Raw genomic sequence first — 55,847 nt, forward strand, 5'->3', positions numbered from 1 at the left:
CAATAAAAATAGATCAAAAGATGGCACGCCGCTGTTATAACGAAAGCCTAAACCTCAGAGGCAGAGGAGAAGAATTCCATACAATTGAGCTTGGTGGAGTTCAGAGACGAGAAGAACTTCGTCCACAGCCCGAAGGTGAAGTAGAGAAAGTCCAGATCGGAGACACCTCGGACAAAACAACTAATATTGGCACGATCCTACGAGGAGGCGCAAAAGAATCACTGATTCTGTTCTTACGAGATAATGTCGATCTCTTTGTATGGAAACCTGCAGACATGCGAGGCATAGACCCCAAACTAATGTGCCACAAGTTGGCGGTCTATCCAGGATCTTGGCCAATACAGCAGAGACGAAGAAAACTTGGGCCAAAACGATCTCAAGCTGTGGAAGAACAGGTACAAGGGCTACTGGAGGCAGGATTCATAAGAGAAGTCAAGTACCTACTATGGCTAGCCAACGTCGTCTTGGTGAAAAAATCTAATGGGAAGTGACGAATGTGCACCGATTACACCGATCTCAACAATGCCTGCCCAAAAGATCCTTATCCACTCCCAAGTATCGACGCACTGGTGGATGCTGATGCGCATAAACTTGTTATGCTACGATTTAGGAAATTACACGATCGGCAAAATTCCTTCCGGCAAGTGCACCGGTTATCGTCAAGTAAAAACTCACAATAGAGTGAGGTCGAATCCCACAAGGATTGGTTGAATGAGCAATTCGGATTAGAAGTATGTTCTAGTTGAGCGGAATCAAGATTTAGATGAGAATTGCGGAATGTAAAATTGGCGGGAAAAGTAAATGACAAGAAATTGAAATGGCGGAATCTTAAGTTGCATGAATTAAAGAGCAAAAGCTAAATTGCTGAAATTAAAAGGGAATGGGGGTGATTGCATGAATTGAGTTGCAGAATGTAAAGAGAAAGTGGAAATCAGAAATGGGGAATTCATTGGGTTATAGGAGATATTGAGATCTCCGAATCAAAACATGTTTATCTCTTCCTCAAGCAATGCATTCATTGAATTTTGCTTGGCAATCTTATATGATTGGATCCCAATCCCTTGGCTCACCAATTCTCTCTAAAAACGAACAAATTCCCAATCCCTTGGTTTAAGTGTTCATAAGAAGAGATGATGCTCGATCACTGATTATACCACACAGTTTCATGAACCACAATTTGGTAGGATTACATGTCACAATATCCATCCAAACCCCAATCCAATTCACTGTGAGAAAGCTTCTCTAGCATGAATCCTCCATTCCTTTCCCAAGGTTCCGAAGGATTCCAATTATGGGTAGTTTCTTTCCCAAGACAACTACCCAATGGAATTAGATCGAGAAGCTTTCTAACAAAATTCAAGAGAAAAGATTGAAGAAGAAGATAAACTATTATTGATTCATTGAATTACAATAGAGCTCCCTAACCCAATGAAAGGGGGTTTAGTGAGTCATAGCTCTGAATTCAATTACAAAGATATGAAAACTAGCTAAAAGTGAAAGTCCAGGTCCTTCCTAACTTCAATTCTATCCTATTTATACACTTTCTATATTGAGCTTCTGTTGTGTTTCTTGGGCTTTGAGGCCTCTCCATGCTTTCCTTTTGCCTTGGGTTTATGATCCATAATCTTGATGAGGCTGTTGATCCAAATTCTGTAACATTCATTGAGCCAACTTAGTGATAATCAAATAATGACACATGACTCAATAAATTGAAATTTCAGACTCATCAATCCTTCAGGCCCAATCCCATAAACCATGATATTCAATTGGGTTTCATACCAGAGTAAGTTTAAGTTAATGTTTGTGCTCAAATACTAACTTAAACCGCAATATTTTTGGCCCAGAAACCTTTTCCAAGAGTGGCGTTTAAGTTGCAGTTTAAGCTTAAACTGCAGCTTAAACGCCAGACACTTCCAGTGATGCTTTTGTGGAAGCACGTTTAAGCTTCAGTTTAAGGTTAAACTGAAGCTTAAACGTGTTCGACTAAGTTACCCTCCAGGGCTGCCTTCTTCCATTTCCACGTTTAAGCTTCAGTTTAAGGTTAAACTGGAGCTTAAACGTGGAGATAGAAAGGGCAGCCCTGGAGGTCGAACACGTTTAAGCTCCAGTTTAAGGTTAAACTGGAGCTTAAACGTGGAAATGGAAGAAGGCATCCTGGAGGTCGAACACGTTTAAGCTCCAGTTTAAGGTTAAACTGGAGCTTAAACGTGGAAGCTGAGAAATGTAGCCCTGGAGGTGTCGAACACGTTTAAGCTCCAGTTTAAGGTTAAACTGGAGCTTAAACGTGGAAATGGAGAAAGCAACCCTGGAGGAGAAAACTTGGTCGAACACGTTTAAGCTCCAGTTTAAGGTCAAACTGGAGCTTAAACGTGGAAATGGCTCCCTGGTGCACTTCCCATTTCTGGCGTTTAACCTCCAGTTTAAGGTTAAACTGGAGGTTAAACGTGGAATGCTTCTTTGGTGAGACTTTCATTCTGGCGTTTAACCTCCAGTTTAAGGTTAAACTGGAGGTTAAACTTCAGTTTCAGCATTTCTTAGCCTTCATGATTCTGGCGTTTAAGCTCCAGTTTAGGCTTAAACTGGAACTTAAACTCCACATGTGATATTCAAGCTTCCTTTATTGACTTTGTTGCTTCCTTGCCTAGCCTCTTCTTCCCTGAAATCATCCAAACAATTGCATCAAAGTCTTACAAAATTTCATGAGAAATCTTCCATTCATAGCATTCAAGTAATATAACTAAAACTCATGGAATTTGCATCAAAATCATATTGTTTGGATGGTTCATTGCTTTGTTATTCTTTTAACCATTCTTGGTTACTTTAAGCTCAAGAAAATGCATAAAACCACTAAAACTAACAGAAAAATACTAGTGAAACTAGCCTAAGATGCCTTGGCATCACAACACCAAACTTAATACTTGCTTGTCCCTAAGCAAGTCCTGAGTTATTTGAGAAGAAAGTATGAAACAGAAAGCAATTACATTGGCTATATTAGCAAGCATTTGAAGTTCATCAGAAGGGTTTTATGCAGAAAGTTGCAGCATCACTTTTTCATTCTTATCAGGTAAGATTATCACTTTTTCCTTGCATCCATCAAACACTGCTATGGCCTCTTGTTATTCTTATGTCCTTGGCACTTCTCTTCTTTGTTTTTCTTTTCTTTTTCTTAGAGCTTCTTTGCTCCTTGTTTGCTTAGTGTCATGTGTTGCACAAGCCTTTGGCATTTTCTTTTTCTTATCAGTGCACTACACATATCCACTCCAGGCATTTTAGTTCACATTTCTTCTTGAGACATTGGTGCCCAGCACCTCTTTGTGTGACTAAATGTTTTGTATTTAGGTTGCTCTTGATAATGGACTTTTGGTTGATAATCCCGGGTTAGTTAACCCAAGTTACCAAGTGTTGAAACACTCCTCAGAACCTATTCATCCAAGCATATCCTTAATACATAAACACCACAGGCATTTGTCTCAGAAGTTCAAACCATTGGTGCCTAGCTTATTTTCTCAATTTTCTTGCTTTTTGGTTACCCTTTTTCAGTGGCTTTTTCTTCTTCTTTTTCTTTCTTTTTCATGGCCAAAGACATTTATTCATCAAGATCCATAGACAGTTTTCAATTTCTACACAAAAAATGATAATTCTACACTCTAATTCCAGTGATCTGACTAAACAATCAAGCATGCATACCACCACTTAATTCTACTTGATTTGTCACTAATTGAGCCAAGTTACTTTTGTTCAAACTTTTCTTTTATTTTTTTGGAAACAGAACAAGCATGGCAAGCACTTGTTTAAGAAGGTGAAGTTAAATCCAAACATCTAGGCATTCATTTTATTCAAAACAATAAACAGACACTCATACTAAAAAAAAAAAAAAAAAAAAAAAAAAAAAAAAAAAAACTCCACATAACACTTAAATGACTTATGATGAAAGAAAGCTCATAAAGACAATCCACCAATTATCATTTGATTATTAAGGAACGAGACCACCTCTTATTTATTGCTTGGTTCTTCTTAATTCTTGGGATCCTGCTTCTTCTTGCTTCCTGCCTCTTTTTGACCACTTGTGCTTCCTTTGTCTTTTCTCATGAGCTTTTTCCAGAATCCAGCTTTTTTCATCGTTTCTTCCACTCCTTTTTCAAGGATCATTGCCTTGTTTATTTCTCCTTCTTTCCTCCCTTTGAAATACTCATCAAAAGCTGGGAATGCTGGGTCCATCTTGTGTAGATGTTCCCCTATGTAGTTAAGCTTGATTTGCGAACTGATGTTGTAATCAGCTTGGACTGAGTATCTTGCATTTTGTAAAGTGGTGGCTTCCTTGATTGCCAAGACATTGGCATCTTGGTGTTGGCATATGTGGCTGAAGGATTCCTGTAAGTGTAAATTCTGTTCCCTTTGCAGATCTAAGAATCTTGATTCAAAGTTCCTTTGCATATCCATCATTTTTAGGTGAAAGTCCTCTTGTCTCTCCTGAGACCTCATGTATTGTTGAGACATTCCTTCCATGATTTCCTGCATTCTGCTCATATCCATGGGGTCTCTGGGAATTCTTTGTCTTCTTTCTGGAATTGCTTGCTCTTCTTGCTCTTCTTCTCTGTCTTCTCCTTCCTGTCCTTCTTGTTTTGCTTCTTGTTCTGCTTCCGCTTGTTGCCCTTCTTCATTTCTTCTTCTTGTATGTCTTGGAGGAGTTGGGCCAAGAGTCATTCTGTACGCAGTTATGGCCAATCCAGGATATAGCCAATTAGGTCTTTCATCTTCAAGTGGTACTTGGGCATCGATGCATAATCTAATGATGGTGCTAGGGAAGTGGAGCCAGGATTCAGGGTCACTTTTCTCACTAAACTCTTGTATCTGTTCAGCAATGAGTTTATGAACTTTGATCTCCCCTCCCACCATAATGCAATGAAGCAAGATGGCTCTTTTAGGGACTATTTCTGAAGAGTTTGCAGTGGGTAGGATGGATCTCCTAACTATTGCATACCACCCTTTAGCTTCAGGTGTTAGGTCTCCCCTTCTCAAGACTCTTGGAGCCCCTCTTGTTTTTCTCACCCATTCAGCTCTGATGGCACAAAGATCTTCAGCAATAGTCGTGTAGTCAGGTTCTCCTATCATCCTTTCCTCATAACTTGCTTGGCTGAAATGTATGTTTTTCAGGCCAAGAGTTTTCATGATTGCCTTGGGGCTGAAGTCAACTTCCACCCCTCTCACATAGCTTTTGTATGTGGGTTTCTTGGTTGAGTCTTCCCTCACTGCATTTGCATAGAACTCCTTCACCAAGTTGATGTTGATTTTAGTGATTGGCTTAGTCAGGAGCTCCCACTTCCTCTTTTTGATCTTCTCCCAAACACCTGGGAACTCATCCTTTTCAAGATCAAAGGGAACCTCAGCTAGTACCCTTTTAGGTCTCATCCATTCGGCTTGAATCTCATGGAAAACTGATTTGTATCTCCTTGCATCGAATTCCCTGTTCTCCTCCATTGGTTGCTTGTCTTTTCTTCTTTTGTGGCTAGATGAAGCTGCCATTGGTTCTTTAGTTTTGGGGTAAGTGACAAGCTAAAGTTGACAAGGTGAAGCAAGAAGTGTTGTTGGAAATGTGGGGAGGTTGTTTTCGGCAAGAGATAGTTTGTGCTATGATGAAGAAAATGTGCATGAAGGAGATTTGGTGGTGTTGAACTCGTTCCCCAAGTGGTTCTTTATAGGGCCCTTAAGTGAAAAATGGACGGCTAGGGTGGTTTGTGAAGGGTGTCTTGATGGTAAATATATGAATTAGGGAGAAGGACGAATTGCTTTTCATTTTCTTGGAAGTATTCTGGGTGCATTAGGTTGTACATGTAGCAATCTTTTCTTGCAGAACTTCCTTTTCCCATGTGTTAGCTTCAAAGACTTGTAAACTTTCTTTTTGACCAAGCACCGTACCTCCCTTTGTCTTTTTCCTCCATTTTTGTCTTTTCTTTTGTACCTGCACAAACAAACAAGTTTGCTATCATTTTTCGGTCCATGTGAATTATGAATAGTACTTGCACATGTAAATCAATGATTGACTTCATGAGCTTATAGCCGTGACTTCTATATGTATGCACACTTATTATTTGGACTCCAAACTTAGTATTTGGTAAAGTCTCCTGATGACATGAAATCCATATTGGTTGTCCTTAATGAATGTGCTTAATTCTAATAAATCATAGTCACCTTGGCTCTTTGATTCTAAACAAATTTACTACCCTAAGTAATTGAAACCAAAGCGTTAAAACATGCGAATGGTATACTTGTCATGAATTTTGAAATCCAGAGGAACTTCTTACTTTTCATAAACCGCATTCAAAGAGGAACACCAAACTTAATCTTTGGTTGTGCACTTTGAATGAAAAATTGAATGCACTTTGAATAAAATTTGGGGTGCCTTCAGGCACACCAAACTTAGAGACAAATTGCATTTTACATGCAATGTTTAGTGCACTCTTTCAGCAGTTGTCCTGAGGATTCAAGTTCATGCATAAGAAACCATGCTTTATTAGATGCACAACAAAACAAAACAAAAAAAAAAAATAAGGATATTAAACATGGGTTGCCTCCCATGAAGCGCTTCTTTAACGTCACTAGCTTGACGGTTGTCCCTTGTTAGGGTGGATTGTAGTGCTTGACGTCTTCTCCTCTCACTATGAAAACGTCCCCACTTGATTCATTCATGACCTCTAAATGTTCCATAGAAAGAACTTTCCTGATTGTGAACACTTGAGGGAGCTGGGAAGGAATGGTTTTGAGGCCAGGTGGGATTAGCAGATAATGACTTGATATCACGTTATCTCCCGGAGAAAAACCTTCAGTGGGAATTTTCTTGTTTCTCCACCCTCTTGGCAATCTCCCTATTATTCTTCCCTTTCTCTTGAGGATTTCTTCATTGACCCTTATGTCAGGAGGGTCCTTCTGATCTGTTTCCGTTGATTCTTGTGGCTTTAACTCTTGCAACTCTTGTTTGCCTTCCAAGGACTGTTTTAGAGTTTCAGCTGCTGGATTACTTTCCTCCAAACACAGATGGCTACTATTATCCTTAGGCTTTTCAGGTTCTGGTTCAGGCTCAGATGCAGGTTTGAAAACTTTGAAAATGAGCTGTTCATCATGTATTCTCAGAATTAGCTCTCCTTGTTCTACATCTATGAGCGCTCTAGTAGTGGCTAGAAATGGTCTGCCCAGAATGATAGGGTGTAAGTAGCTTTCCTCCATGTCCACAATGACAAAGTCTGTGGGGAAGTAATAATCCCCCACTTTCACCAGCACATTTTCAACTACCCCTTCAGCTTGCTTCTGAGTTTTGTCAGCCAGTTGTATGATTACATCAGTGGATCTCACCTCATTCAGTTGTAGCTTCTTCATAAGAGTTAGAGGCATCACATTTATGCTAGCTCCTAGATCACAGAATCCTCTGTCAATTTTTGTTTCCCCTATGATGCAAGGGATATGAAAACTTCCTGGGTCTGTTTTCTTAGAGACTGTGTCCTTCTTGATGAGAGCACTGCATTCTTTGTTCATTGTTACCGTTTGTCCTCCCTTCAAAACTCTTTTCTTGCTCATCAATTCCTTTAAATACTTGATGTGTGTAGGCATTTGATGGAGAATCTCAAGAAAGGGAATATTGATATGGAGAGAGTTAAATGTCTCTAAAAACCTTGAATAGGTTTTCCCTTTTTCACCTCCTCCTAACCTCTGAGGAAATGGTGCTTTTGGTTGGTATGTTTCCATCGTGCCTTTTTGCAGTTCCTTGGCTTGCTCAGTTTCACTTTCCTGCTTAGCTTCTTCCACACCTTCCTTCAAGATTTCTGGCTCCTGCTCTGAGGGCCTGATTCCTTCTTCTTCTGAGACTTCCTTCAATATGGTGATGGCCTTGCATTCTTCCCATCTTACTCTCTTTTGTTCCCCTTTAGGATTCTTTTCTGTGTCACTAGGGAACACTGCAGTTGATTTGGGGGCCTGTTGAGATAGCTCTCCTACTTGAGATTCCATCCTCTTGAGTTTTTCACCATGGTTTCTTAAGGTAGTTCTCACATCATCCCTGAAGCTTTTCAATTCAATTATGTCTTGACTCATGGTTGCCATCATTCCTTCTATCCGGTTTAATTGATCTTGAAATTGTTGGTTCGGATTAGGTTGGGTAAGTTGATTATTTTGGCCATGATATGGTGGTTGAGAGTAAGTGTTTTGTGTGGCTTGGTATGATCTTTGGTTGGAGTTTTGGTATGTGGAATTTTTATGTTGGTTGTGGTTGTAAGGTTTGTGGTTTTGTGGTTGGGTTTGTTGGTTTCCCCACCCAAAGTTTGGGTAATTTTTCCATCCTGGGTTGTAAGTGTTGGAATGTGGATCATATGATTGCCTTTGTTGGTTTCCCACATAGTTGGCCTCTTCCCAATCACCTCCTTCAATGCTTACTTCCTCTTGATCTTGTGTGTGTATTGCAGCCACTTGCTTTGTTTCTAATTGCCTGGTAAGCTCTGCTAGTTGCTTGGCAAACACCTTGTTTTGGGCTAGAATTGTATCAACATGGTTCAGCTCCATGACTCCCTTAGTGTTGTGCCTTTCTGATGCATAGTAGTACTCATTCTCAGCCACTGTCTCAATCACTTCAATGGCCTCTTCCACAGTCTTTTTCCTGTTCAATGAACCTCCTGATGAATGGTCTACAGCCTTCCTTGATTCATAAGAGAGTCCATCATAGAAAATATGCAATTGCACCCAATCATGGAACATGTCTGGTGGGCATTTCCTTGTCAAATCCTTGAATCTCTCCCATGCCTCGTAGAGAGTTTCACCATCTTGTTGTCTAAAAGTCTGAACCTCAGATCGAAGCCTATTGACCTTTTGTGGGGGGTAGAAACGTGCCAGAAACTTGCTTTCCACCTCATCCCATGTTGTTAGACTCCCCCTTGGGAATGATTCCAGCCACTTAGCTGCCTTGTCCCTAAGTGAAAATGGGAACAAAAGCAGTTTATAGGCATCTTCCTGGACTCCATTGGACTTCACAGTGTCACAAATTCTCAGGAATTTTGTGAGATGTTGGTTGGGATCTTCATTAGCACTCCCACCAAATGAACAATGATTCTCCACAAGTGATATTAGCTGTGGTTTGAGCTCAAAATTGTTGGCCTGAATGGGTGGTTTCTGGATGCTGCTACCACAATTCCCAGAGGTTGGGTTTATGTATGAACTAAGAACCCTCCTCTCAGGAATGGCATTGTTTCCATCAGCTCTCTCATGGTTGTGAACTTCTCTATCCATGTTGAGATCTAAAGCTTCCTCAAAATTGTCCTCAGATTCTCCTTCAGATTCCTCTTCTCCCAGTACTCTCTTCCCTCTTGCTTCCCTTCTCAGTCTATGAAGGGTCCTCTCTGGTTCGGTATATGGAGGAGTTGATGTCTCTCCTCTCCTACCTGTCATACAAGAACACAGCACAGGCAACAAACAAGTGAAATACTCTTGGTTAATGGAAGAGTATGGTTAGAGCAATTGAGGAATTAATTCAAACAGTTAGTGAGTCAGTGAGTTAGTTGCTTGAATTTAAAGGCATAAAGAAAGAAAGCATGTAACAGAGTGCAGAAATTAAAATTCAACAAGTAACTTGAACTGAATTAACAAAGCAAGAAAAATGCTCAATCTAGTTAACTTCCAATTTGAGAATTGTCAATCGAAAACCAATCCCCGGCAACGGCGCCATAAACTTGATGCGCATAAACTTGTTATGCTACGATTTAGGAAATTGCCGATCGGCAAAATTCCTTCCGGCAAGTGCACCGGTTATCGTCAAGTAAAAACTCACAATAGAGTGAGGTCGAATCCCACAAGGATTGGTTGAATGAGCAATTCGGATTAGAAGTATGTTCTAGTTGAGCGGAATCAAGATTTAGATGAGAATTGCGGAATGTAAAATTGGCGGGAAAAGTAAATGACAAGAAATTGAAATGGCGGAATCTTAAGTTGCATGAATTAAAGAGCAAAAGCTAAATTGCTGAAATTAAAAGGGAATGGGGGTGATTGCATGAATTGAGTTGCAGAATGTAAAGAGAAAGTGGAAATCAGAAATGGGGAATTCATTGGGTTATAGGAGATATTGAGATCTCCGAATCAAAACATGTTTATCTCTTCCTCAAGCAATGCATTCATTGAATTTTGCTTGGCAATCTTATATGATTGGATCCCAATCCCTTGGCTCACCAATTCTCTCTAAAAACGAACAAATTCCCAATCCCTTGGTTTAAGTGTTCATAAGAAGAGATGATGCTCGATCACTGATTATACCACACAGTTTCATGAACCACAATTTGGTAGGATTACATGTCACAATATCCATCCAAACCCCAATCCAATTCACTGTGAGAAAGCTTCTCTAGCATGAATCCTCCATTCCTTTCCCAAGGTTCCGAAGGATTCCAATTATGGGTAGTTTCTTTCCCAAGACAACTACCCAATGGAATTAGATCGAGAAGCTTTCTAACAAAATTCAAGAGAAAAGATTGAAGAAGAAGATAAACTATTATTGATTCATTGAATTACAATAGAGCTCCCTAACCCAATGAAAGGGGGTTTAGTGAGTCATAGCTCTGAATTCAATTACAAAGATATGAAAACTAGCTAAAAGTGAAAGTCCAGGTCCTTCCTAACTTCAATTCTATCCTATTTATACACTTTCTATATTGAGCTTCTGTTGTGTTTCTTGGGCTTTGAGGCCTCTCCATGCTTTCCTTTTGCCTTGGGTTTATGATCCATAATCTTGATGAGGCTGTTGATCCAAATTCTGTAACATTCATTGAGCCAACTTAGTGATAATCAAATAATGACACATGACTCAATAAATTGAAATTTCAGACTCATCAATCCTTCAGGCCCAATCCCATAAACCATGATATTCAATTGGGTTTCATACCAGAGTAAGTTTAAGTTAATGTTTGTGCTCAAATACTAACTTAAACCGCAATATTTTTGGCCCAGAAACCTTTTCCAAGAGTGGCGTTTAAGTTGCAGTTTAAGCTTAAACTGCAGCTTAAACGCCAGACACTTCCAGTGATGCTTTTGTGGAAGCACGTTTAAGCTTCAGTTTAAGGTTAAACTGAAGCTTAAACGTGGAAATGGAAGAAGGCAGCCCTGGAGGGTAACTTAGTCGAACACGTTTAAGTTTCAGTTTAAGGTTAAACTGAAGCTTAAACGTGGAGATAGAAAGGGCAGCCCTGGAGGTCGAACACTAGTCAGAGTTTCCAATGTAGGTGAAAGAAGGTCTTGTAGAGAAATCGAGTAAGAAGGTAGTACAGGGAGGGGGCTTATCCGAGTTACGAAGGAAACTTCGAGCTCATATTGGTCATGGGTTGAGAACGGGAATTGAACTCTATGAGATCAAATTTCCCGTTGTTCCTCAGTAGCTCAGTCAGCCATAAGCTTTGCGTTTGTGGATGGAATCCCCCAAGAAGTGTTAGAATGGCAGTTCCTGCTCCCTGAGGGGTACCAAATAAATGACTACTGGAATCTGGGTTTTGAGCATAAAGATTCCACTGGCCTGTAAAAAGTGGACCTAATCCTTGAGGATGTGGCAATTAAACTGGAGCTTAAACGTGGAAATGGAAGAAGGCATCCTGGAGGTCGAACACGTTTAAGCTCCAGTTTAAGGTTAAACTGGAGCTTAAACGTGGAAGCTGAGAAATGTAGCCCTGGAGGTGTCGAACATGTTTAAGCTCCAGTTTAAGGTTAAACTGGAGCTTAAACGTGGAAATGGAGAAAGCAACCCTGGAGGAGAAAACTTGGTCGAACACGTTTAAGGTCAAACTGGAGCTTAAACGTGGAAATGGCTCCCTGGTGCACTTCCCATTTCTGGCGTTTAACCTCCAGTTTAAGGTTAAACTGGAGGTTAAACGTGGAATGCTTCTTTGGTGAGACTTTCATTCTGGCGTTTAACCTCCAGTTTAAGGTTAAACTGGAGGTTAAACTTCAGTTTCAGCATTTCTTAGCCTTCATGATTCTGGCGTTTAAGCTCCAGTTTAGGCTTAAACTGGAACTTAAACTCCACATGTGATATTCAAGCTTCCTTTATTGACTTTGTTGCTTCCTTGCCTAGCCTCTTCTTCCCTGAAATCATCCAAACAATTGCATCAAAGTCTTGCAAAATTTCATGAGAAATCTTCCATTCATAGCATTCAAGTAATATAACTAAAACTCATGGAATTTGCATCAAAATCATATTGTTTGGATGGTTCATTGCTTTGTTATTCTTTTAACCATTCTTGGTTACTTTAAGCTCAAGAAAATGCATAAAACCACTAAAACTAACAGAAAAATACTAGTGAAACTAGCCTAAGATGCCTTGGCATCAGATGCCTCATCCGGATATAAATACCTCTCGTTTATGGATGCATATTCTGGATACAATCAAATTCCAATGTATCCACCTGATCAAGAAAAAACCTCGTTCCTAACACCCAAAGCAAACTATTGCTACATCGTAATGCCTTTTGGTCTTAAAAACGCAGGAGCAACTTATCAAAGGCTAATAAACAAAGTCTTTTCAAACCATATCGGAAAAATCATGGAGGTCTATGTGGACGACATATTGATAAAGACACAAAGTGAAGAGACATTATTGTCCGACTTAGTCCAAGTGTTCGACACTATAAGGAAGCATGGCATGCGACTCAATCCTGCAAAATGCACCTTTGCAGTAGAAGCTGGCAAGTTCTTGGGTTTTATGCTAACACAAAGAGGAATCGAGGCAAATCCGGATAAATGCCAGGCTATACTCAACATAAAGAGCCCAACTTGTGTCAAAGAGGTACAACAACTCAACGGGAGGTTGGCGGCCTTATCCAGATTTCTAGCGGGATCAGCAATAAGGTCTCTCCCCTTTTACGCCACTCTAAGGAAAGGAAAAAAGTTCGAATGGACAACAGAGTGCGAGCAAGCCTTCCAGAATTTCAAAAATTTTCTGGGACAACCACCTATCCTAACTCAGCCACGAGAGGAAGAACCACCCGTATTATAACTCGCAGTAGGAAGTCGGGCAGTAGCCTCAGCACTGGTTCGAGAGGATGACAAAGGGCAACAACCTGTATACTTCATTAGTAAAGCGCTACAAGGATCCGAGTTGAACTACCAAAAAATAGAAAAATTTACCTATGCGCTCATACTAACATCTCGACGTCTCCGCCCATACTTCCAAGCTCACACCATTAAGGTTCGGACCAACCAGCCCATAAAAGAGATATTGCAGAAAACAGATCTAGCAGGCAGAATCCTACAATGGGCAGTTGAGTTGTTCGAATTCGACCTCCAATACGAAGCTCGGACAGCCATTAAATCACAATACTTAGCCGACTGCATTGCAGAATTTACAGACACCCCAGAGACCCCCATAGAATGGAATATTTACGTGGACGACTCCTCGAATAAGACTGGAAGCGGCGCAGGTGTGATAATTGAAAGCAACCAAGGAACCCAAATTGAGCTTTCCCTCAAATTCGGGTTCCCGGCCTCAAACAACCAGGCGGAATATGAAGCACTACTAGCTGGTTTGAAGCTGGCTAAGGAGGTTGGAGCTAAAAAACTCAACATCTTCAGTGACTCACAAGTAGTCACCTCACAAATAACAGGGAGCTACCAGGCCAAAGATCCCACCATGAAAAAGTATTTGGATAAAACCAGGAAACAGCTCGGACAACTCAGAGAATATAAGATCCGCCACATACCCCACGAACAAAACGTCCGAGCTGACGCACTCTCAAAACTAGCCAGCACCAAACCATAGGGCAACAATAGAAGCCTCATCCAAGAAATGCTACAGAACCCGTCAATCTCGGAAGAGAAAAAAGTCCTAGCCATAACAAGTCAGGATCAAGGATGGATGACCCCCATAATTAACTACCTCAAAACAGAAACACTCCCCACAGATGAAAAGGAGGCAAAGAGGTTAAAACGGGAGGCACAATACTACATTATCATAAACAACACCCTATACAAAAGAGGAATTTCAATACCATTATTAAAATGTGTGCCGACCTCCAACACAAGGGAAGTCTTAGAGGAAGTACACAGTGGCATTTGTGGCAATCATCTCGGAGTAAAAGCTTTTACCAAAAAAGTACTCCGGGCGGGATTTTATTGGCCAACTCTACAAAAGAAAGCTACAGAGTTTGTAAAGACATGTCCACCATGCCAAAAACATGCCAACTTTCACATCGTCCCGTCAGAAGAGCTCATCAGCGTAACCTCACCTTGGCCATTTGCAAAATGGGGACTCGATCTTCTCGGACCCTTTTTCCAGGGATCGGGACAAGTTAAATTCCTCATAATAGGGGTAGACTATTTCACAAAGTGGATCGAGGCAGAGCCCCAAGCCAACGCCACTGCTCAAAGAAGCCGGAAATTCCTATATAGGAACATTGTCACAAGGTTCGGGGTTCCATACTCCATCACCACAGACAATGGCACTCAATTCACAGATGCAAGCTTCAGAAAATTAGTAGCCGACTTGAACATAAAGCACCAGTTCACCTCCGTCGAACATCCTCAAGCCAATGGACAAGCCGAAGCTGCTAATAAAGTCATATTGGCCGGGCTAAAACGGAGATTACAAGATGCAAAGGGAGCTTGGGCTGAAGAACTTCCACAAGTCCTATGGGCATATCGAACAACGCCACATTCCACCACAAAGGAATCACCCTTCCGATTAGCATACGGAACGGAGGCAATGATCCCAGTAGAGATCGAGGAAGGGTCGCCTAGAGTGGTTCATTACAATGAAGAAGCCAACTCCCTACTTCAAAGGGAAGAGCTCGACCTACTTCCTGAAATTCAAGAAAGAGCTCAGATCAGGGAAGAAGCACTAAAACATCGAATGGCTTCCAGATATAATCAAAAGGTAGTGCCAAGAGGTTTCACTGAGAACGATATCATCCTCATCCGAAATGACATTGGAACAACTCGACCCGGGGAAGAAAAGCTGGCAGCAAACTGGAAAGGACCCTACCGAGTCATAGAAGTACTTGGGAAGGACTACTACAGACTATCCGAACTCGACGGGCGAGAACTTCCTAGGTCGTGGCACGCCTGCAACCTAAGAAGGTACTATAGTTAGAGAAGGTAAAAAATCTCATCATAGGATGCACTCTTTTTCCTGAAAAGATTTTTTAATGAGGCACCAAGTTGAGATTCAGAGGATAAAAACTCTATATGTACATATTTTCATTTTCTTCTAAATAAAATATATTAGACGTTCTACAAATTTTTCAAGACGCATTAATCTGAAACATTCATCGTCCAATTATAAAGCGACAGTTTGGCAGAAAGTGAAAAACAAATTCACTGCACGATCACGATCACGATAAATACCAACAAAGATGAAAACCAAATTCATCTAAAGGTCGACTAATCAAGGATTTAATCCACTTTCTACAAATCGGCAAAGATGAAAAAAGAATAAGGCAAGAAGTTATCGAAAATGATCCGAAAAAAGGACCTGACGAGGACCTGATGGATTGCTAAATAATAACTTAAAAGACTAGCCGACGTTAAGAAGTCGGACCAAGTCAAACCAAGTTATAAGTAAACCCTGGAAAGAGGTCTGGCCAACCCTATAAAAGAGGATTACTTTAACTTAGAAGGACCTGACATGACGAAGTCGGCCCAAAACACAAAGTTATAAAAGTAATCCCTGAAAGAGACCTGAACAAGGTCCAAAAAAGAGGATTACAAAAATAATTTAGAATGGCACGACACGAAGAAGTCGGCCCAACACATAAAGTTATAAAAGTAATCCCTGAAAGAGACTTGAACTAAAGTCCAAGAAAGAGGATTACAAAATAACTCAAAAGGGCCCGACATGACGAAGTCGGCCCAAAAACACGAAAGTTATAAAAGTAATCCCTAAAAGAGACCTGAACAAGGTCCAAAAAAGAGGATTACAAAAATAACTCAAAAGGGGCACGACACGAAGAAGTCGGCCCAACACATAAAGTTATAGAAGTAATCCCTGAAAGAGACTTGAACAAAAGTCCAAGAAAGAGGATTACAAAATAACTCAAAAGGGTCCGACACGAAGAAATCGGCCCAAAACATAAAGTTATAGAAGTAATCCCTGAAAGAGACTTGAACAAAAGTCCAAGAAAGAGGATTACAAAATAACTGGATACGACATAACGATGTCGGGAAGGACCCGACATGACGAAGTCGACTCACATAAAAGTGCGAAAGCTACACTTGGCAGAGACCTCACAAAAGGTCCATACAAAACAGGATTTTTAGCCTCAAATGAATCAAAGCTACAAGCGCAAAGGAGGTCGAATAGCAAGGCTCCAACATTCTCAAAACCCAGAAAGATGCCAAGTCCAGCGCAAAAAAAGCATGATATAAAAATGCGAAATTATAACAAGCTTTAAAGGCCACCAAAATCCACCCCAAAAGCTTGGAAGTTACTTTTGTTTTTCAAAATAAAGTTGCTAAACAAGCAACTAAGAAGTGTCAACAGCTAGCAAAACATTAATAAAGAGTTTAAAAGCCCACAAGCCGGGCAATATACACAAACAGATACGAAATTTAGTCAAACATCAGAAGGCTTCTCGGTAGCTTCAGTACGGGGAGAAGGAGGGCGAGCCTGGAGAGGCACCGCATCCACTGTACCATCGTCCCTATTCAAAATTTGGCAATCAGGATCTAATTCTGGATGAACGACCCCAGACGGAGGAACTGTAGAAGTCAACACTTTGGCATCAGACGCAGAGGGAGGTCCGACATCATCATCATCCGAGTCGTCGGGGACAATCTTACCATCCCTCACAATATTGTCTAAGCTGAAGAGAGTAAGGTCAACCTCAGGAGCAAGAACTTGAACCTGCTCCTTCAAGTTCTCATAAGCACCATTTACGCTGCCGACAAGGTGACCTTGGAGCTCCGAGTAATCAACCTGGGCAGACTCCAACTCCTCCCTCAGACGCATCACCTCCCGATAGGACGTGACATAACTGTCTTTATGCCTCAATGCAGTGTCCTCGGCCAACCCCACAAAAGCCGCCAGGGCAAGAGAGCTAGCCTTCTCATTTTTCAGCTCCTTCTCCAGTTTGGCTACTTTTACTTCAAGCTCCTCCTTCAGGCCCTTCATCCGATCGAACTCCTGTTTAGCCTCCTCCATGAAGGCTTTGGTAGCGTGAAGGGGAAGATGTTGGGCAGTCTGATACAGGGCAGCTCCCATATATGCCATCTTAATACTACTCCGAGTTATAAAATCTAAATGGCGAAGGAGTGATACATCATCCATGGGGAGGGCACCATAAGGACCGATTTGTTGATCAACAAACTCCACCGCATCGAAGTCAGGAGCATCAAGGTTGAAAGGCTCAATTGTTTTTTATTTCTTGTTGGGAGGAGCACCAGAAGTAGCGGCAGAAGTCTGTGGAGGATCGGCCAGATGAACCCGAGGAGTGGGGATCACCTTCCTCGGCCCAGAAGAACTCGGCACGGGCGGCTTCACCGGAACTTGAGAAGATCCCTCTCATGTCACCTTGGCCGAGATATTTTGAGCAGCAGCAGCCTTCCTTGCCTTCTTGAAGGCCTTCATGGAATCATTGTTCTTAGACATCTCTGAAAATACAGAATCAACCATAGTAAGGGGTTACAATCACAAAAAGAGGAAGCAAAACTAAGAAACAAGTATAGAAACAAGTCAGATAGTACCCAAAACAGTTCGAACCAGAGACGGGTCACTCAAAAACTTTTTTGTATCAAGATGGGGTGGTTTCCCCCATAAATCTTCAAGAACAATTACAAAAGCCCGCTCAACCTCATCAAGCATCTCCTATGTATAACGAGACACTCTCACATCCTTTTGCCATTCTAGAGGGAAAGCAGGCTCGTCATTCTCATTAAGAAAAAAGGGACGGACCCCCTCAACAGCGCGGACTCTAAAGAAATAATTCTTAAAATCCTTAAAAGACTCATCGTACATGGCGAAAACTTTATGCCCTGAGCAGACCTAAAAGAAACCCAGGAAGCCTTCTTTTTGGAAGAAGCTCCAGGCTTAGTAGAAACAAAAAGATAAAGGAAAAGAGTCTGAGAAGGTGTTATGCCTAACTCTTGGCAAAGCAGCTGAAAGATCTTGATAAAACCCTAGGAATTCGGATGAAGCTGGGATGGGGCAATGTTACACGACCACAACAAGTCGGTCTCGAAAGCAGTAAAAGGAAAAGTAATGTCCAACTGGCTGAAGAAATATTCATAGGCATAGAAGAAGGGACGCTCCCCCTCGACCGAAGTAGGAAAACAAACCCTCTCGTCAGAATCGGACGCTACAAGCTCATAATCCCTCTCCCGGGCACCGCCACCACAAACTCTATGACGTTTCCTCAACTCTACACAAAACCCATCATCCACCACAGAGACACACATTAAGACAAGGGAGTCCAGCCAATCGGACATTCCCTCGGAAACTTTAGAAGACATCTCTACAATATTATTGCGAGAAGACATGGCCAAACTAGTCTTACAAACAAGAAAAGAAGATTGGATTACTAAAAAACATCCTGGACGAAATCAGAATAACTCGGCCAACATAATCCAGTACAGAACAACCAACAAAAAGAAACCCACATGTACCAAAAAGATCCAGGGACATCTTTTGGAGGCAGTTAAACAGGACAAGGATTCAGGAAAACGGGCATACGTCTCGACACAAGAAAACAACAAAACCCTCTCTGTTCTACAACCAAAACGACACCTCGAAGGCCACGAGCCACAAATCAAACACGGCCATCCAAACGAGCTACCTCCCAGACTCACCGTCCCAGTTCAAAATAAAAAAACAAAGGCAGATAGCAACAAAATGTTCAGAAGAAGTAGTCATCAAAGACGCACCCCAAACAAACAAAGAAAATCTTAGCAAGCGATGAGGAGGGCTAATCAATAGGGCAAAAGTCAAGCTATCATTTTGAAAACTACTGTTATTTAAGCAAGATACAGTCTTTTCAAAAAACAGCCAGAAGCGACAGTAGAACATGCAAAACCCTAGGAAGCATTAACAGAAACACTAGGGGTATGCGCAAAAATGAAAAAGAAAAAACCAGAAAAAATACGCCACAGTAACAAGCAAGCACAAGGCTACAAAAAGGATCAAGCTTTTCCAAACATACATTCAGTCAGAATCAAGGCATTATCAGAAAAAAGGATGACAACGATGAAAAGAAGAACCAACCTGAATAAAAGAAGAAGTTTTCATAGAAGATCGAAGACGTAGAACAGAATCGCCTCTCGAGCAAAGAGAAACACCAAGAAATCACCAAAGGACGTCGCAGGGAAGAAATGTGAAAACCGCAAACTTCAGGAAACAAAAAGGGAGAAGGAAAGGGGAAGTTACAAGTAAAAATGGAGAAGAGAAACCGTTTTTGTGTATAAAGTTCAAAATAAAAAGCCAAGGGAAACGGGACATTAAAAACTAATTAATGAGGGTATTAAACCCTTGCGCCTTCCCAAGAACAGAGCGCTAATACAAAGCACGCGCTTTAAATAAAGAAAACGTTCCACATTCAAAAAGAAGACTCTACAAAGAAGAAGTCGACAGATGCCCGAGCTCGGCCTCGCCAGAAAAGGATCGAAGTCATAAATTTAAGACTCGACCTCCCAAAGAAAGACCGAGCTCGAGCAGGGGCACTGTTCATACCCTGGGTCGAGCTGTCCGATCCGGGATGATAGCGACAAAGCGACCGACCTCCTCAGGTCAGATTATCTGACCTCTTTTTAAAGAGCTTGGTCAATTCGACAGGAAAGCCCAGTAAAGGGCCCAAACAGAGGAACACGACCCAAATCCAAAGGCAGCCCAAGCCTACAGAGATAAAGGCGGTTCCCTTGAAGATAAGATGATCTCACTCAAAAATAAGATAAGATAAGATAACTAACTTATCTTATCTAAAAAGGTCACTCTACACCATTATAAATACACTAGAGCACCCAGGTATAACTCATACTCTGATTCTACTAAAAACCTGTTTAATACCCATGCTAACTTAAGCATCGGAGTCTCTTGCAGGTACCCTCCACCCTCCGGTGACTAAGGATCAGCAGTGCAGCCAGTCCAACAAGTCGGACACGACAGCTCCGGCCGCCACCCATCAGCCGGACACGTCATCTCCGATCAGTATAGAAGATCTCGTCCGAGATCGACCTATAGTTTCAGGTAACCCTCAGAACAGATAGTGAGAAGGTCCATACTCCCAACTAAAAATACATCTAAAGTCACAATAAAGAGAGCAATTCTGACATATTGCATACTTAAGGGAGGAGAAGTCAATGTCCCACAGCTCATAGCAGATAGCATTCAAGAGATGGCTGAAGATACTGGCAAATCAAGCAGACTTGGTCACCCAAGTACCATTCTGAGACTGTGCAATAGAGTAGGGGCACTCTTTGAGGATGCAGATACAAATCGGATAAAGAGAGGCAGAGGAATCACCAAGCAAAAAATGGACGGTATCACTGAAACCGAGGAGGAGAAGAAGAGCTCAAAGAAGAAGGAGGAGACCACAAATGGAGGGAGAACAAGCTTCTAGTGCAACGGACTTAAGCCAAATGCAAAGAGCCATTGAAGAAATGTCTCAGCAATATATGAGAGCACAGGAGCAACAACAGGAACAATATTTGAAGCAACAAGAGCAGTACTTAAAAGCCCAAGAGCAACAAGAGCATTGGCAGCAGCAAATAATGGAGAAGCAAGAAAACTTCCAGCTCAAGATGTTGGATCAACAGAGAAAGTTTCAAGCAAGAACTCTTGATTGGCAAAGGGAACAATCGGCACACTCTCAAGAATCATTTAATAGATTGTCCTTACAACAAGTCAAGTAAGGAGAGTACATCTAAAATCTATACCAATGGAAGAATATATAGCATACAATTAGAGAGCATAGGAACTTGGACAGGATGGAGTATGATATAGAAACTCAAGCAAAGTTAGACTATGTAGTCAGTGGCATGCCAATATTGAACTAAGAGATCAAGCCATATGTTCAATGCCAAGAATTAGTAGACCATCAGAGAGCAGAAGTCAAGAACAATGCAGCACACATGCAACAAGGATTAAAGGATGCTGGGCTCTGAGATCAGGTAGACCACATTTGGGATCGTAGATGCCCTGTTGAGGAACCCCAAGAAACAAACAAGAAGCAGAAGAAAAAAGGAAAATCCAGCTGAGGAAAAGAGCACAACAACTAGAGGTGGTGGAGTCCCTTTTATAGTTTTAATTAAATAAGAATGATGCATATCTGAAACATGATATGCCTCCAAATATTTTATATTCTGCACTTTCATATCTTGAGTAGATTTCTTATTAGGATCTGCATTATGCTTGTTATCACTCATCTGCATTAAATTCTGTCTTGTTTCCTTTGCATCAATAAGAGAAAATGTTTGAAATAGAAAGTAATTGTCCAATGTTGTAGGAATTAGAATAAAGACTTGTGGTGGTAATTGCTTGATTAGATGATAAGCTCAATAATAAAAGCTGGAGAATAGAATGTTCTTTGTAGTGTAAACTCATTTGCTGTTATAAAACCTCCAATTAATGAACATCCTTGGAAAATGAAAAGTAAGAAAGAAAAAGAAAAGAAAAATCAAGGATTGGCAACAAGAATGAAAGAAACAAATAATAAGGCTAGACACCAATAGCTTGGACCTTAGGACATATGCATGTGGTGCTTCTTGTACTAGGATATGCTTGGACAATTAGGTTCTGAGGAGTCTTTTAGAACTTGGTAACTTGGATTAACTAATCCGTGATTACCAACCGAAAGTCCATTATCAAGAGCAACCTAGTTACAAAGCATTTAGTAACCCAAAGAGGTGCTAGGCATCAATGTTCCTAAGAAGAATTGTGAGCCAAATGTCTGTAGTGAAGAGATGTTGAGAAAAATTGAGCCAAAAGACTGCTGCAACACTTGACACTGAGCTATCATTGAGAAATAAGTTTTAGGCAAAAGAAAGAAGAAAAAAGCTAACAGGGATCAATCAAAGAACAAGGGATTATAGCAGCAACTCTAGTGAATCCTCAAAGAGACATTTCATAGCTGTCAGCTAAGAATAAATTGAGCTGCATCTTGTCTGCATAAAACCCCATAGATCAAATTCTATTACCTGCTAAATAAGGACATAAATGCTTCTCTGTTTTGTTTCATTTCTTCTCATGATTAGTGCTTGCTTGGGGAGAAGCAAGATTTAAGTTTGGTGTTGTGATGACAAGTCATCTTATGCTAGTTTTACAAGCATTTTTCACTTATTTCATTAGGTTTTATGCACTTTCTTGCACAATAAGTAAGTGATTGGAGTGAATTTTTTCATGATTATTTCGAATCAATCAAACATCATTTATTTTACACAAAATCATAAGGTTTATGCTAGAATTAATTGATTTTATGAATGATGCAAAGACTTTATAATTTTGGTGAGACTTTGATAGTTTGTTTGGTTGCTTGTAGGTGAAGAAATGAAGAAAGGAGGAGGCAAAACAGTAAAGCGTTACGTTGAGAAGAAGAACGCCACGCTCAATAACAAACAAGGCTAGCGTTCACTTCTCTAGTGAGTGTGGCGCTCACTTTCCCACCTTTTTTTCATACAAACTCACCAGCAAGTGTACGCCACAAAAAAAGGTGGGAAAGTGGACGCCACGCTCACTAGAGAAGTGAACGCTAGCCTTGTTTGTTATTGAGCGTGGCGTTCTTCTTCTCAATGTAACGCTTTACTGTTTTGCCTCCTCCTTTCTTCATTTCTTCACCTACAAGCAACCAAACAAACTATTAAAGTCTCACCAAAATTATAAGGTCTTTGCATCATTCATAAAATCAATTAATTCTAGCATAAACCTTATGATTTTGTGTAAAATAAATGATGTTTGATTGATTCAAAATAATCATGAAAATCCACTCCAATCACTTAAGCAAGAAAGTGCATAAAACCTAATGAAACAAGTGAAAAATGCTTGTAAAACTAGTATAAGATGACTTGTCATCATAACACCAAACTTAAACCTTGCTTGTCTCCAAGCAAGCACTAACCATGAGAAGAAATGAAACAAAACAGAGAAGCATTTATGTCCTTATTTTGCAGGTAATAGAATTTGAACTATGAAATTTTATGCAGACAAGATGCAGCTCAATTTATTCTTAGCTGACAGCTATGAAATGTCTCTTTGAGGATTCACTAGAGTTGCTGTTATAATCCCTTGTTCTTTGATTGATCCCTGTTAGCTTTTTCCTTCTTTCTTTTGCCTAGAAACTTATTTCTCAATGATAGCTCAGTGTCAAGTGTTGCAGCAGCCTTTTGGCTCAACTTTTCTCAACACCTCTTCACTACAGACATTTGGCTGACAATTCTTCTTAGGAACATTGATGCCCAACACCTCTTTGGGTTACTAAATGCTTTGTAACTAGGTTACTCTTGATAATGGACTTTCGGTTGGTAATCTCGAATTAGTTAATCCAAGTTACCAAGTTTTAAAAGACTCCTCAGAACCTAATTGTCCAAGCATATCCTAGTATAAGAAGCACCACAACCATATGTCCTAAGGTCCAAGCTATTGGTGTCTAGCCTTATTATTTGTTTCTTTCATTCTTGTTAACAATCCTTGGTTTTTCTTTTCTTTTTCTTTATTACTTTTCATTTTCCAGGGATGTTCATTAATTGGAGGTTTTATAACAGCAAATGAGTTTACACTACAAAGAACATTTTATTCTGCAGCTTTTATTATTGAGCTTATCATCTAATCAAGCAATTACCACCACAAGTCTTTATTCTAATTCCTACAACATTCGACAATTACTTTCTATTTCAAACATTTTCTCTTATTGATGCAAAAGGGAAACAAGACAGAATTTAATGCAGATGAGTGATAACAAGCATAATGCAGATCCTAATAAGAAATCTACTCAAGATATGAAAGTGCAGAATATAAAATATTTGGAGGCATATCATGTTTCAGATATGCATAATCCTTATTTAATTAAAACTATAAAAGGGACTCCACCACCTCTCGTTGTTGTGCTCTTTTCCTCAGCTAGATTCTCCTTTCTTCTTCCGCTTCTTGCTTGTTTCTTGGGGTTCCTCAATAGGGCATCTACAATCCCAAATGTGGTCTATCCGATCCCAGAGCCCAGCATCCTTCAATCCTTGTTGCATGTGTGCTGCATTGTTCTTGGCTTTTGCTCTCTGATGGTCTACCAATTCTTGGCATTGAACATATGGCTTGATCTCTTAGTTCAATATTAGCATGCCACTGACTACATAGTCTAACTTTGCTTGAGTTTCTATATCATAATCCATCATGTCCAACTTCCTATGCTCTCTAATTGTATGATATATATTCTTTCATTGGTACAGATTTTGGATGTACTTTCCTTGCTTGGCTTGTTGTAGGGACAATCTATTAAATGATTCTTGAGAGTGTGCTGATTGTTCCCTTTGCCAATCAAGAGTTCTTGCTTGAAACTCTCTCTGTTGATCCAACATCTTGAGCTGGAAGTTTTCTTGCTTTTCCATCATTTGCTGCTGCCAATGCTCTTATTGCTCTTGGGCTTTTAAGTACTGCTCTTGTTGCTTCAAATATTGCTCCTGTTGTTGCTCCTGTGCTCTCATATATTGCTGAGACATTTCTTCAACGGCTCTTTGCATTTGGCTTAAGTCCATTGCACCAGAAGATTGTTCCCCCTCCATTTGTGGTCTCCTCCTTTTTCCTTGAGCTCTTCTCTCCTCCTCGGTTTCAGTGATACCATCCATTTTTTGCTTGGTAATTCCTCTGCCTCCCTGCACAGCCTCAGAATGGTACTTGGGTGACCAAGTCTGCTTCATTTGTCAGTATCCTCAGCCATTTCTTGAATGCTATCTGCTATGAGCTGTGGGACATTGACTTCTCCTCCCCTAAGTATGCAATATGTCAGAATTGCTCTTTTTATTGTGACTTCAGATGTATTTTCAGTTGGGAGTATGGACCTTCTCACTATCTCATACCACCCTTTGATCTCAGGTATGAGATCCATTCTCTTCAAGCGGCTTAGAGCTCCCTCTAAGTCACTTTCCCGGTCTTTGCCTTCAAAACATAAACCATGTAATATCTCATCAAGATCTCTCTCACCGCCATTCTTTCATCAAAGCTGGGTTTTCCATAGGGTATCACTCTTATCTATAAGATTCTCATGATGGATGGTGGGCTGAAATCTACCTCAACCCCCCTAACATAGCTCTTGTAGGGAGGGCTGATCTTGTTTGACCTCACAGCATTTGCATAGAACTCCCTTATCATGGTTGCACTTATGTCTGTGAGAGGTTCACATAGAAGTTCTCATCTCCTCTCTACGGTTATTCTTCTCATGATGGGATATTCTCCATCTTTCAATCTGAAACCCATCTCTGAAATGACCTTTTTGATTCCATTAACTTGTGATATCTTGATTCATGAAATTGAGACTTAAATCTCTTGGTATCATAGATTGGTAGTTCGGCTTGAGCTGATTCTTTTTCTTTCTTTTTTCTGAAACTTGATGAAGCCATGAATTACGAAGAAAGGAAAGGATGAACTTTAGTTAAAGCACGGTTTATGATGGAAGGGAGAAGAAGTAGGGTATTGTGTGAAAGGAGAATTGTTGAGTCAAGAATTAATTTGGCACCTTGCGATGACAAACATAATTAATTATTTCCTAGTATAACTAATTTATGATAGGAATCAATCAACGATGACGAATCAAGCAAAAAGAAATTGAACATACAAGCAATATTAATATAATTATCATTAAAAATGATATCTTTAAAATGAGATTGCACAATAAACATAATAAGAAACGCTCCAAGAATCAAGCTCATAGGAAATTGGATTGTTGCGGCATATCATCAAGTTAAAAAGGAAAATATTCTTACTTCAATGTAAATGAAAACCACAAATAAATAGTGCAACGGTTAGTTGATGAAAAAGAAAATCTTTCTAATATTAGAAAAAATATATCAAACTCTATAAAAGAAGATTTGATCCAAGGAGGAATCGTAACTCAAAAATTCTTATCTAAAACACTAATCTTCATTCCTTTGTTTTACGGAGTGTGTTATTACTTTTTCATTGTTTAGAATAAAGTTTTTCTTCAAAGATACAAAAGACAAAGAAAGTAGTACATACAAGAGTTAATTTTCATTTTGTTTGACTAGTCATTTTTTATTAATTTCTATAATGCTCATAATCATAAATTAGTTACTAGGAATAATCAATTATATTTGTTATCATAAGGTATGAAATTAAATTTTAACTCAATAATAATAATAATAATAATAATAATAATAATAAAAAAAAAAGAAGAAGACTACTTATTTGCATTGACATACTCAAGAAACTCTGCTGCATTTATAGTGTTCAAATCCAAAGCATACATGAAAAATGACTCTCCAGATGAATGTTGACTTATTAGTGCTTTTGCCATATCTACCATATCAAGCTCGACCATTATGTCATCTTCATCCTCATCTTCAGTTAGACCAATAATTCACTTTTAATATTATAACCCATTCAATTGATGTTAGACTTCAGTAAATTAACTCAACCAATTCTTCAAACTCTACATATAATTCAATAATTGATATTTGTGTCTGTGTTTGCAGATGGAACAAAAACATCTATTACATGCTTGCTTCTTCAATCTCATACATTTTTTTAAAGTTGAACAAAATCCCCGAATGCTAACACAGACTGTCTATAAAAAATATTTGTTATTTTCTTTAATATTTGATTATCTACACATTGACAAAATACACTCTAAAATTTCTCATATATTATTTCAAAAAGAACATCACATAAATTTTTACATACAAAACTCACTTGAAAAAAAAATTGACTATTATAAATGGGGCTAGTTTGGGAGATGAGTTGGCAGAGGGCAGGGACAGTGGCTGTCAGGGAGAGTTAGATACTGGTGTTCAGGGGAGAGCTTCAGCGGGTGTGCAAGGGGCCCCTTCTGATGCAGTGAGCGAAGCTGAGACGGAAACATCAGAGAACAAATGGACAGCTGATATGCAAGAAAACCGGAAAGCCTGGAAGCTTGCAATAGAATCTGGAGCGGTGCAGTATGATGAGGAAGATGACATCATGGCCATTCTACAGGCACAGAATGAGTTAATTGCGCAGAAGAAAAAACAGGCTAAGCGAAAGAAGAAAGCACGGAGGAGTCGGCCGAAGAATCGGAAAAAGGTGTGTATAAGTGCTATACGATGATTTTTAGTTCTTGGAATATTAGGGAGTTGAAGGGGGTTGGTAAACTAAGTATGATTAAGAATTTTCAGAGAAAGTTTAATGTGCATATGCTAGGCTTAATAGAGACCAAGACAGAGATGGTGACAAATTTTGATATAGCGCAACTGTGAAAAAATGGCGCAGTTAAATGGGAGTTAGTTGGTTCGGTTGGTGCTGCGGGAGGACTGTTATTAATGTGGGATGACATGGTGTTTCGGATGAACAACTGTTATAAAGGGGCTCGTTGGATATGCTTGGAAGGTGTGCTGCTAAAAACTAACTTTCCCTGTGCTTTCTGTCTAGTTTATGGGCCACATGAAAGGGCGGAAAAACTCATCATGTGGGAAGAATTGAGCTTCCTATCTGGGTTATGCCAAGTACCGTTCTGTTATATGGGGGATTTTAACGAGGTAACTCATGTAGAAGAGAGAAAGGGTGCTACCTCTTTAACAGTGTCCGCAGAAGAGTTTAAATCGTGGATACAGGATATGGAGTTAGTGGACTTGGCAATAACTAATCGCTTATTCACCTGGTTCAGAGGGCAATCATGTAGCCGCATTGATAGGGGACTGGTTAGTTTAGAGTGGCTAGAAGAGTTTCCTGATACAAGACTGAGAGGGGGACCTAGAGGGTTATCAGACCATTGCCCAATGATCTTGGAGGGTACCCGGATTAGCGGGGGACCAAGACCGTTTCGGAGCTTGGATTCGTAGTTTACCCATGATGGGTTCTTGAGAATGGTGAAGGAGGAGTGGAGGAACTTGGGGGAGGGACAGCTCATTGATAAACTAAAGGCTCTGACGACTCCACTGAGCAGATGGCATAGAGCCAATTTTGGGAATATGGACCAAAGGATTACACAGCTGGAGGATGAAATTAAGAAAGTAGATGACATGGTAAGTACTGGCACGGCTGATGGGACTATTGAAGCAAGAAGGAGAGCGTTGGTAAGCTTTTGTAGAAAATGGTATATCAGGAAGGAGCTTCATTGGAAGCAAATGTCCAGATCGCGGCACGTGAAGGAAATGGATAAGAATACCCGCTACTTCCACAATCTAGCCTCAGCACGAAGAAGGTCGAATAGGATTGATTCCTTAATGGTTAATGGGAGGTTGATAAGGAACCAGGCGAGGATCAAGACGGGTATTCGAGACTTCTATAAGGGGTTGTACCACCAGGAGACATCGCCAGTGATTGGGTTCAGGGACGGGCTTGTAAAGCAGATCAACGAGGAAGAGGCACTGGAGCTAGAGATATTGCCAACTGTTGAAGAAATAAAGGAGGCAGTGTGGGATTGTGAGTCAACAAAGGCGCCAGGTAGTGATGGGTACAACATGAACTTCATAAAAAATGCTGGGATGACTTAGGAAGGGAGTTCACTGATGCGGTGCTAGGCTTCTTCCTTTCGGCTACACTTCCTAGAAACTCGAATGTTACGTGGGTGACGCTAGTGCCAAAGTTTACTGGAGCCAGAGAAATAAAGGACCTCAGACCGATCAGTATGGTGGGGTGTGTCTATAAGGTCATATCCAAGGTGTTGGTTAGGAGGATGCGAAAGGTAATGCCGGAGTTGGTAGGAGAGACTCAGAGCGCCTTCGTTAAGGGCAGAAAAATCCATGATGGGGCCCTGATCGCCTGTGAAACAGTGCACTGGCTAAAAACACGAAAAAAGAGCGCCGCAATAATAAAGCTGGACTTCCAAAAGGCTTATGATAGAGTCAAGTGGGGCTTTGTGGATATTGTCTTGCAGAAGATGGGGTTTGACCAGAGGTGGAGAGGTTGGATAAAGGAGTGTGTCACCACTGCATCTATGTCATTGCTTGTCAATGGATCACTTTCGAAGCCTTTCAAAATAGAACGGGGTCTACGGCAAGGTGACCCGTTGTCCCCATTCCTGTTCGTGTTAGTTGTGGATGTTTTGCATCGAATGATTGGAGAGGCGGTGAGGAATGGCCATATAACTCTGTTACTGCTTGGTAGAGATAATATTGAGTTGTCTCACTTGCAGTTTGCAGATGATACTATTCTTTTCTGTCTGCCTGATGAGGGGACCATCAGGAATTATCATCGGCTACTCAGATGCTTCGAGCTCATGTCGGGATTAGCCATTAATTTTGAAAAGTCCAGCCTTATACCGGTCAGCTATGAGAGGATGTGGGTCCGGAGAATGTGTCAGTTACTGGGTTGTAAAGAGGCTTCATTACCAGTCAGATATCTGGGCATTTCCCTAGGAGCAAATCCGAGACTGGTTAAGACATGAAAACCGGTGATTGATAAGGTGGAAGACAAACTGAGTTTGTGAAAAGCAAAAACTCTTAACAAAGCAGGTAAGCTGGTCCTAATTAAGGCAGTTCTTAGTAGCTTGCCGATTTACTACCTCAGTTTATATAAGATGCCAAAGACAGTGGCAGAGAAGCTGATTTCCCTGCAACGACGGTTCCTGTGGAGTACTGAGGATGGGAGATACGGGGTACCGCTCGTGAAGTGGGAAGTGGTTATGGCTCCAAAGAAGGCAGGTGGGTTGGGAGTTGGGGATGCGGTGATTCGAAATACTGCATTGCTGTTTAAGTGGTGGTGGAGGTTCTCGAAAGAAGACTGTCCCTTATGGAAGAAAGTGGTGTGCTCTTGTAATAATATGCATCCTACAAGAATGGTGGGAGGACAGCCTACTCCCACGCGAGGGGGTCCTTGGAAGGATATATGCCAGCTACAAGTTAGTAAGCCGGGGCTGAGAGATCAGATGATCAGTGGGTTGTCGATGGAGTTAGGGAATGGCATAACAACCCGATTCTGGGAGGATAGATGGCTACCGGCTGGAGTATTGAAAGATATGTTTCCTAGGCTTTTCTCGGTCTCAACTCTTCAAGAATCTGTGATAGCAGACTGTGAATTTTGGGATGGGCTAGCGTGGATTTGGAGTTTCCAGTGGAGGAGAGAGTTGTTCTAGTGGGAGTTGGACTTAGTATACCAGCTTCATGAGATCTTACAGTCATTCAAGCTTACAAATGAGAGGGAAGATAGTGTGGTATGGAAATTTGATAAAACAGGTGACTACTCAACAAAATCCTTTGTGCGAGTGATGCAAGAGGAAGTCCTACCGGAGGAGGTTACCAACTATAGCTTCACTAGTGCTGTTTGGAAAGGATTTGTCCCCCGAGATTTGAACTCCTTTCTTGGTTTGTGTTAGTCGGAAGGGTCAACACAAAGGATCGACTGTGCAGATTACGGGTTATTGACCAGTAGGACAATAGGTGTCTTCTCTGTAGTAAGCCTGTGGAAACCGCGTATCATCTGTTTCTTAGTTGTGAGATTACATGGCAGGTGTGGTGTGCTTGGCTAATAGCCTTTCAACAAAGGTGGAACTTTCCAGGTACTTTGAATGAACATTTTAAGAGTTGGATGAGCTTTACAGGAAAGAAGGTAGACAGGAAGAGATGGTTCACTGAATTTTTTGCTGTTATCTGAACAATTTGGCTAGAAAGGAATAACAGGCTCTTCCGAAATAAGAGTTCAAGATTAGGGACATTATTAACAGATCGTTTACATTCTACGAAGAATGGAGTGGTGCTGAGCCCTTTGGGTGTTGATGGCCGGATCACAGTATCTAGGAATTATATGTTATCTTATTTTATTCTTACTATAGCTTTGCTATCTGCTCCACTCTACTATGTTGAGCTCCTTTGATTCAAAAAAAAATAATATCTTTTTAAACTAACATCTCCATTTTTATACTCTTATTGAACCCATTTAAACAATTTTTTTACTCACTCACAATAAAAAAAAAATTATCAAAGAATACTCCACACACCCCAACATATTATTCTTCTTATAATACTTTATTTATATTTTTTTAATCATACAAAATACAATACTCCCTAACGGGCTAACAATACGCCCCCTGCCTATTGTCTTTTTAATAAAAAAAAAATATTCTTTTAATCCAATACGCCTCCTGAATTGTCTTAGAAAAATAAAAGAAACAATTCTATTCCAACAACTCGTCCCTACGAATTGTCTGTCTTAAGAACACACTCAAAATTCCATTAACTACTAAATACCCAATAGCTAAATGTTATACCAAAATCTAGGAGTGTACATTAAAACATCAAAAGTTATTAACCGGTTAAAAAATTATATTCATATTTTGGTTAATCAATTTAATAAAATAATTTTAAAAATTATATTTATATTTTTAAAAATTAATTAACTAAAATCAAATTTTAAAAAATGATTAACCAAGATCAAAATTAAATTTAAAAAATTTTAATTTGAATTTTTTAGAAAACTGATTTTTTGGTCTAAAAATCATTTTTTTCCAAAAATTGATTTTATTTTTTCAAAAACTAATTTTTCTATTCAAAGATTAATTTTTTTAAATTAATTTTTATTTTTATAATCGATTAAAAATTAATTTTAAAATTTTATAACTGATTAATAATCAATTTTATCATATAAAATTAATTTAATTAATTAACTAAAATTAAATTTTTGATTAACCAAAAAATACGATTGATTTTTGGATTAATTAAATTATGTTCAGCCTACCAAAATCGAGACAATATTCTTCTTCTATTGTTTTTGAAAAAAAAAATTATTCTATTATATTATATTATATAATATATATTTAACATATTTGATATATCTCTAATATTAAATATATTTAACTTATATATTTACAACATATGGTTTATATATATTTATATATTTAATATATTAAATATTTTATATATATTTAAATATATTTAATTATTTTAAATATATTTAAATGTATGTTAAAATATATTTAAATATTATATTATTTAATATATTAAATTCATACGTATAGTGTTACAAAGCATCACTAATTGTATATATTACATAATAATATTTTTTCTTAACTAATAATTAAATATTATTTAATATACATTTAAATATGTTTATAATTTCATAATTACTCAGATCTAAACATATAACACAAGTTATTTCACTTACTAATTGTAAAGTATTAGTTTTTTATACCTGCTAATTTATACCAACTAATTTTACTTACAATCTTATATTTTTTGTTCAGTTTTTAAAAATATATATGTACTAATATTATAAATTTTTTATAATTATTAATTAATACTAACTAATTTAACTAATAATCACAAATATGTTCTTTTTAGTTCAGATTAAAAATATTAAAATAAATATATAATTAATTATTACTAACATTAACTAAATAACTTACTTGTTTAATTTTTTTAATTTTGGCATCGCAGTTGATTATTGCCCGCTGCTGCTGCTTGGTGGCTCTTGGAGGTGAAGAACTGTGGCTGGTGATTGTTTTCGAAAGAGAAAGGGAAAGTTTGAGAGTGAATGAATGAGAGGGAAGTGAGAGAGAGAGAGACGAAAGTGAATGAAATGCTGAGAGTGAGAGCGCGCGACCTATTTGGAGAAAGAGGGGGGAGTCGCAACGAGTCACGTGTCTGCACGGCAGCGACGCGTGTCGCGCATGCAGTGAATAGGTACTTCCTGCGTACTGTGCTCTCTCAGAATATTAAAATATAAAGTGTATTTTCTTTGGTTGCGAAAAAAAATAAAAAAAATGAGTTTTTTTTTTTTTTTGTTGGTTGATGTACAATGCTAGGGGGAGACGGGTAGCTGTGAAACAATTTAAAATTTTGAGCTCACACTTCTTTGTTCCTTCACTTCTTGCTCCTTGGTAATCAAGAATCGTTTTTGTTGAGATGGGGACGATAAACGAAGTAATCGAAGTGGATGGGTTAGAGGCGAGGTTATTGGACTTGGAGGGCGGTGAGAGTGATGCGGTGCTGTATGCGGCGTCGTTTGTAGAAAGCGAAGAGAAATTTGTGAAATACAACACAGTGCAATGGGTGCTTTACTCGCTTCTTCTCATATTGGCATGGGGAATTGGCTTCCTCATGTTGCTCTATCTTCCTGTTAGGAGGTTTGTGCTCAGAACCGACATACGCTCCAGAAAGCTCTACCTCACTCCTAATTCCATTGTTTACAAGGTCTAATTCAAATCCTTTTCTTCTTCTTCTTCCAATTTTTCTGCACTTTGAATCAACTAATTTTATACCTAGATTAGTTCACAAAATTATCCAAAATATTCGACAAAACTATCCAATGAATTATCCATCGGATCGTTTTGTTCAACTAATCTTGTCTTTCACGAATATTGAGTTAGTTTACAATTACATCTTTCTAAAACTTTTAGTTCAAATTTTCATTTTATTTATTTATTTTTGGTAATCATGTAGTCTTTATCTTTAGGAAATTTAATTCGGAGTGCATTATATATCGTATTCTCGTGAGGCAAATTAGGTTGTTAGGGATTTAAAAGTTAAAATTTGGAGGTTTATAGGGAAGACCAGTGTCACTTCTTATAAAAGGAGGACAATGTATATTGCTACAAATGATGGGGTGTCATATTCCTAATCTCAATTTTCAAGGGAAGTGAGTGTAAATTACTTGTTCTCTTTTCATTATTATTAGTTTTTAAAAGCTGAAAGGAAGGATTTCATAACAGAGATAACAGAGAGGTGAAGAATTGATGAAGAATAATCTGAATACTGTTATCATGATTGAGTTGGAAAATACATAGTACAAATATCCTTGTATTGGAGCTGATAGTTACACATCTATTACAGATAACAGAATCTAAGTAACAGAATTGAAAAGCCTGTGACTAACAGATTTGACTGTCTCAACAGAATTGACAGATTTAGTTATAATTATAATCACTTTTTTACTCTCCACAGATTTTGGTAAGGGAAAAGGGTTTTGCTTTCTGCATGGTGTAGGTACTTTCTGAGTGGTGGTCTACTAGTTAGTAGTGGTTAGTACTTAGTAAATAGTTGGGATTTTGGCAGTATAATTAGTCTCACCGGTAACGAAACAACATCGCAATTTCATATTAGATGAGATCAATTACATGAATCAAACAAGCAGTTTGTCTTTTTGGACTCGTCAATAAAAAAAAGGGAAACCCAGTGCAAGCATCCCGCATTAATGCAGGGTTTGGGGAAGGGCAGCACCCAAAGGGTGTAATGTGTACAACCTAACCTAATAATTACATCAGTGGCTGTTTTCACAGCTTGAATCCGTGACCTTGAGGCATGGTGGAAGGCTGAAAAAAGAATAAACTTGATTTTGATCACATGTGAATTTATTACATTTGCATTTATTGATCCCTTGATGTGTTGTGTACATATATTTGTTTGTTTAGTTCAGGTTACGAGGCCAGTACCATTTCCATGTTTTGGGGTCCTGCAGAAAGAGAAGCATGTTTTATTGCAGAATGTAGCTGATGTTGTGGTTGAACAAGGTGTGTAGAATTTGGAGTTCTCTTGTGTTCAACTAAGCTTTTGACCACATTATTTGTGTTCTAGTTTCAAACTGTCTATTTTGGTAGGCCCTGTTTCTTGTTTTAGGCCTTCTGACCTTCAGCAATTGTTTTCGGGGGGTGCTATGGTTTTGTTTCTGTTATTTCTATTGCCTGACTTCATCTATTCGCAGGATATTTGCAGTCACATTTTGGTGTTTATTCTCTTAGAATTGAAAATATTGGTGTACGAAGACCACCTAGTGATGATGTTAAAATCCAGGGTGTTGCAAATCCACATGCTTTCAGGAAGGTATTTGGTAGTGCCCAACCATGCACCGGTGATAAAATAATTTTTCTTTTGCTTGTTTTTTGCGTCACTATAAGTTGATAACATGGGTTAAGTGAAAATCTTTTTGCATCCTTTGATTTTTTTACAGGCCATAATGATGCGCCTATCAAACATGAGAAATGAGATGTTCTCGACACAGGTTTCTACATTAGATGTTCCACATATGATGGTAGGTTATTTATTCTAGAGTAACATTATTGAACATAGTCATTATCGTATTCTACGCTAACATTACCATCCATCCACCATGGATGAGGTGTGGACTCCATCGATCCATGGGTGTATGTCAGCTCAATGTATGGTGATAGCTATGTTGAAGAAAGGTTTCTTTTTATTCAATGCATGCAATTGCTCCATACTGTGTGCTAGCTCGTGGTAATAAATAACTTGAATTCCCCACTATTTTTGGTCCTTTTTTTCTTGTTGGTAACCATTGATAAAGTTTAACCCAATAAAACTAAAGGGTGTGGTTCGCAGAATGTTTTTATTTTCTTGAGAAGATTTTTTAGGTAAGATTTCCAGGAATGTGAAAACATTCCACAAACCACACCTGCTAAAGGGTGTTGATTATAGCTCCCATTGTTCTTGTTGTTTGCTTATTATATCCATCCTCTTTTTTTCCTTCACTCTGTCATTCGTTTCTTTCATCTGTAGATGTCTCCTTCAAAGTCATTGAGACAAGATTCCACTTCTGGAGAGCTGCTGCTGTTGCAGAAACTAGAGGAAGTTGGAAACTCTGTCAAGGTAGAAAAGTAAAGACAATATATTATTATATGTGCAGTAGTCAATTGCATGAACTTCAGGGTGAGGAGAAACACAAAGGTTAAGTATGGATTGAGGCAGAAAATGAAATAAAAACTTAAAAAGAAAATAGGGAATAAAAGACGGGGAAAAACAAGAAGAAAGAAAGAAGAAAAGATATTTAGTTTGTATGTTTTGGTTATATTCTTTTGGCTAAGCACTGGTGATTTATGGTCACTGCAGAAAATTCAGAGTTTATTTGAGGAGCAACAATCTCATACAGCAGAATCTACAGATTGAAGTTTGTGAAAAGTTCATGTAACCTACTTTCCAGGTAATGATAAACACTTTTAGGTGTTTGTTATAAATAAAGAAGGTATCATATTATATCTTAAATATATCATAGAATATCAAAGCATGTCTGTGATGATAGCATATAATCTGTTTCCTTATTAAACTGGGAAGATTTTCTTGTCTATTAGATCAATAAATTGAAGAGGTTATATGATATCTTCTTTATTTCTAACATTGTTATTGATTTGCTTACAGAAAATGATAAGAATAGTAACAGACAAATATTAGGAAAAATATTTGTCCATGTCAATTTATGCAGTGTTGTTAGTGGCTTTCTAAAGAATTGGTGCACTTCTCTTTAGTATTTTATTGAGCTATCCAATAAAATTTTGCATTAGCTTATCTATTATTATGTTTTGGATTTTGCTAACTAGTGACCTAAGGGTCCAAAACGTGTTTAGGATTGAAAAAGCTAGAGTTCTAAGTTTTCAATGAAATTAAATCCATAAAGAGAGTAAAATTCTTACACTTTTGTATTCTTAAGGAGTGAACACTTGTTAGCGAAACCCTTATTGTTTACATTTATGGGGAAATAAAATGGTTTGTTAATACTGTAAAACATAGGGATCCACTTGGCGTTCTTCATCTTTCTCGGAATATGATTCCCTTCACTGCATGTGAGTATAAGATTGTTTACTTTAATGTACAAGAAGAGAATACTAAAGAGTGAAGAGAACACTAACATTTCTAAATTTCAAGCAATATCAGGCAGTCATTTCTTTCTAAACCGCCATCATAAGGCAGGTCTTTTACCATTTTTTGTCCAACATTCTTTTCCTGTTTTCGTTTCTGTCACTAGAAAAATTTTGGTAGATCTTTTTGAAAATTGCTGCAAGAGAAGATATAGGGATGGTGAATCAGGTCTTGATTATCTGATGCAGGTAATGGAATCATCGGGTAATTTCAAATCCTCAATCAGTCTCCTGACTCTCTTCCAAGTTCCAAGCCTAATTGCTACGTTATTAACATAATAACATCCCATGCAACTATTGATGACACGCTAAGCATTATAGCTAGCCATCAATGTTTAAATTTGTACTTTCTTGTGTAAAATTGCGCTGAATTGCGCCGTCTATTAATGTTAAAAGAAAAGAAGAAATACCTTTATTGTTATACTAGTGTATGATGTATCAATGATTCCATTTCAATTTTATTTTATTTTAGAGTAAATGGTCAAATTAGTTTCTAAAAGATCACTCGTTCTTTAAATTAGTCTTCAAAAAATTTTCTTAATTAAATTTGTTTTTTAAAGATTTTAAATTAGTTATCTTAGTCTTTCTGTCACTTTCTTTGTTGATGGTATCAAAATTTGCTAATATAGCAAGTTAAGTAACACTCCAACACATACCAAAGAGTCTTAATTGACTATTAACATAATAAGTATATGAAATTAGATTAAATCAAAACCTAATTGAGGAGAAAATTTGAGGTATTAGAATCTTTCAATTTGGGGTTAATTTGATCTAATTTTATAAACTAATCTTATTAATAGTCAATTAGGATTAGTAGGTATGTGTTGTGACTTGTGATGTTACTTTGGTGCCGTTATCAATAAAAGTAACGGAAGGATTAACACGACTAATTTAAAATTTTTAAAAGAATTTGATTAAAAAAATCTTTTAGAAATTAATTTAAAGAATGAGTAATTTTTTAGAATTAATTTAACCATTTATTCTTATTTTATATTAGATTTTTTGAATGTTTGAATATAAGTCATATTGATTCATTTTGGTGTGAGATGTTTATTGTCTCATCTTTTTCTGATTTTATATTGTGATTTGTATGGAAAAAAGGGGATTGCATATTTACAACCATCATTTCATTTTTTTTTTCTTTCAATTCATTTAGATTTTCTTGTATCTTTTCCAGTGGTTCATAAAATGTTTAGATGTATGAAAATTTTGTATTGGAAACATTTATTAGTATATTACGGGTGGATTTGGTACCATGTGGCTCTATAAGTTGCATTTTCAAGAGTTGTAATAACTTACAGAAACAATATATTTTGTTTCAGCCTTTCAGGAGTTGTATTTTTATGGTTTGTTACGCATCTCATTTATGGTAAAAAGGAGAAAGGAATACGCATAAATTATTTTTGTAAATGAAATAAGTAAGAATTTAATTGTTCACCTTTTTTTCTAAAGCTGAATAAATTGATCCAATCTAAATCACAATCATTTGAATTGAATTAATTGCAAACTAATTTTAAATCGATATAAGAATAACAATCATTTGGATCTACTGGATTGAAAAATAAAACCAAAAGAGTAATTATCTAAATTAGTTTTAAGGATTTTAAAAATAGACATTTTAGTCATTAAAAATAATTATTACATAGATTAATTTTTAACATTTTTTTTTGTTAGATATAACAGTTTTCGTTCATTTTATTTTTACTATATGTCAATGTTTATTATTATTAGCTTACTTTTGTGCATGTGAATGATCACACTAGTCTATTAATATATTTTTTTAGTTGGAAATAAGTAAGGTGAATAATGATGTTTTGAAATTTAAATTAAAATATTTTCTTTTAATACAAACATGTTTTTAAAATAGGACATCTTTTAATTATATTAAATATAAAAATTTTAACTTTAAATTTCTTGTAGAATAATTTTTAATAATTTTATTATTATTATTATTGAATGACTCAAAATATATATATATATATATATATAGAACCCCTTTTACTTGTAGGAATATATCTTGGATCTGTCGATTGTGTTATGAGCGGAGTCCTACTCATGGAAACTTGGTGGAATTAGGCGAAGCTGTAGGTATTATTGCGGGCCAATCGATTGGAGAACCTGGTGGGAGCTCATTACTTCAACTAGTCTCCGTATTCTTCGAATGGATCTCTTAGTTGTTGAGAGGGTTGCCCAAAAGCAGTATATAAAGCATACCCAGTAAAACTTACAAGTAAACCAGATATAGAGATAGCAACTAGGGTTGCTGTTTTCATTTTTCTCAAATTTCAAGACCACAATGAATCTATAGGATATATATATATATATTATGCAAAAATTCTTTATATTATAAATACATACATTTATATTATAAATACATACATAAGAATCTAATGAATAAATTTATTATTATTTTTGTCTAAAAAATACAAAAAATTATGGAGAAGACTACTTTCTTATGGACGGGAGACTGTTATGTCTAACAGAGAAAAATATTGGGGATTGATCTGTGTATTAATTTTTCTTGGAGACCAAAATGTTCGCTTTTAAAATTCTCTGCTGGAAAATAAATTGAGAATTGATTTGTCTGTCGGAATAAAACATTGCGAATATTTTTGTGTATTATTTTTTCTTGGATACTAAAATGTTCGCTTTTAAGATTCTTGAAGACTAATTTGGGTAATTACTCAAATCAAAATGATTTAATCTACATATGATGTTTATTGGTTTGGAAAAAGCGTACGATAGGGTGTCAAGGGAGGTCTTATGGAAGGTTTTAGAAAAGAGGAGAGTAAGGATCGCATATATTCGTGCAATTAAAGACATGTATGATGGGCCACAACTAGTGTGAAGACTTAAGGTGGTGTGACAGAGGAATTTCCTATTGATATAGGATTACAATAGGGATCATCCTTAAGTCCATATCTTTTCACATTAGTCTTGAAAGTACTCACAGAGCACATCCAAGAGCCTATGCCACGGTGCATGCTTCTTGCCGATGATATCGTCTTTATGAAAGAGTCAAGGGAAGACCTAAAATAAGAAGTTGGACTGATGGAAAGAAGCTCTAGAAGTGTATGGTTTGCGAATAAGCCGTAGCAAGACGGAATATATGAAATGTAAGTTTGGTCTGAGAAGGGAAAACCCTAATATAGAGGTGAAGATTGGAGAAAACATCCTACGAAAAATTAAAAGTTTTAAGTATCTTGGATGTATCATACAGGATAATAGAGAGATTGAACAGAATGTAAATCATATGATCCAAGCAGATTGGTCAAAATGGCAAAGTGCATTGATTTTATATGCGACAAAAAAATACCTTTAAAACTTAAAGAAAAATTCTATCATATTGCTATAAGACCAGCTATGCTTTATGGTACGGAGTGTTGGACGGCTAAAGGAAAGCACAACATAAGTTAAGTGTGGCAGAGATGAAGATGTTAAGATGGATAAGTGGTCATACGCGATTGGATAAAATAAAGAACGAAGATATAAGGGAGAGAGTTGGAATAGCACCCATTGTAGAAAAGATGGTAGAATCGGGTCTCAGGTGGTTTGGACATGTGAGAAGAAGACCGACAGAACACCTTATTAAGAGGGTGGATGAGATGTAAGATGGACAAGGGGTAAATGGCAGAGAAAGACCTAAAAAGACCATCCATAAGGTGGTCAAACGAGATCTATATGTAAACAATCTCTTTGTAAACATGATACATAATAAAGCACAATGGCGTCGTTTGATTCATGTAGTCGACCCCACCTAGTGGAACAAAACTTTGTTGTTTGTTTGTTGTTTGTAATAAATTATATTTATTTTACATTTTAAATCGATCAAAATTAAATTGCAAACATCATATCTTGTAAGAATTTAATTATCTTGGAGTTAGAAAAATGCCTTGGTTACAAAATAAACAAAATCTGCGTATATATACGTGGTCCTTTCTTGTTTCTAATGAAACAAGATATGTAATAAAATAAAATTGTTTTTCCAGTTTCATATTAATGGGCCATGATTGTAATTTGATAAGAATGAGAAAAAGGTAGCATAAGTACATCCCTAGTAACACACCTACACTACATGTATATGGATACAAATACAAGGGTCCTGAAGAATTCACCTAATCTGACATTAGGTCCCTGTTAGTAATTTAGCTAAGCTAATTCCAACTTTAGGGAGCTTTAAAATACATACATAAATGTAAAAGAAAAATGAAAATACTCCGTTTGCGTTCGAAAATGACTAGGTTAGCTTTACTTTGCAGGTGGTTGGGAGAACTGTTGTAACTGAAGAACAACGTGAGACATTCTAGGGCGCATAGATGGGACATGCTGTGTGCAAGAATAGACAAGGTCCACCACCTTCTGAATGGTGCTAGCCTCTGGAATGATACTTGAAGATGATGATGATATATGAGGATCCAAGAGTTCAGGGTAGCGATTTGCTTGCACGAGGGGCGTCGCCCATTCAAATATACTCTGCCAACCCATGGAATCAACTGGTTGTGCAGGTCGGCGCCCGGTGACTATTTCGAGTAGTAGGACACCAAAACTATAGACATCACTCTTTGTTGTTAGCTCGTTTCGGTACACAAACTCTGGAGCAAGATATCCGTGTGTTCCCCCTGCCATCACGGTCCGCTCCCGCTCATGCATTGCTTCATATGGTACAAACTTTGATAGGCCAACTCCCATTAGGTGTGCTCCGAACTCCTCGTCTAGCAGTACATTACTAGCTCGTATATCTCGATGCACAACTTGTGGCTTAACCTTGTCATGCAAAAACCTGTTGAAATGATGAGGAGAAAAGATACCTCTTAATTTTGTTTAATTTAGTGGTAATCCAAGTCTGTAATAAAATCAGAATAATCAAAGGAAATCGTTTGAGGGAATTAAAACTAGAAAAACCATTAAGAGGAAACTGAACATGGATAGATGCTAAAAACAATCTGGTCAAAATTTTCAGCTTCATGGAAAAGTTAGGCTAACATAGGAACACATTATCCATAAGAGTCACATTACATGGCCAATATTTTTGTAGCCAGCATAAGAAAAGACAAAGAAACCAACTAACCAAGTATGGAGTGAAAATCAGGTTAATGGCTACATGTTGGCTAAAAAATTATTGATCACCTAGACTTTCTCTAGAAGACCTTGAAGGTTGGTGCTACCTAGAACCCCATCAAAAATTAGAAGGACTTGACTATTTCTTCTTCACCAGGCCAGTAGTGATGATGTTCTGTACTCAACTCCACTAAAGCAAATGAATATTCAACAATGATAAGCCATTGCACAAAACTAAAATGTTCCAATATTTAATCTGCAATTTTACAAATGACCCAAGGTGGTAATTGAGTACAGATTATACAGAATACGTGCAACAATCAAGTGAAACTGACCTATAGTAGCACCTGAAAAAGGGAAACTTCAATCTTCAAGAAGATTTTCATTAATTAAGGTGAAAACATGCATCTAGATGTAAAGAAAGGAATGTTCAAGATTAACATGTGGAAAGTAACTAAGTTATCAAAGAAAAAGTATATTTTGAACGTACGCAATCCCTTGCGCAAGCGTCGTGGCAATTTTCATCCTCATAGCCCAGTCTAAGCTACGGCCACCTCTTGGTATGTGATGTAGCCATTTATCTAAGGGCCCATTAGCTACAAACTCATAAACAATATATCGATCACCATGATCATAGCAGCACCCCATCACAGCTACTAGATTTGAATGGTGGAGCCTTGCAACTCTGCCAATCTCTGAATAGAATTCCTTTTTACGTTGGAAGCTTGACCTCTTTAATCTCTTAACTGCAACCTTTGAGCCATCTGGTAGGACCCCACTGTATGTACCACCTGTCTTGGCATCCCCAACAAGACGGTTACCTTCACTGAAATTCTTTGTAATAGACCTTAATTCATCTTTGGTAAAAACTTTCCATGATGGAAGAGAAGCTGCTGGGTCAGATAGCTTTCTAGACCGCCTTCTTTTCTTTCCCTGTTTATATACAAGGAGCCAAACCACCACGGCTAATGTTATCGAGAGTATCAATGCACTCACAACTGAAAGGATGATAAGGTATTCCCTGTGGCAATGCATATGGTTACATTTCCTACCTGTGATTAGACAAAAATAGTACACATTTTAGCAAGCAATGATGATTAAAAAATAGATAGCAAAGTCATCATGGTGTAGAAATACCAAAAGAGGAGCATAAGCAACAATGCAACATATTTCTCATGAACAAAGAATGATAGACAAAACCGTTTGTGTGAGAGAATAAAAACATTTATAATAAAGAATACATAGCGAATGTAAGATGAGAATTGCCAGAAAGGCATATAAGAGGAGCATACCTATATCAAGTACACATACAAAAGAATGAGGATTATCGCATCTCTCACTCGAGAGAGATTTTGAGTTGTTAGTCATTAATGCACACAAATCATTCGTTCTATTCACACGACAAGATGGTTTACAGTTGGTTGGAACATCAGTCAAGGGAAAAAGGGACTGATTCCATTGAGAATTGTCAGACCACATCCATTGGTAACCAGTTGTAGAATTGAGATTTCTTCCACCAATCCAGCAATTATTTATATATTCACCGCATAGACTCTGAGCAAATTGTAGCTCCTGAACCGATACCAGTGATGCTAAATGGCCACCATACTTATTGCAACAGGTCTCTGAATCATTCCAAGATTGAGGCCTCCCAACATGGAGAAAACACTTGGTCTTATTAGGATCTATAACCCAACCAGTTGGGCATGGTGCTGGAAAAAAAAAAAGGAAACAAAACATTTGAATGGCAGAGCATGAATAGTATAGATAAATTACAGTTAAAACTGCAATCACCATGTAACTTGAAACACCATTAGATGAAGTGGATTCGAATTTAGAAACAATACATATTAAATTACAAGCTGAGAAGCATTGTGTATACCCTTCCCTTTCAAAACATGCTATAAGATAAATGCACAAGAAGTTTGAAAAATGAGATTCCATTGCATCCTGTCATGAATCATGTCTAACCCTAGCCAATTTATGCTTAAATCTCTTTTCGTTCGCATTCAATTAAATCACTCACATGTTGCAAACTTGCAATATAAGAACATCATTACACAAGCAAATTACTTGATATTCTTCCGAAACAACTTTTCTTAAATATGACCTAGAGCCTTAAAATAAAATAAATTATCGAGCATATAGTGGTAACAATAAGTAACAAAGTGATCATACCTTCAGTATCTCGATTGAGCGAACCGCAAGTCTCATTAAGTGCCTACAAGCAAAACAAATCTTTGTTAAATAGACTTTCAGCTTTTCCCCAAATTCATTTATTAAAAAACAATCAGTGACTCACTGCACTGGAGGAAAGTCCAAGAAGAAGAGCCAGAAATGCTACAGTAAGGACTAGTAACTTCAAAGCTATGGGTTTCACTTCCATCACAAAAAAAAAGGGTTTTGCAATCTTCAATTAACAAACTACACTATCTGCAAAGGGTGCACCCTAAACAAATAAGAAGAAGAAGAAGATGGAGCAGGAGAAGTTGAAGACTTCATTTTCCAAGTATGACTTGAGTGAGTGCTATTACTGAGAAATCTCCTCTTCTTTCAATTCCTTGCTATTTCTTTTCTTTTGCGTTCTGCTCGTCATTACTTTTCTATGGTTGGTTAGTTGGGTAGGTGCAGTGTGTAATTGCTCTCACAAAAAAATTCATCAGATCCGCTTACTAATGGCACAGTAAGCCAGGCCCGCTACGTTCGATGAGACAAACTTTGCAGGTGCAATTTAATGCCCTCATTTTTCGAAAGCCTTAATTATTCTAGATCACTACACAATTATAGTTTAAATATTTTTTGCTAAATCTTTATAATAAAAAGTAAAAATATTCAATCATATTATATGTATATTAAAAATTAATATCTAAATTAATTATTCATATAAAATATATATTAAAAATATAAAATATATATTAAAAATAAATTAAATATATATTTAAATATAAATAAATAATGACTAATTTAATAATTAATTTTTAATATTTTTAATATATTTAAAAAAGTATTTGCATTATTTTATTTTCTTATAAAATTTTCTCTAATTTTTTTTGTATTTGAGATCTTATATTTATAGCAAAAGAGTATAAAAATATCTTTGATAAATAGTAAAATTTAATGAAGAATAAATTTTTAAAGTGGTCATTTAGATTCGTGCTATTTTTTAATTTAATTAATCTTTCAAATTTTAATTGTGCTATATTAATCCTTTAGATTAACTTTCAGACATCATATTAGTTTTTAAATTCTTTCTCGGTATTGAATCAGTGAACAAAATGATAAACTGGCTCTATCTTACCACGCTAAACGCTACAACAGCTTACCAACATGGCAAAATTTTTATTTTTATCCAATTTGATCTCTCTCCTTTATAACCTAATTCATTTCTATTTGTGAGCTCTATTTCATCTCCTTCTTCTATTTTTATTGAAGCATTCTCTTAAAGCTCATAACTGAAATGACAACACTTGAGTTTGGAAAAACTATGATAATCATGATGATAATGTTAGTCATGTCACAATCTCATTATCAAAGCATTATGAGTTGATGATAGTGTTTATGATCGTTCAAGTATGTTTGGCACCACAATGAATGATGATGATAATGAGCGCTCTTTGGATTCCTATGCCATAGAACTCCCTAGTTCTGGGTAAATAACAAGGCTTTCAATAGGAATATTAAAAAAGAAAAGGAAAGTCAATTCTATTTCGTATATAATAATCATAATTCTTTATATTATTATTATTATTATTATTATTATTATTATTAAACTTGGATTATTCTAGGATTTAATCTATGGTTCTATAAAATACATGATCATGTAAGATTTATGTTTTAGTTGTAAATATGAGATTGAATAGAGTTGTAATAGTAGTGTAAAGTAGTGCATTTTGAGATGAAAAAAAAGAATAATAGAAATCAAGGTATCAAAAGGGTTAGTACTTCCAGGAAATTAGGGTGGATGGAGTACAATAGTCATCTAAGATTTTTCGCTTTTAAGTATGTGAATCAAGAAAAAAAAAAGGGGGGTGTGATGCAGTAGAATATTGATACTGATAGTTTTCACTAAAGAAGAGAAGAGAGAAGGGATGTGGGATGAGATAAGATGGAAAGAAGAAGAAGAAGTCACAAATGGAAATAAATGAGGGCTATAAAGAGAAAGATATTAAATTAGGTAAAAATAACAATCTTGTCATTGTCCAGCGTGACAAGACAATATCAGTTTATTATCGCCGACTCAATGTCTGAAAAAATTAGAGATCATTATGGTATCCGGAACTTAATTTTAGAAATCATTATGTGCAATTGAAATATGAAAGACTAAATTAGTGAATGACGTGACTTTGAAAAAATCACTTTAGGAATTTACTCAAGTAATAATTTTACTAAATTTTTTAGTGGATTTTTTCTTTACTAAAACAAATAATGTTGAATCTTCACCAAAATTTCGCTTTTGATCATAGTATTACACAAAGAATACTAAAGATTCACAAAAATTTCTTTTCATTATTATTTTATTTCTTAAAATATATAAAGAATAAGTGCATTTTATTTGTATTTGTGTTTTTTTAATTTATGGTAGCTTCACGTTGTAATTGTAATAAATGAGAGAGAAACTACTCTAAAAAGGGTTTGCAAGGACACACTTATAAAACAAGTATTTTTGGTGCCAATAAACGTTTAGTATATGGAACAATAACACTGTTCTCTTAAAAGTTAGTTGAATATTTAAAGTTAACGGTAGCAAGCGGGTTAGCCGCACCGCCTTGCCAGAAGCCCACCCCATCCCATCTTGCCCTGTTTATTGTGGCAATTCTGCACCTCTCCTACATACCCCCGAATGGCGGGCTGGAAGGCTTCAATTTTAGTTTTTTTTTTTCAATAATTTTTATGAAAAATGTTGGATTCAAAGATTGGCCTCATATAATAGAAGTATTTATGGGATATCCACAAAAATTTCATATTATCTTAACATAACCCAAAATTAGCAGAATGGCGATGAGACACAATTGAATATCAAAATGGCGGCGGACAGACCATCGGACAAGGTATCTCAGCAGCCAATCCAATTGAGGACCGGTGGTGATAGATACCTGGTTCTACAAGTGGGCATCAATGTCATCAAACTCCTACAATGGTGTGGTAGTCACGGTGGAAAACATCCAAACAGCGGGTTATTGCAGTTTCAATCTACAACTCCTATGGCGTATGTAAAGAAAGAGAGCTTTGGGTCTTTGGGTCTGGATTTGGTGTAAAGATATGGAGTGAAGCTTCAAAGGAATCATCAAAAAAGGATTGAAGGATTTGGGCAGCGCAACAACCAGCACGAATGCAGTAGCAGCAACTGAGAAGATCCAATATGAGTCTTGTCTGAGAAGATCAGTAGAATATCAAAAGTTCTTAAGTTATGTTGCAATTCAATCTAAGTCTGTAATATTCTTACTACCAGAATGTCACGCTTTTGGCTGCGCCACTCTGATAGTGAGGAGTATTATGACGACTTTAAATATATCTTTACATAGTAGGAGCCTTTAAACTGAAAACCGCATTTTACTTTGTGTGAAAAGTCGAAAATATTTTTTCTTTTCTTTCATTATACAACATCTCTCACACATACATACATATATATAAAGAAACCTTCATACAGTAACATGCCAAACTTCATACATATCTCATTACAACTTTTATCCCTATTTACAATAATAATAATAATAATAATAATAATAATAGCGAGGAAAATAATAACTAAGGCATTAAAACCAGATACAGCGCAACTGAAATATTCATTCAGAAACGTCTTCACGGGCCTCTTGTCCATTTCTAGAAAAACAGAGGGCTGTAAGGGGATGAGAATCTAACCACATGGTCTGACTAGAAGAGTTTTAGAAATTGTCACAAGAGGATATATATATATATAAAAGGAGGATCGGATTCAACCGTAGTGATTATCGCTCGTCTTATGAATCTTACCGATCAAAAGTTAATTACCCAAAATTCATATTTATATTTCAACTTATAAAGACTCCAATCAAAACAAATATATCATAGTATTTCATTTCATATATCGACGAAGCAATTTCACCAAACTTGCGGCTGATTCATCCAATATAACATAACTAAATTATGGCCTCCGACCCAACACAAAATCACATAACAGCCTCCGACCCAACACAAAATCACATAACAGCCTTTGACCCAACATAATATCACATCACGGCCTCCAGTCCAAAATATACGGAAATCACGACAATCCGAAACCACGAGTCACAACCACACGGACAGTCAAACAATCGCAAAAAAGAGCAAGTATAACAAGTAGTACAATTAGTAGTTAACAGAATTGAATGTCAATTAGGCAAACCAAGTAATTATGCAGACCCAAGCAAATGAAAACAAATTCAGTATGATGCATGTTTATCCTACTGGCCATGAGCTCACGTGTCAGTTTTCTGCCAAACCTGACACAAAATTTGGTTGACACCCCAGATCAATCTCTTGGTGCGCATCCCGAGGAGGAGTTATACAAATCATGGTACTATTATCTCAAGGGAGAGTGCCGTCTCACCTTCTCCTGGAGGTATAAACCATGCCAAACAACGGAGAGTGTCGTCTCACATCAACGGAGGGTGTCGTCTCACCTTCCATCCGAGAGAAAGTGGGTGTTACGTATTGTCGTCTCCGCTGTCACACCGCAAGCACGGACAAGCGGGTGAGACCTCCGTCCTTTCCTGGTGCAGGTGCCAAAACAGTCTCAAGTGGGCGTTACGTATCATCATCCCCACTAAGTTGTATGCACAACATCTCAAGTGAGTATTATGTATCGTCGTCCTCATGAGATTATGCTAAAAATCATATCACGCAAGTGGGATAATACCCAGATTTTGGCACGCAAGTGGAACAAACCATCGTCCTTGCTAATTCAGTGATCACATTTTAATAATATTCACAATCAATCATGCTTAGAATCATAATCAAGCTCAATCATAATCGTAATCGAAGTCATAATTCTATATATTCACATTTATCACGAGGATAATCATTTTCACACTGTGAGCGGGATAACATCATTGTCCTCACCGTGGGTGGAATAAAACCACCATCCCCATGAATCCACAACACACTGAGCAAGCAATATAGCACCACCGTCCTTGCCAAACAATCAATTAATATCACATACTTTCTTTAATCATATTTCCTTTAACAAGATTCTTATTAGGAAAATTACTTAGTTTAATCTGTTATATCCACCCCCATCATATTCAAAGATTTCAAAATAGTTTTTAGACTCCATAGGGAGGTTACAGGAGTTTACAACTCATCAAAGAAGTTTAACAGTTCAAAATGGCATTCAAGCATTCACACATAAAACTTTTTTCTTTAATCGCACTTACAAAATTTCTCAAAAATCAATCTCATTACTTTAAATTCATTGTAGTCCTCAAATCGTAACTCTGTCATTAAGATCAATCAAATAAAGTCATTTTTGAGTTAACCTACTTCCCAAAACCGAATTCAATTTCATTCTTAAGTTTTAAACATTCCCAAAGGACTCAGAAATTATTTCGTTTCGCTAAGTCAAAATTCAAATACATTAACTTCTCGTTCAAGCTCCAAAACTTTTTTTCAAAGACTCAAAAATCCTTTATTCTTAAATACACACTTACATTACTTTATTTTTTAGTAAAATCCTCAAAACACCATTTTTTAATTCATATCAATTCACTAAAACTCATTTCCATTCAATTAAATACCCAAATCATAATTATTTTTATAATTAACCAAACCAAAGTAAGTTAAATCTCCAATTCACTTTTATTAAGTTAATTTTCTCTAAAACTCCTCAAAACATAATCCTTAAACCAAAATTTGTAAAAAAAAATCATTTCTTTAGTTCAAGACTTCCCCTTAAAAGAGACTTAAAGACCATTTCATTTCACCAATCAATCACCCATGATTTAAATCCACTTAAATATTTATAAAATTTTTGACAGTATCTTCTCTAAAACTTGGATTTTGCCACCCTTACGGGTTCCCTCATTTTCAGAAACTCTCACTTTCAATCTCAATTTATTTCGATCAAAAACAGCATTTAGTCCAGAATTCTCTACGTCAATTAGAATTTTCAGAGTTTAATAATTTCCAAACAACTTACAAAAATATACATTACCAAACCTGTAACACCCTACCATACAGAGACTTATGCTTAATTCATAATTCAGAGATGGCAAGGTATTACGACCTCTAGAACCAAATTTTAGTACGTATAGTAGTATGAATAATTGATTATAACTAGGAGCCTTTGTAGAAAAAAGGGGTAAACAAAAACCGTAACTCGAAAGCGCAACACTCCGATCGATAACGTAACGAGTAAAGGATAAGCGAACGCGAGATCATATATATAAAGGAGTATCAAAAACAGGAATATCAAGACTCAAAATCCGGCTGCGAAGATAACCGGTCCGAGCATAGCAATATATACATATGATAGAATAAGGAAAACCCCAAAGGAAACCCAAAGGGACACAAATACAGAAATCTAATCTCCAAAAATCCCCTCTAGAAGGAGTCATCACAGTTTGTATTATTTAATGGAGATAAAAGTAACTAAACAAGATATATAACCCCAAACAGAATCCCGAGAACAAAGGATCTTCGCCAATCCAGAAGTCTCCAGCATGCCTCAACGGTTATATTTTAATTCTGATTAAACTTTATTTTAATCAGCCCATTCATCAATTGAAGATGCATGAAGATTATATTTTAATTCTGATTAAACTTTATTTTATTTAAAAATATGAAAAGATATTATTTAGTTTTAGAAATTATATTTTACATTAATTAGGACTTGATATAAAAGGGAAAAGAATCAGCCTTCGGACTTTTTTTTTTCTCTTCTACCTCATTTCGCAATTTACAGTTTTTCAGAATCTTAGTTTTCTCTCTGAACCATGAGCAACTAAACCTCCACTGTTAAGGTTAGGAGCTCTGTCTATTGTATGGATTGATACTATTATTTTTTTTATTTTAATTCATGTACTGAATTCAAGAATTGTTTTCATTCTTTATTTTATGAATCTAGGTGGAACGGAAGTATGACCTTAGTTCTAATTGAGTTCTCGTATAACTTGGAAAAGCTCTTTACTTAAACAACAGCTTGAAAACATATTCTCCTAAATTTCTAATTATCTGGACTTAACAGGAAACGTGACATATAATCCTCTTATATTTGGGTAATTAGGATTTCTGTGGCATATAAACTAGAATTGAACTTCACCCTCTAATTGGAATTAAGTGACCAAGAAATTGGCGGTTGATGAATTTTAGAGGAGACTAAAAAGGTCTAAGGAATTAGGTTTTAGTCACATATAGTTTGCCATGAATTAAATCTTGCATGATTAAAATAGTTAGTAAGAAAAGTCAATCCAGAAAATAGATAACTCTAAAGCCTTAACTGTTTCTCCATACATATTTCACAACATGTTTACTGCTTGCTTTATTAATTTTCTGAATTTATTGTTAATGCATTTGAACTCTTAAAACATCATTTTCTGCTTGTCTAACTAAGTAAATTAATCAACCATTGTTGCTTAGTCCATCAATCCTCGTGGGATCGACCCTCATTCACTTGAGGTACTACTTGGTACGACTCGGTGCACTTGCCGGTTAGTTTGTGGTTATAAATTTCGTACCAGCAACTAGTTTAACAACAACCAACTCAACAAACTCAATCAACAATCAGAATATTCAGCCTTCTTAATCAATCAATAAATCAATCAGATGATAATTACATCCATCCAAAATCATTCAGTTTAACCCATAAGACTCACATAATCACAAAAATATATTTTTTATTTCAATATCCAGTTATAATAATTTTTGGAAATAATATGAGTTTTAAGAGAGAGCCCCTACCTCGATCGCGACTTAACTACGTAACAAACTTTGTTTCTATTCGTATTTTGCAGCAGCGACATCAATTCTGATCATCCCTACAGTAGCAACAGCCATTAAACGTAGTATGCAAGAACTGTAGCTCAACCCTAAGACATTATCGTTGCAAAATCTCATAAACATATAACAGAATAGCAACTAAAAAAGTTTTCAGACAAAACAACTTACTGCACAAAAAGGAACCAAGAACGAAGCAACCGCAGCTCCAGCGATGGTTCTAGCGAGCTCCAGCAGCGGCGACTTCCGCCGATGACAACCCAGATAGCAACGACAATGGCGGTGCAGTTCAATAGTGGCAGGAGCAGCTCAACAGTGACAGAGACACGGGCTCGATGGCGGCTATGGTAGCTCCGGCGTCGTTCTCCTTTTGGTTCTTCTTCAATTTACAAATTATTTTCAATTGAGTACTCTAATTTAAAACTTAGAGATAATTAAATTAATTTTTCTTTATTCATAAAATAAGGTTCAAAATCAATATATTCAAATTAAAGAATATAAAATTTTCATTTTTTTATTATGAAAATTTTAAATTATAAATAAAAAATTTTCTAATTTATATATAAAAATCTCTAAAAATATAATTTTAAATAATATAATAAATTATATATAATTTATTATTTAATTTTAAAAAATTCAAGGTCTTACAAATTAAATGCCTAAGAAAGCTCAACGAAAACAATATCCTTCATACGTTCATTATATTAAGGGTTCATCTAGTGTAAAGATACTTATTCATACAGATTTACAGATTTTTGTCTTTATTGAATTTGCTGTGGACATGTGTTATTTATGTATGGCTGAAAGCAGATAGCTGAGAAAGCTAAGGAAGCTGATCGAAGGGCTGGGTCAGCCGGCTGGAGTGCACAATTTAGAATGGGGTTCTCATTTTAGAGGGTCCCGTTAGCGCTTGTTGGGCCTTCAGGTTTGTTCCAAAAAAGAGTGGGGGTAACCACTCTAGTTGTTGATGTGGGTCAGTCTTCTCCTATCATCCAAAAAAACCCTAGCAGCGTCCACCAAAATTATTGCTATAGGGCCTGGTTCTGAAGAAACAATGAGCAACGACTAAAACATCAACGTTATCACATGACACAATAAGATTATTACTCGATGATGATGATGATCATAATAATAATAATAATAATAATAATAATAATAATAATAATAATAATAAGTAAAATCCTTAGAGAGTATGTTACAATAAATTCAAGAGAAAATTTCACTCTATTACTTTACGAGATGCTAAAATTACATTCCCCTCCCTTCTATTTTATAAATGTACATTCTCTTCCCTTCTAACTTTTAAAAAATCTACTCTTTAATATATTTTAAATTTTTGTGTTAACTAATATTAACTTTATTCATTTTATACGAAGAAAAAATTATTTTTTGAAAAAATACCTATTAGCAAAAATTTTATTGATTATCATTAAATTTTGTTTACCAAAATAGTCTTTAAATAAATTATTTTTTTATTGATTAAATTGTATTTTTATTAAAATACTTTTTAAGAAATTAATAATTATATTATTTTTTTCTAAGATACCTATCCTTCAATAATTTTTTAATTATTAAATTATGATTTTACCAAAATTTTTGTTAATAATTAATTTTATATTTTACTATTAATTTTTTGATATCAATAAATATTATTGTAATAGTAAATAAAAAAATCTTATCACTGTTAATATGCATAACAATTATTATATGTTGATGGTAAAAAATAATCTTACTAAAATTTTTTATTTAATGATAAAATAATATATATAGATATCGAAAAATTAATAGTAAAATATAAAATAATTGATAACAAAAATTTTGGTAAAGTTATAATTTATTAATTAAGAAATTACTGAAGGGTATTTTTCACAAAAAAATATTTAATTATTAATTTTTTTAAAAAATACAATGTAATCAATAAAAGAATTATTTATTAAAGAATAATTATCTCTAAATAGAGGGGAGGGAGTCTCATTTTAGCATCTCGTAGGGGAATGTAATTATCTCTAAATTCAGAGATGAAACAATTTGCTATTTTTGTATTTAACAGAATCAAAAGATGTCCTATATAAAAAGGGAGCCACTCAAATAAAGATGCCTAAAACGTCTTTTATTAAAGATATTTTTTAATAATTAAAATTGAACATAACTGATAGGTTAATTGACCTTAATATTTAAATTAGCATTTTTTAGAGTGCACCAATATTCATAATATATATTTATAGAATATAAATGATGAATCGCATATAAAAATAAGTTGCTTTATCGTTAATGTTTATTGTGATAAGTTTAATCATATCAAGTTTGGAGTTCACTAATTGAAATATAAAATTTAAAATGAAAATAAAAACTAAATTAATTGACCTCAATTTAAATATAAGAATAATATAAGTTGATATTTTTTTTAGTATGAAAATAATAATAAAACTTATTCATTAAATTAATTACATAATAAAAAATACAAATAATTCGTTAACTAAAAAAAATAAAATTACTATTTTCTCATATTATATTTTTTTAAAAAAATTAAAAATTAAATTAACTCTTAATAAATTACATATTAAATATTATTATTTATATAATATATCTCTATATAATCAATTATTTTAAAATAATTTAATTTATATTCTTATTGAATAATATTTATTTAAAATTATAATTTTAATTCCCGTAAGCACGGGAGATAAAACTAGTTTCCTCTTTTTTTTTTTTTTTTTGGTCTTGGAATAACCTTATGCTAACTCCATCGGGTTAGTAGTTTCACTATAAGGATAGTTTTTCTTTTGATTTATTTTTCTCCTGCGTTTTTTTCACTCCTTTTTTTTTCCACCACTTCCTTACTTTTGACTTGAATAAATCATTTTTTCAGTCCATTACTAACACGGACCAAACGCTCTCAACAAAGCATATCATTGGGCCATTCTTTGAGGAATACGAGCAACTCACCGTTACGTTGCACGGGCGTTATATGTGTCCCCGTAAGAGCTGCCTCAAGCCAGCCATCAGCCATCAAGGGCCCCCTATGCGACAAATTTGTCAAGCCGCCTCCCTCCAGCCTCGACACCATAACCACGTGTCGCTCACGAACTAAAGCAGAGGGAATATACGGATCTCTGTATGCTCATTCATCTGTACACTATAATTCTCCCTAATGGAACTCCCAAGCTACTTTAGGATTGGACGTGTGCATTTTCAACTAAATCAATATATATCGCTTATTTACTTTTATCTTTGAACTCTTATCTCTTGCATTTATAGTTCATTATTTATTGTTTAATTGTGTTTCTTAAGTTTAGAAGCAATTTTTTCTTTTGGAAAATCTGAGACAACTTTTAAAAAGTTTTAAAAACTTTTAAAAGGATTGTGTGAAGTCTAATAAGTAATAAAGACCTTAGAAGACATCCTTTTTAAAAACTGATATCTCATAATCTATTTTTAACGAAGTTAAAACAAATCAAAGACTTGAGATATTTTTAAGTTCATTTTCATATCTAAAAAGATATTAAGTATGATTCAACACCCCTTCTTGTGTATGTTTTACAATTTTAATAAGAATGTTTGAATAAAGAATATCTAAATTTCTTAGATTGTTGTAGAGCCAATATGAGTCACTATTTAATCTTGAGAAAGTTTGAGGAAAGAATATATGAGGTTCTTAAATTTGGTTGCGTGGTGAAAATTCGATTAATCGAGATTTGGAAGATAAAATTTCTTCTTGACCGTCAATTGGTTTAGCCAAGGCATTTATAACACGACCCAAATAAGCCTCATTTACTGGTATATGAGCAATTCTTTCTGTTATTTTTACCGAACTTCCCTCTTGTATCATCAAACCATCACTCATTAATACAACACCAACATTATTTAATTCTAAATTTAAAGCAATTCCTATGGTACCCTCCTCAAATTCCACTAACTCCCCCGCCATTACTTCATCAAGACCATAAATACGAGCAATATCGTCACCTACTTGAAGTACAGTACCAGTATTTACAATATTTACCTTGATATTATACTGTTCAATACGTTCGCAGATAATTTTACTAATTTCATCTGCACGAATGGTTACCATGAGTATTTCTTAATTTAATTTTAGAAGAGAAAAATGATGCTTGTACTCTAAATTTACTAAAG

The 55,847-nt window shown here is 36.5% G+C and overlaps 3 protein-coding genes and 1 non-coding gene across 7 annotated transcripts; 2 read left to right on the forward strand and 2 right to left on the reverse strand.

The window, feature by feature from the left end:
- Positions 1 to 6,616: 6,616 nt before the first annotated feature.
- Positions 6,617 to 32,607, reverse strand: LOC110270173 (uncharacterized). Of its 4 annotated transcripts, none has more exons than XM_088508500.1 (2): positions 32,469 to 32,603; positions 6,617 to 9,419 (listed from the first exon to the last, which is right to left on the reverse strand). In XM_088508500.1, exon 2 carries the CDS (start codon positions 9,265 to 9,267, stop codon positions 6,619 to 6,621), a length of 2,649 nt encoding a protein of 882 aa, XP_088364626.1. In that variant the 5' UTR covers positions 9,268 to 9,419; positions 32,469 to 32,603; the 3' UTR covers positions 6,617 to 6,618. The 4 variants fall into 4 exon arrangements, 2 of the variants coding, with proteins under 2 accessions (XP_088364626.1, XP_088364627.1); XR_015907278.1 differs by lacking the exon at positions 6,617 to 9,419 and adding an exon at positions 11,971 to 12,099 and having other exon boundaries at positions 32,469 to 32,604; XM_088508501.1 differs by lacking the exon at positions 6,617 to 9,419 and adding an exon at positions 16,426 to 17,598.
- LOC148570681 (small nucleolar RNA R71) lies at positions 8,738 to 8,841 on the forward strand. Its single transcript, XR_015908201.1, has one exon. It is a non-coding gene; the product is annotated as a small nucleolar RNA R71 (small nucleolar RNA).
- Positions 32,608 to 32,624: 17 nt separating the features above from the next.
- LOC107630512 (uncharacterized) lies at positions 32,625 to 37,167 on the forward strand. Its single transcript, XM_016333666.3, has 8 exons — positions 32,625 to 32,745; positions 32,868 to 33,255; positions 34,478 to 34,571; positions 34,763 to 34,881; positions 35,009 to 35,089; positions 35,575 to 35,664; positions 35,905 to 35,995; positions 36,897 to 37,167. The coding sequence occupies exons 2-7, from the start codon at positions 32,968 to 32,970 to the stop codon at positions 35,959 to 35,961; spliced, it is 729 nt and encodes a 242-aa protein (XP_016189152.1). The 5' UTR covers positions 32,625 to 32,745; positions 32,868 to 32,967; the 3' UTR covers positions 35,962 to 35,995; positions 36,897 to 37,167.
- Positions 37,168 to 40,671: 3,504 nt separating this feature from the next.
- On the reverse strand, positions 40,672 to 44,532 carry LOC107630511 (protein kinase family protein / C-type lectin domain-containing protein). The gene is made up of 5 exons (XM_016333665.3): positions 44,068 to 44,532; positions 43,944 to 43,986; positions 43,058 to 43,477; positions 42,256 to 42,817; positions 40,672 to 41,487 (listed from the first exon to the last, which is right to left on the reverse strand). The coding sequence occupies exons 1-5, from the start codon at positions 44,149 to 44,151 to the stop codon at positions 40,956 to 40,958; spliced, it is 1,641 nt and encodes a 546-aa protein (XP_016189151.1). The 5' UTR covers positions 44,152 to 44,532; the 3' UTR covers positions 40,672 to 40,955.
- Positions 44,533 to 55,847: the final 11,315 nt, after the last annotated feature.

This window comes from Arachis ipaensis, chromosome B3 (genome assembly GCF_059453495.1).
Source record: "Arachis ipaensis isolate K30076 ecotype BB chromosome B3, ASM5945349v1, whole genome shotgun sequence".
NCBI lineage: Eukaryota > Viridiplantae > Streptophyta > Magnoliopsida > Fabales > Fabaceae > Arachis > Arachis ipaensis.

Excerpts from the sequence above, each read along its gene's own strand:
- LOC110270173 (XM_088508500.1), bottom strand. The coding sequence starts at position 9,267 with ATGGATAGAGAAGTTCACAACCATGAGAGAGCTGATGGAAACAATGCC.
- LOC107630512 (XM_016333666.3), top strand. The coding sequence starts at position 32,968 with ATGGGGACGATAAACGAAGTAATCGAAGTGGATGGGTTAGAGGCGAGG. Across the intron at positions 34,572-34,762 it reads TGATGTTGTGGTTGAACAAG|GATATTTGCAGTCACATTTT; the intron begins GTGTGTAGAATT and ends ATCTATTCGCAG. Across the intron at positions 34,882-35,008 it reads ATCCACATGCTTTCAGGAAG|GCCATAATGATGCGCCTATC; the intron begins GTATTTGGTAGT and ends ATTTTTTTACAG.
- LOC107630511 (XM_016333665.3), bottom strand. The coding sequence starts at position 44,151 with ATGGAAGTGAAACCCATAGCTTTGAAGTTACTAGTCCTTACTGTAGCA. Across the intron at positions 43,987-44,067 it reads TTGGACTTTCCTCCAGTGCA|GCACTTAATGAGACTTGCGG; the intron begins GTGAGTCACTGA and ends TTTTGCTTGTAG. Across the intron at positions 42,818-43,057 it reads TGTATGTGTACTTGATATAG|GTAGGAAATGTAACCATATG; the intron begins GTATGCTCCTCT and ends GTCTAATCACAG.